Source organism: Lolium rigidum, chromosome 7, assembly GCF_022539505.1.
Source record: "Lolium rigidum isolate FL_2022 chromosome 7, APGP_CSIRO_Lrig_0.1, whole genome shotgun sequence".
NCBI lineage: Eukaryota > Viridiplantae > Streptophyta > Magnoliopsida > Poales > Poaceae > Lolium > Lolium rigidum.
Genome location: NC_061514.1, coordinates 354,629,536 through 354,701,341, shown reverse-complemented (window position 1 = coordinate 354,701,341; position 71,806 = coordinate 354,629,536). Strand labels below are relative to the sequence as shown.

At 43.9% G+C, this 71,806-nt stretch overlaps 5 protein-coding genes and 1 pseudogene across 5 annotated transcripts; 1 reads left to right on the top strand and 5 right to left on the bottom strand.

Moving 5' to 3' along the window:
- Window positions 1–11,083: 11,083 nt before the first annotated feature.
- On the bottom strand, window positions 11,084–17,074 carry LOC124673633 (annotated as a pseudogene).
- A 17,520-nt stretch (window positions 17,075–34,594) lies between these two features.
- LOC124674087 (polyol transporter 5-like) lies at window positions 34,595–36,103 on the bottom strand. Its single transcript, XM_047210121.1, has 2 exons — window positions 36,010–36,103; window positions 34,595–35,916 (listed from the first exon to the last, which is right to left on the bottom strand). Exons 1-2 carry the CDS (start codon window positions 36,101–36,103, stop codon window positions 34,595–34,597), a joined length of 1,416 nt encoding a protein of 471 aa, XP_047066077.1.
- Window positions 36,104–37,839: 1,736 nt separating this feature from the next.
- On the bottom strand, window positions 37,840–40,818 carry LOC124677567 (probable stress-associated endoplasmic reticulum protein). Its single transcript, XM_047213546.1, has 3 exons — window positions 40,700–40,818; window positions 38,893–39,046; window positions 37,840–38,114 (listed from the first exon to the last, which is right to left on the bottom strand). The coding sequence occupies exons 1-3, from the start codon at window positions 40,700–40,702 to the stop codon at window positions 38,068–38,070; spliced, it is 204 nt and encodes a 67-aa protein (XP_047069502.1). The 5' UTR covers window positions 40,703–40,818; the 3' UTR covers window positions 37,840–38,067.
- Window positions 40,819–43,711: 2,893 nt separating this feature from the next.
- Window positions 43,712–47,531, top strand: LOC124673632 (transcription termination factor MTERF9, chloroplastic-like). The gene is made up of 6 exons (XM_047209676.1): window positions 43,712–43,951; window positions 45,162–45,234; window positions 45,309–45,463; window positions 45,556–46,245; window positions 46,331–46,931; window positions 47,029–47,531. Exons 1-5 carry the CDS (start codon window positions 43,712–43,714, stop codon window positions 46,661–46,663), a joined length of 1,491 nt encoding a protein of 496 aa, XP_047065632.1. The 3' UTR covers window positions 46,664–46,931; window positions 47,029–47,531.
- Window positions 47,532–48,502: 971 nt separating this feature from the next.
- On the bottom strand, window positions 48,503–50,700 carry LOC124678925. Its single transcript, XM_047214780.1, has 6 exons — window positions 50,414–50,700; window positions 49,591–49,700; window positions 49,408–49,494; window positions 49,267–49,308; window positions 49,120–49,168; window positions 48,503–48,891 (listed from the first exon to the last, which is right to left on the bottom strand). Exons 1-6 carry the CDS (start codon window positions 50,578–50,580, stop codon window positions 48,825–48,827), a joined length of 522 nt encoding a protein of 173 aa, XP_047070736.1. The 5' UTR covers window positions 50,581–50,700; the 3' UTR covers window positions 48,503–48,824.
- Window positions 50,676–53,301, bottom strand: LOC124673631. Its single transcript, XM_047209675.1, has 4 exons — window positions 53,167–53,301; window positions 50,998–51,891; window positions 50,787–50,851; window positions 50,676–50,689 (listed from the first exon to the last, which is right to left on the bottom strand). Exons 2-4 carry the CDS (start codon window positions 51,879–51,881, stop codon window positions 50,676–50,678), a joined length of 963 nt encoding a protein of 320 aa, XP_047065631.1. The 5' UTR covers window positions 51,882–51,891; window positions 53,167–53,301.
- Between the last annotated feature and the right edge of the window lie 18,505 nt (window positions 53,302–71,806).

Below are 71,806 nucleotides of genomic sequence, written 5' to 3'. Positions count from 1 at the left end.
GACAGGGAACGTCGCCATTGTCGTCTGCTTTTGGGTATGAACAGTAGAAGGAGTAGCAGGCGGAGTTGCAGATGGGAAGGAGAACGAAGACGAGGCGGCGCAGGTAGGGTCGAGTAAAGGCTCGCTACGGCAGGTGTCAATAACTCCCAGATATTCGCCTGCCGTCAATGTGTCCAAGTTGCTTTGAATAGACGGCTGCTGTGAAATTACCTTTTTAACCCAAACCTGCTTTGTCATACGACTAATACTCCTCTCCATGGTAGATTTGCATTGTTTCATCCTCCAAACCATCTTGGGCTTCTCCGCACAAATTTTGGCCCAATGACCTAATTTAAGACATTTTCGACAACGCCAGCCCATTTGACATTTGAATGTAACATGTCCAACTCCAAGGCATTTTGCACAGTCAGGTTTTTGAATGACTCTATTTGAAGCACAAGCAGTACAAGCTCTCCCTAGATAGGCACAAGAATCACATGACCCAGGGCAATCTTTGAGTTGATGATCGAGCAAACTGCATTGTGAACAATAACCCAATATTTTGAAGGTCAACTCCATAGGAGGCACTGAGGGAACATCCAAAATCTCCATAATATCTTGATCAGAATATTTTGCCAATCGCAAATCTTCCAAATGTAACAGAGTGGTCCCTGGTACAGAAAAACACCATGCATGCATGGAAGGAGCCATATTAGGGGTTGTTACATTTCCTTCCGCTAAACCCTTTTTTGGCGGATCTGACTCAGATGAACGTTGAGTCTTCTGTTTCGTAGCACATTGACCAAAACATTTAGGCAAATTGATGTGCAGAAGTGATTCCCCATTGGATGTAGAACCCTGTCCCTGATCTAGAGGGATGTCAAAGCAGAATTGTCCAAGAGAAATAGATGTAGATCCCACGGATGCAGACCCTAAATGCTGGACCTTATCTTTGATAAATGCATCATCAGAATGTTTGGGATGATATGATAACCCAAATTTAGCCAGTTCATGATCAGAAGACCCAAGATCTTTAGCAGCACTATTAGCCAAAACAGAGAGGGATGGGCGCAACTTTAAAGAACTCCTCTGTGCCACCTCAATATTATGATCACAAGAAGCCCACGCCTCAGAATTGGGCAACATAAATCCCTTAACATGTGATTGAACCCCACGATACAGAGAGAAATGGCAGACAAAATCTGGCCAAACCCTATCTTGAAGTCCATATATGAAATGCCCCACTTTATTAGATGCAACCGAAAAACGAAAGCGACGATCACTCGTTTGGCAAACCCTAAAGCCCAATCGGTCACCACCAATGCAACATTGCAGAGCAACACCCACCGATTCTTCCGAGAGAGCAAAAGATGCCGAGGAAAAGGTGACCACCAAAAAGAATTCCTTGGGAGAAGAAGAAGGGTGAAAGTGAACGGTAGATCCAAAACGACGACGAACCTGTTTCTCAATTGCCAAGCCTGGCGAGAAATCCCAGTGAAGGAGTCCCTCCATCGTGGATCAGATCTGATCGCCATGGGAGAGGTGAGGGTGGGAGAGGGAGGTGGGAGAGAGCGCCATCTTCGACCGCTGTTATTGTTGTTGTTGCCTCCGGGCTTCGGGGGTCCTCCGTTGTTGTTGTTGTTGTTGTTGTTGGGGCGGTAACTCTGAGCAGGGGGCTTGTTGTATCTTGGGGTGAATCCTCCAGAGGAGTTGTTGCGGTACGTCTGGGTATGGTGGGGTCCATTCTGGTTCATCATTCTGCGCTTGCGGTTCTCATTGGCTCGATGCGGCTTTCCTTCCATCCGTATGGCTGAGTCCACGAGGGCTTCTAAGTCGGCGAACGGAATGTTCACTAACACGATCTGCATCTCGTCGTGTAGTCCGTTCAGGAATCTTTCCTTTCTCTTCTCATTGGTGTCGGTCTCATCCGGGGCGTACCTTGACAGAGTGAGAAACCTGTCGCGGTATTCCACCACGGACATCCTTCCTTGTTTGAGTTCACGGAACTCGTCTCTCATTTTCTTGATCAGTCCTTGGGGCACATGATATTTGCTAAATTTCAGCTTGAAGTCTTCCCAGGTCATCATCTGTCCCGCATTCATTGCACGGGCACTTGTCCACCGAGGCTGCGGCAGGTCCCGACAGGTAGTGGGTGGCAAACGAGTACTTTTTCGCGGCTTCAACTCCCGCAACTTCTAGGTTGTTCTCCATAGTCCGGAGCCGGTCATCGGCATCAAGGGGCTCTTCGAGTCTTGTTGAATACCGGAGGGTTGGTGTGCTGAAAGTTCTTCGGTTTTGATCCGGGGTGATCGTTGTTTCCATGGCCTTGGTTGTTCGAGCTATCCGTTGCAGGTGCAGCAATGTTTGCTTGGCGTTCAGCTCTCTCGACTTCTCGGTCTGCCATCATCGTCTGCAGCAGTTGCATCATGGCATCTTGGGTGGTGTTGCGGGTTGGTGGGGCCATCTGAACATTGAGGTAGATGATAAGATAAGGGGGAAATTTCTAGGGTTTGTTTTGTGAAAATTTTATAAAGTTCATAAATTGAAAACTTGAGTAGTGTTGCGGGGGTAAAAACCAACAACACTTTTTCATTCATACCAAACATCACATATTACAAAGCTAACACACCGTTGGTTTGAAGAACCATTCATCGCTCTACGATACAAGGGGATCCTGATACAACTCACACCTACTTAAGTGCTTGGGTGATACTACTCTTCAGGGTGGAATTCTGCATCTTCACGGGTAATGTGCTTGGCGAGAGGCGAGGGCGTTGTCCAAATCCCTGCGGGTTTTGTACCTCCTGAAGTCCTGGGGTGCTTCATAGGGGTTCATCTCCGTACGTGGTGGCATGGTCATCGGTCTTCCCATGGAATCCTGTCTTGGGTAGTAGATGAAGCGAGTGTTCTTGATCTTGTCCTCATTTTGTCCGCACAGACGGAAAATTGCTTCTTGCATAGCTCGGACTAGTCCTTCCTTCCAGGTGTTTCCCGTTACAGAAAACCAGATGGTTTCCCATACCGGGGCTCCAAGCTTTCTTCGTAGATCAGTAGAAACTTCCCACCGACGTGGTTCTCCGGAGTGGTTGTTGAGGGGTATTCCGAAGAACTCGGGATACGGGTGTCCTAGATATTCCACTAGTTGCTTCAAATCCTTTTCGAACCTGAGGTTGCCTCCGGGACCAAGCTGATAACACTCCCATTGGTACTCCATCTGTGAGCAATTAGGATAAGTAAGTTAAAGAAGTGATCAAGTGTGCAAAATTTTATGTACAATTATAAAGAAAAGTAGAGCATGGATTTATTCTTTTGAAAAGATCTTAAGATAAGGGTGAGAATAAGTTTTCAGAAATATTCACTTTCTTTGTTTTGAATCTAAGTTTTTCGGACGTCCATTCTAACTAGGGTCTCCTAAGGTCAAACAATGGCTCTTATACCAACTTGTCAACACCCGGATTTTTAAGTCCAGATGCCTATTATGCCATACATCGCAATCCCAGGAATATTGTTGTTGCGAGACATAATAGTTGAATATCATAGAGTCATCATTTATTACAACACATAATCATCTTACAAGGGTAGATCACATGATCCAATATTACAATAGTAGTTGATCTATCGATCAACGAACATCACAAATAGCGGAAGCGAAGTAGTAGTGGCTATCTAATCCACGGGCCAACGCTTGACGTCGGGAGTAGTCCTAGTTGTCGTAGACGTCCTCGCTGTCCATCTTCCTCGTACTTGCTGTTCACCTTCATAGTCTGGCCATTTGAATAGCCAGGGACAAAGCCATGAGTACTTTTAAAGTACTCGCAAACTAATACTAGTGTAAGCACCATCAACTATAGTAAGGGGATACTAAGCTCTAGGTTTATTTGCATAAAGCCAAATTTATTTCATAAACATTTAGTAAAGATGCTTGAATCACTATACTAACTCCAGTGGGAACATTAGTGTCATTCCCACAACTCTGTTGTGATTCAATTCAAAGTTCATCATTCACCTTTCAAAATCAAATCACAAGTCATGTGTCACATTTTTGAAAATGGTCTGATGACGGAACAGTATGGCCTTTCCAACCGTCCATAACCGTGGACGCGGCTATTCGAATAGTTCTACACTCTGCAGAGGTCGTACACTTGTGCCACAATATTTGCAATAATCCGTCGGTGGTTAATCGGCCCTGATTTATCATACTCCGTATGCGGACTACCAACCATAACCTTTCACTTACATACTCTAGTATGAGCACCTCTCCCCATGAGCTTGGCCTCCCGGTGAAAACCGCAGATCAACCCGGGAACTGCACAGGGCTTGGGCCGGACATTCACCTCATTCCACATCATATCACATCGTTTTGTTTGTTGTAGAGGCAGCCTTCGGCCTAACCCCGATGACGCTTGTTTAGAGGGAACCCATACTAAAGCACATAAATTTCTAGTTAAGCCCTTACCCATATTGGGTATTGTGGGGGTACTTTCAAATTGGAATGGTATCGCATCCGAACCCAACCATCAGTTTTTGTAAAATTCACCAAGTCATTCACAAGTCATATTCACCTTCAAAATCTTTCAATAGAATGAATCATCATTCCAAGGTTTTCAAAGTCATTTCATTTCACAAGTTCCCATCTAGAGTAATCAATTTTATTTATTTAGCAATAGCAACTAGTCATGAGGGGTGCTAACTAGCTTTTCTTGCTCTAGGCTAACTTTGATGCTCTTGTTCTACTCTATATCTAAACCAAGTGAATCATGAATCAAAAAGTAAACTTTGATAAACAAAATTTAGAAAAGCTTGTAAAGTAAAAACTTGGGATAGGAGCATTAAGCATAAAGTAAAAATAATGGTGCCTTGCTCTTGTAGAGCTTTGCACAAGGGAACCTTGCAAGAGTGTTAGCTTGCAAGAATATTAGCTTGCATTAGTCTAGCTTGCCTTGATTGGTGAGGTGATCAAAGTTTTCTGGCTCTTCCTCCTGGTAGAATACCTCCTCCTCTTGATAGTCTCCGGTGCTAGCGTCTATAAACGAATACGAGGATACAATCACCAGACAACACTTAAGTAAACTTAATTAGCCTTAATGGCTCACCCAAATGATCTAGCATCACTATTTAATATTTATCCAAGAATTATTCTAGGGTTTCCTTATTCAATATTAGGAAAATAATCTCCTCTCATTAAAGATTGGAATTAGGGTTCTCTTTGGTTTGGGAGAAATAATGTCCTCTCATTGAAATCTTCTTAAGATTTAATCTTCTCAAATAACCAGGGAGGATCACATGTTGACCAAGTTCAACACTTCACACTTATCATTTGAGAGAAAAGATTTAAATGAGATTCATCATCTCATGTGATTTAAATAACCATGGCAATATTAAATACTATTTTGATTTAAATTCTACAAGTGAGCAAGTATGAACCTATGCAGTAGAAGTCATCATATTACTTCATATCACTTGAGAAAGGGTTTTAAATGAGGTGCTATACCTCATAGATTTAAATTCCTAAAATTTGGGTATAGTTTAAATGGGCTAGTTTTGACTACATAGCCAATATTTTGATTCTAGCCCATGATCATGTACAGAACCCATATCATATTTTTACATAGTAAATTAGAGTTTGTTAAAAGTGAATTATTGCAATTGGATTCACTTCAAAATTCAAATTGGTTGATTTTTAGGATTTATTTGAATACATAAAAGTCTCTGTTTTGTTATTTTTTCTATTCAAAAACTACTCAAGGTATGAGTTTAAATCCAGTGGGGTTAGTTAGAGCAATTCATAAGCTTTCCAGAACATTTGGATTTGCTAAATTTGAGTTTGTAGAATTTGAACTATTCAAATTTGAAGTGGGCAGCAGTATTGGATTTGAACTAAATGGATTAAACCAAATTTAAATTACTGGGCCACGCGGGAAAACCTAGCGAGCCTAAATGAAATAACCAGGGTAGCACGGCCCAGCAACACAGCCCATGTGCGCGGGCCGCCTGACGAGGTGGGGCCTGCCTGTCTGTGACTCTTAAACGCCGAAGCGGTACCTGGCAACGTGCGCCGTTGGATCAGATGGAGATCGCACGGCTGAGAGTCGTCGTTGTCGACGGGGGAGGGGAGCTCGCTGCGCCGGCGAGGTAGGGGGTCGGCGGCACGACGGAAGCTCCCGCGGGGTTCTGGTGGGGGCGAGGCGGCGTTGTCGACGGCGAGGAAACGTCTGGTAGCGGTGGCGAGGCCCGGGGCGACGTAGACCGGCGACGGTGAGCTGCGGCCTCCGGCGGCTCCGATCTTGAAATTCCGGCGGTGGAGGTGCTAATCGGACTAGCTAGTGATGCGAGGAGAACCAGGGGTGAGAGGGGAGGAGAGTTTGTGAAGAAATGGTGCCCGGAGCTTCTCTATTTATAGCGGGAGAGGTGATGCCGCGGGTGCTGAGAGGGGTCGCTCATGGCGTGGCGTTTCTGGACGGCGAAGGGGCAAGCTACGATGCGCGTCGGGTAGGCGACGGCTAGGCGGAGCTAGCGCGCGTGATGGCGTGCGAAATGATGGTCTGTGGCGTGCTAGCGACGGAGGTGTCCTTGCGGTACCGCGGCGGAAGGTTTTGATCATGGCGACGTCGACTGGTCCTCCGCAGGCGAGTGGGCATGTCTAGCGTGTAGCTGGAGTGGTGAGGATGCGTGATGCAGAAATAGGGAGGTAGGGGAGGACTGAGGCGACGACCCGGCTCGCCGCTCTGGCGTGTCCAGCGCACGGTGAGCGTGCTCACTGGCACGTACTGGACGTGCATGGGCGCGTCTGGTTTGGCCAATGTGGGCGTCGCGCGAGTTCTAGCTGGGCAGGGTGATGATCAACGAGTACAAGGCGTGCTCCAGGACATGATGATCGAGAGAGAGGAGGGCCAGAGAGGATCAGGGCTTGTGTGTGTGTCATGTGCACGACATGGCCAAAATTTTGCTGTCTCCCCACTTTATTCAGCACCAGCAAGGACATGCACTGATGCGGGGGATGCGGGGAGCCCAATGATCACAAAATTAAAGTGGTGGAGGCAAAAATCCAGTGGGTATAAGCATGTAACACATTTCCAGATTTGTGCACCCAAGGTGCTCGACACAATGGCCGCATGAAAATTCTTTTCAAATTTTGAAATTTTTTTTGGTGCAACTCAATTGTATAAATAAAGTGAAAGAATGGTGGTGGTGGTGGTGGATTTGGTTAAGGTTTGTGAGATTTCAAAATGGGGTTGATCTTCACATTAATTCAAAGTCTCCACTTGGCACCTCTTTGCTGGTCAACCTGGTCAACATCAGTGATGATGGTCAACATAAAAGTTGTTCACTTTCATATGGTCTTGGATGACATGACTTTGGTTGACCAAGGTTAGTTGAGAAATCAGAAGAAAAATTGGTGCAAAGTGGGGAAGAAAATAAAATTGGGACATGTGACCATTATCACATGTATGTGAGTTTTGAATTTTCCTTTGATTTGATTCTTGTTTCCTTGATGCAATTGTGTTTATTTATCATATATAAGAGTTTTACAAGCAAGGGATCAAGCAATGGTGGCCTTGGTTGAGGATTTGCAAATTTGGCTAAGTGTATGTGAGGTAATTTTGGGGATTTTCTCACTATGTGATTTCTCTCCATTTGATTTGACTTTGGTTGACTCTAATGTGATTCTTATGGGTTTAGAAACATTTTAAAATCATTGAAACCAATTCAAATGGTCTTGTTCAAAGATTTGCAAATTTGGCCTTAATACATAAGAGGTGAGGTGTCAAATTTTACTAAACTTGTAAGTGGGTGATCTTGCTTTACTTAGACATGGGTTAGGGTCAATTTAGTGTTATATTAGGTTGAGAGATGGTTTCCCATCCTTTGGTCAAGGTTTAGAGTCATAGGGCAAAAATTGGTGAAATGGCTAGGTGCCACATATGCCTCTATGCATATGTTGCATTTAAAATTTAATTTGACTTGGATTGGCCCAAATGGTGTTGTTGAGTGTTGAAATGGTATATGGAAATGATCCAACCATTCACAACAAGTATTAGGGTCAAGGTTCTTAAATTCACATATTTGCATTTTACTCTCATATGCCTCTATGGCATTTTTAGTTTCTTTTTATTTTCTTTGGAAACAACTTGGATTAGGTTTGATAAGTACTAGGTAAGGTGTGTGAAGGTTTTCCAAACCTCTAAACAAAGTGGAAGGTTCTAGGGTAAAGATTTATAATTATAGCCATAGGCACATATGCCTTTTTCTTATTTAATTTCCTTTTATTTATTTTAACTAGGATGGTGAAAAGAGGGGTGAGGTTTAGGGTTTTAGATCACTTCAAATACTAATAACAAGCAATCATGGCAATTGCACAAGAATTAAGCAAGATCACTAAGTATCATACTCTATTTAATAAAAGTTTTTGTTGGTTCCAAAATTTGGAACTAGGGAAGTGCATTGTCTTTGTTTTGAAATTTTTGGGATGTTACACTATGAGTGTCAGGGCCCTCTTGCGAAGGTTGATAATGAGGTGACTGCAGGTTTTACTGATTTTCTCGCCATGCACGCAGAGATCCGTGACAGCAATGTTCATAAGCAACTTCAAAATGATCTCGTTAAGCATATATGGAGTGTCAGAGGATTATCAGCAAATGCCGCGGCGCCTTGATCTAGTCTCACTTATTATATATTTGTTTAGTTGTCTTATTGTTTGTTGTATTTTAATTTGAAAATAATTTTGGCAATCATATTTATTTGTATGATATGTTTAATAAAATGGTTGTGTTTTCGAAAACCCTTTCAAAAAAATTTAGGGCCGCGTTTGGGAAACGCGACTGGGGAGCAACGTCGACAAACGCGGCATGAAGAAAACGCATCCCCCAAACGCTAAATCCGACGTTGTTTGGGATCGCTTTGAGAACGCGGCTGGAGATGTTCTAACAGTTTCATTGTGCCCACATAAATGGCATTGTGTATTTCAAATCCACCTTTAAGCACCAACTAGAGAAAGATCTTCACTTTTAGAGCTATCTTTCGTTTTCCATCAGGATTTATGTGTAACTCCCAACAGATCTCAGCTGCAAGTACTGATCTTTTACTTAGACTAGTTGAATGCCCATGCGTTGCTACGGTTTCTTTTTTTCTCACGTTGTGTCAATACAATAGTTGTAAAAAATCACGTGTATCAAAATCACAAGATATTTGGAAAAACTTATAAGATTCTAACCGGTCTGAAATATATTTAACAACCATATATTGACATCGTTTGAATATGCAATAAGTACTCCACTAATTAACTATTTTATATTAAAAAAATGTCCTCCTCGATACTCCTTAGAGTATGTCGTACAATGTATGGAATATTTTCGAGTGCTTCATTTTGATGGTACTTGAGCAAGCGTACCAAAAAATTCTTCCTCCGGTCGATAACATTCTGCACAACAATACTTGTCATTAGCATGTATAGTTTTAGTGAAAAAATAGAAATTGCAGCGTAAAGTACCCATCGTGCATATTGGATGAACCAAGTTTTTACCATTCCATGAGAACATAATATAAAAAATGAAAATAACCAGACGCTTTCCTGTAGATAAATGACTCGTTATTATCTTAATTACCAAAGAAATTAAAACATATGGGTTTTATTTTAGAGATACTTACATGTTTGAACTTTGCGGGATATCAGTTGGCGACGTGCGTGGCCAGAAAATATATCGGCATCCCAACCAGGTTGTGCTAATGCAAGTGTGTCGGTTAGGTAGATTGTAATTCTTTGTAAGATCAATTTCATCTTATGCGACCGAACCATTTTACCCTCCGACGATGGTGGCATGGACCAAGGATCAATAACAGACACAATACATTCATGCTTATCGATGGAGAACAAGTTAAAGTGACCCGCGTATGCATAAGGAAGAAAAAACTTCAAAAAGATAACCATTAGAAACACATGTAATGTGACACCGTTGGATAAGTGAATATATTTACCAAGTTGCGTGATGCGATTTTGTAGTCTATCCCAGGCCAACTATTAAACAATGTTGCTAGGGACTGTATATTTGGCTTTACTTGGTATTTTTTACCTCGTGTGGAATCCACCATCGCCGTCTGAGAAAAAATATATTTAGAAACATAGTGACAACAATGAAAAGGCCAGATTGTAGTAACTTACACAAAAACGTAGATTCATGTAGTGCACATCAGTCTCTGCTATCTGTAGGATCTCGTCGCATGCCACTATACGAATTCCTAAGTTGAAGCAGTCATTGTCCATATGTTAGTCCATCCTAAGTATATCCTGGATTTTCTTAAGACTCAAATCTATTGGATATGGTTTGGAGCCGTATTTTTTTAACATACTGCTTACGTACTTTAATAATTTGGGGTCTTGAATCGACATGATGTGTTGGAATAGCTCGTCAACTAACTTGTGTGGTTTTGTGGGTATGATGTGGACTTTATCACTCAAGTCTAGTTGCTTTGGACCCTCCACAATCATACAATCAGAAGTAGACACATTTTCTTCATTGGTAGGTTTATAGTATATTGGCGTTCCTTTTATCTTATTCAATTCGAACTCCACCAGTACAATGATTAATTTTCGGCGAAATTCTTTCATATCCTTCTGCAAAATATAATATTTAAAAACATCTCCTTAAGACAACTATTAAAAATGTAAGCGGCCTTAAAAATAATAACACACCTGAGTGAAATGATCAGACAACACATCACCTGTCCAATATTCCATATAATTAAGCATGAATAACTCGCACGTTGCGCTACAAGATTATTATGCACCATTTTAGTAATTCATATAGAAAAATCAACATAAATAACATTTGGACATGCATAAAATTAATTGTACCAATGCGCTATTGGTACACGTATAAACCCATCCATCTAAAAAAAAGAGGTCAACATACCCATCAGTTTGCATACGTTGTTGAAACTGTTCTACTACTGGCCATGTTGTGACATCGAGATCCATCCACCTGTCATCTTTGTCAAAATATTTCATTTGGGATGCGATTTTCAAATGCTTCTCAAGTCCCTGCTACTTTTATTTGAGACAAAAGGTATTAGATATTGAGGCAAACATAATGTAAAGAGTGAATCAAAATCAATAGTTATTTACCATAACATTGATGTCACTCTGCCCCATTGAATCACCAAGTGAGTCCAATATTTGAATCACACGTTTTTTTACATTTACGACCAGTAAATACCAGTGCGTCTTACTTATATTTATAGGAAATAAGACCTGAAGTAAATATTGTATAAGACTAAGAAACACACATATTCAAAACCCATGAATGAGATCCATAGGTAGTGAGTTAATTTTTACCATGTCATGCTTTAGATAAAGATGCACCCGTTTCATGGAACGGTGATGTTCTGATTTTTTAAGTACAGCAGCTACGGAAGTGGTATCGAGATATACCTTTCCACCCGGTCTCTCCCGCAGATGATCGCATGCGCTTATACAATAAATATATGCATTTATAACCTATAATCGAACACATAACAGATATTTAAGTTCAAGACAATTTTAGATAATGTGTAAGTAGTGGTCTCTATGTTGTTGACTTACGTGGCCTGGCAAGAATGCATCATCACGTGTAAGACGTCTAAAGTCATCATTAGATAATAAAGAATCACCGATATCGACGAACTTAGTATTTTTAGGCGCATACATGATTGATTCAATAATAGAAAAATCTTCACTGGTGCAGACGTAGTCTGGCATGATATATAAGTTCGGTAAAAATAATCAAGCATAAAGAAAATGAGGACAACCAGAGCGGAACTAAGTACCTTCAAGTATAACATGTGTGTTTGCTTTCTTGGGCTTACTATGCCGTGAATGCACCTCCTTTGACTGTGTAAAAGCCTGTGAAGTCTCTTCCAAAAGCATCGTGTTGGGTTCTATGATGGTACCTTGTACTGGAAGACTGATGACATCCATATCTATATTGTTCTTGACCTGCGAAAGTGCAACATTTTTATGTGAAAAAATTATGGAAACAAAATAAAACTTAAAACATTGGCATATGGAAACATGCGTAGAAAATAAAGACAATCACCTTATTTGGTTGTTTAATAGTCGATGAGTTTTCTGTCTCTTCTACCAACATCGCATCCGTGCCTATGGCAGCGTGTTCTTTTGGAGTATCGATAATATCTGTTTTGGCCCCGGGCATAATCTACAAAGGTGAAACATATTATCAAATAAAAACTCTACATATCGAAATATGAAAAATGCATTTAAACACAATTTTTTCATTGCACCTCTTTTGAATGTGTCAAATTCGGTGAGCTTTTGTTTCCGTCAAGCATCATTCCGTCTGGGTTTATTGTCTCCATGTGTTTATGTGATCTAAAAAACATATAACAGAATTAGAAAATAGAAATAGCTGAAATAAATGACAAGTATACATGTGACAATCTCTTCACAGAATTAATAACCCTCTCACTCTCTCTATCCTATTCCCTCCCCATGCCGTCCGCGCCCCCCCCCGGACAGCCCGCAGGCCCTGCAGTCCTCCGAGCCACGCCTGAGCCCGGCCGTCCTCCTCATCCTCCCTTTCCCTCAACACCGCCGACCCAATCCTCGAGCCCACGTCGCGTCGCCGCTTCTCAACCTCGGCAGCGCTGCCCTGCATGACGGAGCCCACGCGGCCGTCTCCAGCCTCGCGTGCGCGGCGCCTGCACGCGGGAGCCAGAGCGGCACCTGCATGCCCGAGCTGCTGCGGCCGTCCTCCGCCTCGCCTGCGCGACCGTCTTCCTCCTCGCCTACGTGGCGCCTGCACGCCGAAGCCCACGCTGAACCCCGGCCTCCTTGGTGTCGCGGTGCCAGACGCGCCCGCTCCCCCGCGCTGCCGCAGTTCCCCCCGTGTCGCATTATGCCGCAGCGGCAGCTGTCGGTAACCTGGCCGAGAGAGTAAGGCCTAGGTGTGCGGCGCTGACGGACGAATTCGAGGGCGTGGCATTGATGGTAGAGGGGTTTAGCGGCTCACCTCTCGTCCGTGCTTGCCGATGAGGATTCGTGGTACCGACGTCGCCGGTGAAGGTTGATCAGGGAGGGGAATAATAGGTAATGTTTTTTTATATTGGTACATATGATCGATATTTGGTAGGTGTTGGGGCACAGAATATTTCCTGTTTATTTTGGTGTAGGATCATTTTCTTTTTATTGACCGATCATGAGTACTTTTTTATTTTGGTAGTCTATAATATATTTGTAGCTTCCATCTTGTTAAACTTGAAAATAGAATTCAATAGTAGTAAAGATTGTTGAGACACCGATGTCTGCAACTATGCGTACGTGCACAACATTCAGATCAATCACCTGAATAAAGCAGATGTGCCATTTATATTTCCTCAATGATTTCTCTGTTTGATGAAACTTGCAGGTTCGATGCACGTGCTGTTGAGGTTTTAACCTTTTTAAAATCATTCATCAATGCCAATGTTGTTCGTAAAATTCTGAAATTGTATCTATCAGCTGCAGCTATGGCGACACCAAAGACCTCTACCTGACAGATTTCATTGCCATATTGTTCAGTAAGTCATTAGCATGGGCTAATAAGCACCACATAATTTAAGTTCGTTAATTCTTTGGTGGTATGTTCTTTCAAATAATTGGTTAAGCAGGGCTATTTTTTAACTTTGTTCTTTGTCCCTCAGTGAAGCAGATGAAATTTACAAAATCTATAGCATTCTTGGCACTCCAAATCATTATACTTGGGCTGAAGGATTGCAGGTTGCAGCATTTATACATTTTCAGTATCTTCAGGTAAAATCTTTAGTGCCCTTCTCTCTGATTCAGATATTTATTATTATTAGGACATAATATTAATCTTTAACCGCCACATATTCTCAGTAGTCTGAAAGCGTACATCTTTTGCAAATATTCGAATTCTTGTTAATATTATGCCAATACACGAGCAAGAAATATACTCTTGCCAATACATAGTGTGCTGACATGGATAAAGAAAATAAAATAACAAATGATTTGGGTAACATTTTTTTGGCAAGTTTGGGTACACCGTGCGTCTAGCATGGCAAAATTCAAAAACCGATATAAACCACCTGTCAGTCTTTCAAACGTGTTTGTAGAGAGACATGTACGTGTGGGGGTTTATAGGGGCGAATGTATGTATGTGTCTGTGGATGAATTTGTTTTTTGGGCGTCATTCTATCATCACATATTCCTAAATTTTGTTTGGATTATTGGGACGACCTTATTCCAGGCAATGTATAAATGTATAATCAAGCAGATTTTTTTTTTATATCAACACAGAATATTGTAGTTTTTATTGGCAGAATGCCCGTTCAAAAAAGGTTGATTTTTGTACAGATGATCAAACAAATAAATGACTTACCGAAATGATACAAACTTATAATAAAAGTAAAACCATAGAAAATTAAACATTGTTTCACATATTCCAGTTTGAATTAAAACTTCATCGATAAACACCGCCGCCACATGAACACCATAATTTCATTTATTTGTATTCTAGACTCGCAAAATTTAATCCAGCTCGTCCATCTTGCTCTCTCCTTCGGTGTTTTGGTTGCAAGGATCGTAGACTTTGGTTACTAAGACGATTCATACAAAGCAAATGAGAGTGTCAAAGAATATATGGTTGTAATAGCAGCCTATTACTTCAGCATAGAGGCCAGGAGACCATCGCATTTATACATGATCAAAAGAAAGAACAACTAAATCACTGAAATAGCTACAAAGTTACAGCCGTGAAGAGGAATATAGAGCTAAACTGCACAGGCAAGTGCCAGACTGGCAACATCTGCAAATCTATCATTTCGCATTCATGTTTGCTGATGAATGCCTGTGCAGTTTGCTGATGAATGCAAATGCAGATGCAGAATGAAGATGAAGGAAGGCAAAGGGGAGTGATGGGAAGTGTGCTCCAACGAAGACATACCTGGAACGACGACGAGAAAAAGCAAAGACACAGTTCATGTTTTTTTTGCTTCGGTGATTGATCAGTCGGGTGGTAGAAGGATGAGGATAGTGCAATGAAGGAAGGTGTCTTCCCGGAGCGTGATTGATTTGAGGAGAACCAAGTCTGGAGCATAATTGATGTTACCATATTTTGATGTTACCATAAAAATTCAGCGTTGACAACAGCCTACGTGATTGCCTAGTTAATTTGTACGTGATTAAGGAGAACCAAGTCTGGAGCATAATTGATGTTACCATATTTTGATATTACCATAATTTTGACGTTACCATAATTATTTGATGTTACCATAATTATTCTGCATTGGCAACATCCCCCCAGATATCGTGACTGATTTTTATACCATACTTAATTTGTGCGTGGAGATATTTGGGGTGTGAGATCGGACGAAGCTGAGATAGGGAGAATAGATTAGAGGATCCGGATTGTTTTAATGACGACCACCAAAGTACGTTGAGTGTCAAACAACCAACTCCCATTTAATAGTAAAGATTTAGCAAATCCGTATAATCAACTCAGACTCCAGGCGATGAGGCCAAGAGTGTAGCCCTGCAGCCATCGGTCCGAGTTGTGGGGGAAGCATCTTCTGCCTCCATGCCCGTGTCGGTCATGCCGAATAGACTGCCCATCTCCTCGAGCGTCCGCCCGCGCGTCTCCGGGAGGCAAGTGAAAAAGAACACCCACGCGATCACGGTGATGCCGGCGTAGAGGAAGAAGGTGCCGCCGATGGTGATGGCGCTAGACAGCGAGAGGAAGGTCATTGAGACCACGCCGCTGGCCACGCGGTTGCACGCCACCGCGAACGAGAAACCCAGCGAGCGAACCCTCAAAGGTAAGATCTCCGTGGTGTACACGCCGGCCACGGGCCCGAGTCCGATGGAAAAGAACGACACGTAGGCCAGGACAGATAGGACGCAGAGGATGACGGCCCATGGAGTCTCGGCGTCCGGGTTCTTGCCCACGATGGCGAGACCCGTCGCGAGGCCGATCAACGAAACGACCATGCCGCCGGTGCTGCTCAACAGAAGCGGCCGCCGTCCAACGCGGTCGAGAAGGAGCATCGCTACCAAGACGAAGAGCGTCTTGGTGAAGCCCACAGCGCAGGTCACAGCCAGGAGTTGGTCGTCGCCGTGGATGCCAGCGCTCTCGAACACGCGCGGGCTGTAGAGCACGACGGAGTCCGAGCCCGTCGCCTGCTGGAAGAAGACGATACCGAGCGCCGTGAGCAGTATTTTCCGAACGGCAGGGGTCGGGGACACCATGAGCTCCCTCCACACCTGCTTCTCCTCACCGCCTCTCTTCCTCGGCACGACGACCACGTCGCCGTCCAGGTCGCTAGGGATACCGGCGGCAGTTCTGATGTCAGCGAGGCGCTCCGCGGCCTCCTCTGGCGTGCCGGAGATCTTCTCCAGAACGGTCCTAGCCTCCTCGAGGCGGCCCTTCATGATGAGCCACCGGGGAGACTCTGGCATGTAGAACACCAGGACGGCGAGCAGGACGGACGGCGCCGCGCCTATGCCGAGCATGAAGCGCCAGCCGAGGTGGAGCGGCAGGCGGGCGAAGGCGTAGTTGGATACATAGCCGAGGAGGATACCTAGGTTGATGAAGATCTCCGGCAAGGATGTGAGGAAGCCACGGGCCGACGCCGGGGAGATCTCGGCCGTGTACACGGGCGCGATCACGATCGCGAACCCCACGCCGATGCCAGACACGAGGCGACCGAACATGAGCATAGCGTAGCCACCCGCGAAGCCCATGAGCAAGGCGCCCGCAAAGAAAAAAGCGACCGCGAAGACCACCGTGAAGCGGCGGCCGATCCAGTCGGACGTCCTGCCGGCGGCGAAGGAGCCGATGAGCGCTCAGGATGCCCACCACGATCTCTAACTGCACGTCCGTGATCTTCAGGTCTTTCTTGATGTACAGCGATGCCCCGCTCATCACACCAATGTCTGTAGACATAAAAAAGATATAGCGCAATCCATGGTACACACTCGACAGAATAACCATACATAGTAGACCGCTCGTCAATATATGTATGTACCATAGCCGAGGACGATGGAGGACATGGATGCGACGATGGCGCAGGTGAAGACATACTTGAGGCTGCTCTTCTCCTCTGGTTCGACCGCCTCTCGAGGCCCATCAGAAACCATTGTAAACGCTTTCTTGTTAGTTCCATCTTAGGTTTGTATCCTACTTAGTATCCTCAAGGTAGACCCTGCTCGAGCAAGTGATTGCAAAAAATCCATAAATGAGCGATGCATTGTACTACTTTATTTTGTATATGCGTTTGCGTGCAAGAAAGTGCCAAAAATAAATCAGAGCTTGTTTGACTTCCGGATACAATCAGTGAATCAGATCTTCCGGCTCTTTTAATACCCCTACTACATTTAGCCAAGTGTTGACGCTTCTTTCAAAATGCGTTCGCATGTGACTTGTAGAAAGTAGAAACCTATGACCCCCTATGAATCTTAGACCCCTCCACCACCTCCCTCCCAAAGTTAAGGGATTATTTTCTTTGCTAATACAATACATGGCAGATCTAGCCCAAAACTTAAGTGGGGGCCAAAATAAGTGGAGGCACTACTATTGGGCTGACTGGGGAGCCAATTAGTGAAATACTAGGCTTTATAACTATAAATTAGAAATTGAGTGGGGGTCTAGGCCCCTTCTTGGCCTAAGAGCAAGTACAATAGAGTCCAGTCAGCTGACTATAAGACATTAAATAATATATTTTAGATGAGTTGGAGGAGAGAGAAGAGGAGAGAGAAGGGAGGTGGGCTACTATGCAATAGCCAGCTCTTGCACGTGCTCCTAGGCACCTTGTGAGAGTGAAAGGTGGGCCATATATTGGTAAAGTACTACATTCTTATAGCTAACTATTGTACATGTTAGTTATATGATGACTACAAATGATATGACATCTTGTTATAGCCAACAGTTGGCTATACTATTGGAATTGCTCTAAGGCAGGTCCGCCCATACATGGCTTTGGTCGACAATTAATTTATGTGTGAATTCTTTTTTTTACTTCCTAGTTCAACGTTTATGGCAAATCTCGTTTCCCAAGGCGACCCTTCTCTGTCGTTTAACCACCGAAAATTCTTTTCTCGCGAATAGCTCCCTACTCGACATGAGTACATCACCCAACTATCAGGAGCTGCTACCTATGGATGTATGCATATACTTAGGCATATATTATGACTCGTATTTAATATCCATATGATGTATTCCGCCTATTTTATAATTGGATTTCCTTAAAAATAACCTTTTAGTGACTTTTATAGGAATTCCAAAGTGTTTGCTTCTTTATTGATTTTTTGGTGATATATCATTGTTTTGAAAAATTGTCAAATAAATTTCAAAAATAGCCACACAACTTTCAATCATTTTAGAAACTAACAGAACATAAACTTCTTTAATACAAAGTACTCCCTCCGTTCTCTTTTAATTGACTCAAATTTAGTATAAATTTGTACTAAATTCGAGTCAATTAAAAAAGAACGGAGGGAGTACAATTTAACATCCCACTCCAGACCTCTTAAATGGTTGAATATTAAAAATAATCTGGCTTGCTAAAAAGAAAACTTCCGTGTATTCCTCCCACACACAGTGGCGAAGGACGAAAAAACTCTAAGGTAGGGCGAACCTTGAATGATGTAAATACCAAAATAGTCCTAAAAACAGTAATAATATTTTAATACAATAAAAATTAAAACATATTTGATTATAAGTAGAACCTAAAAAACATACCAATAATGCTAACTCAACGGCAAAGCTTTACATCTTTTTAAAAAAATAATGTAATTCAAACAATCAAGACATTTGATTATCCCTCGTTCGCGTAACTCGGTTTTGATTATATTTTTTGCTGGAAAATTTCTTTCAAATTTTCATGTCACCACGGGTAAACCCAATGTCATCTTAATGGGGTAATAATGTGGTCGGAGAAAGTATGACGTGCATTTCGAATATCTTAAAATCTTTGAAGTCTTCAGTTCTATAAGTATGTATAATGAATAACTGAGGCTTATCTTGTATATACTAGGGTACATTCAATGATAAATCTATGTAATACAAGCAATGTTATTTACATTGAACCTAGAATACGAGTAAAATAGTTTATGTTTTTGGTTTGTAATCAATTTTGCGCAGTGTTCACCGAAACACGCATAACTTTCTCATACGGAGTCCGTTTTCGATGTATAACCACTCAAAATTTTCAGAAAAAACATACGGCCATCCTACCTTGCACTACTGGGAGCTTCGCCCCTGCCCACACATCGTCATTATCTCACAAGATCTCGACTTTGGAGACATATAAGATCAAGCTCTTCTTGAGTTTTTGTGATTCTCCACTGGTGCAATAAGATGAAGGTTGAAAGATCGAGATGTCGCCTAGAGGGGGGGGGGTGAATAGGCAATTACAAACTCTTGCGGATTTGTCTTGTAAGAATGCGGAATTAAACTATCGTTTAGTTTACAAGCACAAACCCTAAATATGTTAAGCTCAACTAAGTGTAACAATAGCAACTAGAGCTAAGAAAGATAGGCACAAGATATATGTAGCACAAGTGATAGCAAGATATATGTACTTCAAGCACGATGGCTATCACAAGGAAAGAGAGCTCGGGTATAGAAATAACCGAGGCACGCGGAGACGAGGATGTATTCCCGTGTTCCCTTGCTTTGCAACAAGGTACGTCACGTTTGGAGGAGTGGAGGTCCCACGAAGGATTCCCCGCGCCACGAAGGCTCACCCTATTCTCCCAACCACACCCACGAAGGATAATGGCCCTTTCCTTATGGTTAGCTTTTCCTCCGCTCCGGAGATGGCAAGCTCCACAACCACTTCACAAGCTCCACGAAGGAGAAGCCCGGGCCCCTTCACAATCTTCCACGAAGAGATCACCGGGACACCAACCAAGCCAACTAGGAGGTCACCCTCCAAGAGTAACAAGCTCACGGTCTCTCACTCGAACAAATCGTGGTGGAGAGCTCAACACTATGCAATGATGCAAAGCAAGAACACCGGAGGTGTTCAAGTCCTTCACACTCAAATCCCACCAAAGCAACGAATGCTAGGATGAGATTGGAGAGGAAGAACAAGGGGGAAAGTCAACCAAAGACTCCAAGATCTAGATCCCAAGAGATTCCCTCACTTAGAGAAGAAACGGTTTGGTGGAAGTGTAGATCTAGATCTCCTCTCTCAAATCCTCAAAAATGAGCAAGAATGGTTGGAGGAATCAAGAGAGAGAGCAACTTCTTCAAATGCAACAATGGAGGTGAGAGAAAGGGGAAGAAGTAGTTCGGCTCAAGGTGGAAGAAGCCTATTTATAGCTAAAGGGGAAAAATAGCTGTTGGGGGAAAAAGACAGAAAATCGGGCAGAAAAACGGGCCAGAAAAACGCCCCAGCCGGCTGCCAGGCCGGCTGACCGGAAATGGCGCTGAGGCAGCCGGCGGCCCAGCCGGTCCGACCGGCCCAGCAGCCGGGTGAGGCTGGGCGAGCGCTGAGCGGCGAAAAGGCCTGGGACGCGCGGGGCAGAGCGGCCCAGCAGGGGCAGCGGCGCGCTGGCGGGCAGGCGGCCCAATACCGCCTGGGCGGCGCGGAGGCAGGCCGCGCGGGGGAGGCGCCGCGTGGGCTGGGCGGCGGGAAGGCGGCCCGGAGTGGGTTCCGGCCGGGCCGGGGAGGGCGCCGGGCAGGCCGGTCGGCGGACCGGGCTCGCAGCGGTTACGGGCCCAATGCCCCCGGATTTGGCCCGGAAGGCACCAGCCTCAGACCCGGTGCGGACCGGGCAGGCCGGCGGCCGGGCCGGTCAGGCCGGTCGGTCGGCCGGTCCATTTCCCTTTTTTTTCTTCATTTCTTTTTCTTCTTTTCTCTTTTTCCTTTTTCCCTTTTCTTTAATAACAAATGCTCCCGAACTCCGAATCGCATGAAACCAATTTTGTTTGGAAGATAACAACGAATGCTATCTTATGGAAAGTGAAAACCCAAGAATCTGTAGGAGGGGATTTTATCATGAATATAAAAGGTACAACCTTATATCATGAATAACCGGTAAAATCACCCAACCTTGAAAATGCAATAGAAGATGCATGCGAACTCCGTTTCGATGAACTTGGGCTTGTTGTAAAGCTAGCAACAAGCTCAAGAACCTCACACCGAGAAATACCAAGAAGCAATAAGAAAGTGAAAAGTATGCAAAGGATTGAGCTCCCTAAGACGATGTGATCAAGTTACCCAACCGAGAGCCCCTCTTAATAGTGCGGCTATCTATCCTATAATCCGGTCTCCCATCAACCACCTCGAGACCGGTAAAAGGAAAACCTATCAAGGTCATACCTTTGCCTTGCGCATCCCGCTTGATCTTGATGATAACACTTCACGCTCCACTCAAGCCGGAATGCATCACTTGAACATTGTCGCTTCGTGTATACTCACAAATGCTCCCCCATACACCATGATGGGAAAGCTCCATTGATGCACATCTTCACATGTCCATCATCACCAAATGGACGGCAAGCTTCAAGTATGTGATCCACTCAAGATGCTCAACTTGAACTTGCCCAACTCAACCTTGTATCGATGATCTTGATGCCAATACACAAGGTATACCTTTATCTTCATGGCATCCATACTTGAATCCACCACATGGAGAGCAAGTAGTACCTATGGAATATTCCTTCATATAAACTCAATGAAAACATTAGTCCATAGGGGTTGTCATTAATTACCAAAACCACACATAGGGGCAATGTACCCTTACAATCTCCCCCATTTTGGTAATTGATGACAACCACAATAAGAGGGTTTATATAATGAATATTAGTGACAAGTACGCAACTTATCCGAGAATAAGTTGTATACAAGAGGTTGTATTTGATATGGTCAACCACAATAAGAGGGTTTATATAATGAATATTAGTGACAAGTACGCAACTTATCCGAGAATAAGTTGTATACAAGAGGTTGTATTTGATATGGTCAAGTAACACAAAGCAACTAGTCCATATCAAAACCGGCTCTACTCACACAACTACAACAAATGCAATGGATGTGAGTGGAACCAATATATATAGAGAAAACTCCCCCACAATGTATGCACGTGTGATGAACATGAATTCATTGCATACATTGTCAAGATTAACCTTTGGGATAGTTTCCACTATATATATACAACCATGCAAGACATATAAATATGGAATGCATGAGAGGCAAAACACTTAAGCACAAACAAAACTTAAGTATAAAACCATTCCCTTAAACCCTCTAAACTTCTCCCCCATTGGCATCGATTCTCAAAATGGGTGAAAAATTTAGAAGGCCAATATAATGTGAGTTCCTCCCCAAAGTGTGCACTTCTCATAATTTGAGTGGAATCAAGTGCACATATCCAATGATGAATACTTGAAGGAAGTCAAACTATATTGAGGATCAAAGATTGCATAAAGACAACATGGTGAAGTGAGCTTCAACAAGTAACGCAAGCAATCAAAGATCCAATTGGACAAACAAAGATATCATGATAAGAGAGATATAGTGCTCTTAAATAAAATAAGAAAGCTCCCCAAGGTTCGTGCACAATTTATAATGTTTGCATTTGAATACAATATGCACAAACATGGAATCCTCACTCCCTATATATCATTTAGAACACAACTAAGATAAACAGAATATTCTTATCAAGATCAACTTTAGTCCAACAATTACGAGATATGAGTGCAAGAAGGAAAACAAATAAACCAAGCACTCATAAATCTCCTTTACCAACACCACTAAGAAACAAAAGGATAAAAGATGGTCGGCAAAGAACAAAGATATCACGGTGATGGATTAACGCTCTTATGTATATAAGTTTCTAAAGTGGACAAATGATCCATAAAGAAACATGCACACACAAGAGGTTAACAAAATAGATAAGACAAGATATCCAAGATGAAGTCATAAGATATACCAAAGGATGTTTGCTTAAGAAGCATATATAGCCTATGGCTCCAATTTTCACTTATGGTATATGAATGAACTTCAACCAAGTTAAACCTCAAAAACATTACAACTAACAATAAGGGAAGTAGAGCTAGTTGGAGTGTTTTGAGAAAGGCAACAAGTATCACAAAAATGGATTTATTTCACAAATTCATCAATATTGCACACAAGAGCTCTTTGAGGAATTGATATGCAATAAATTGCTAGAGGGCATATTTGTGATAGGTGAATCATAAAATATGATATATATATATATATATATAACCTATCATATGCATCTTCTCAAATTACTCAAGTGTACAATAAGAAGTTTTCTTTAAAAGGATTTTTCAAGAACCTCAATATTTTCAAAATAAGGAATTTCATGCCAAGATGCAACCTACAAGAGGTTGGATGATATATGAGTATGCATGAATAAGATACTTGTTACCAAGATAGCAATGGCTTGATGTAGTAGAAAAGAGTTCATCGATCATCCTAGCTTGACTCCAATTCTCATATGGTGATAACACCTTCCTTATAGATGAGACAAGCCTCCATTGCATCTCCAATGTACCTAAAACATCATTCAAGTACATCTTGGACCCCAAACTTATTGGGTCCAACATGGTTAGACAAACCACAATATATAGGACACACTCCATATAAATATGTGCATATTTAGATGAAATTTGAATTTTATGCACATCTTAGCCATTTAGGATTTGATGGAGTATACCCTATATAATGGATCAAACAATGCAAGCATGCTACAAATATAAACAAATTACATATAAGCATGCACCAAAACTTTTAAAGATCCAAGAAAGATATACTTTGGACAAAACACCAAATGAATCAAATAAGGCATAAAGGTGTAACCAAACAAAATTGTTGTCCAAATTATATCAAAGACGCAAATCACAAAAGATTTGTTCAACAAAGTTCAACAAATGAACTAAGAAGAAACCATTGAGCATAAAGGATGAAATAAAGCAAACATGCTCAAGGATATATCTCATTCAAGCAAATAGAATATGTAAGAAGGAATGAGATAGAAAACTCCCCAAAAGAGCAAGGTTCAAACAAAATAAACCAAACCCTATACACTTTTCACAATGGCACAATGTACCGTAAGGAAAAGGTTTGTCTTCCAAAACAAACACTTGATGTGAATCAAGAGAATTTATCAAAAGATTTTTCAAAGGGACACGGAAGACACGTGGGAGATATAAAGATTTCTTGGAAATAAAAAAAAGGAAGTAAGAAACAATCCAAGGTGAAGATGATCCAAAAATTCAACCACATACAAGGTTATCGATTGTCAAAGATAATGCGTATATATTGGAAATAATTTCCGGTGGAGTATTGACAATGATAGTAAGGATCAACTTCGCAATAAAGGGCATAGGATAAGTATATAGAATTAAGCACTATGCACGGATGAAGATTCTTGATAACTTCAACTAGTCAAACAATCACGCACGGCAATGATTAGAATAACTTGAAGCAAACGGTGTCCCAAATAAGATATAGAGATATGTATTTGAGGAAAAACCGCACCAAGAATTTCTTATTCAAACAAGAACCCAGAAGATGAGTAATAAAGGATTTTTATTAGAAATGGAGCTTGTTTGAGCAAACATGCCACCTAGGAACAAGATAATTAAGAGCATCAACTCTAAGTGGCATAACCTCATATGTTCACATTTTCTAGGCTTGTGATATGTACAAAACATATTACTCCCCCATAATGTGATAAAACATTTCTTCTAAATAAGAGGCAACTAAAATTCAACTAGAGATGATTAATGGATATTTAGAATTTGAATTTCTCATGAGTATGGCACACCACATAGTGACTAGATAATCTTGCAATATCAATACTAAGTGGTGGTACCCATGTATACACATTTTAAAGAAAGAGAGATGCACAAAGCATATCACTCCCCCAAAATGGGATGTTCCATTAATCACTTCAAAGAGAGCCAAATAAAATATCATCAAGATGTATTAGGCTCAAAACAATACACAAGTATATGATGAGTCAAACAAACATACTTGAATACACAAGATAGGCAAGTAAGACACAACACATACATACACATATTTGGTACAAAAACCAAACATGCAAAGGGGCAAGTAACTTACAATAAACATGAAGAGTTGAAATATTAGTTACCGCAAAGAGGAACATTGGATATAAGATATAGATGATAATCCATACGACTTGGCTTGGTAAAAATATAATATATGAAGATCCCTTAATTCTTCATGAAGTAGCCAAGTCTCCAATGCCCTCCATTTGTACCTATTGATCAAGTTTGAGATTGTTGGTCCCCAACCAAGTTGGGTCCTAAGAGAGTAGTCACAATAGGCTTGGCAACCCAAATGGTTCTTTTCTTGAAACCACTTTGAGTTCCAACAAACTTGGCAAACACATTGCCATCCTTATCCTTCCCTAGAGAATAATCATCATCAACAATTATAGGGTTAGATAAGGTACCACTTAAGCAAGAAGAAGCAAAGTGCCCCTTCTCACGGCATAAGTAGCAAGTGTTCCCCTTTCTCTTCTTTATTGATTTCTTCTCTTGGGGAACATTATCTTGATTCTTCTTGGGAAGTGGCCTATCTTCAACTTGAGGTCGAGCATGAGCTTGACCTTGACCTTGTGGCCGTTTCCCTTGTTGTTTCTCACTCAAGTGCTTCTTCTTCTTCAATGGGCATGATCTAACATGATGCCCTTCAACCTTGCACTTGAAGCAAACCAACTTGGCCGAATCCTTGACTTTGTCTTGGCCCTTCTTCTTGTTGTTCTTGCTCTTGGACTTGTTCTTGTTATTGGAGTTGAATCCAAGTCCACTCTTGTCATTGGGGGATTGTTGCACACTTAGCATCTTGTCAAGTGTGGATTTCCCTTCATGACGCTTTTCCAAGTCTTTCTTCAAAGAAAGGACTTGGGCCTCGAGCTCTTTTATTTCCTCTACATGGTTAGTAGAAATACAAGTACTAGAGGAAGTAGAAGCTTCATTGTTAGAGCAACAAGGCAAGGCAAGTAATCCAACACAAGGTGTATCACTAGTTTGACTAGATGGATTACAAGGACTAGCACATGGCAATATAGCATTTGTAGTAGAGATTGTGCTAATGTCCACATGAGGCTCACAAGATGTTACCTTAGTGATGCTAGCCTCATGAGCTAACTTTAGCCCATCATAGGAAATTAGAAGGTCATCATGAGAGCCCGAGAGTTTTTTATGACTTTCTTCCAATTCCCTATAATTGCTAGTTAGCAACTCAAGTTGAGCCCTCAACTCAACATTCTCCTTTAAGATAGATGCTTCACAAGAATTAGAGTTAGTAGCACAAGCATCAATAATAGTTTTCTCATTTTCATGCACATAAGATTCCATTTCTTGCTTAAGACCATGAGTTATGCACCTTTCGTCTTTCAGCTCTTGTCTAAGGAGATTGAATCTCCGTTGCTCATTTTCAATATGAGATTCCAACTCCTCAATGGACTCATTTTTTTCTTTGAGTGTGTCCATCAAGTAATCGAATTTGACAAGAGCATTACCACGAAGAGTGCATCTAACATTAAAGAGTTCCTTAAGCCTAGCAACTTCTTCTTGTTCATCATCATCACTCTCATCATTAGAAGATGTGTTGGGATTCAAGGTAGGAGTTACCTTTGGTCCCTTTGCCATAAGGCACATGTGCATACCGGAGGATGACGATGAAGATGTTTCGGAATCTTCATTCATGAGAGTCTTATGCCTCATATATTGTTCAATTTCCTCTACATTGTTAGACAACAAGCAACTAGAGGAAATAGAAGCATTTTGTTCATGGCAAGAAGACAAAGTAAGCATATCATCATGGGATTTATGCAAGCAATTCACACATGATATGCAAGGACTATCAACACAAGCATGTAGATTGTTTTTAGTGCTATATGTGTTCAAGTCCAAAGAAGAAACAATGCAATGGGATATAGATGAAGAGTCATCACTATTGAGCACAATATCATCATTGCAATTTTCCTCACCACTTACCATATCATTACCTCGTGTCTTTCTACACGTTGGTGAAGTGGAAGAAGATGAGAACTTATCATGGCCGGAGGTGGAAGCAACTTGGAGCTCTTCATGATGTGAAGGGGAAGAGAGCTCCTCGGAGTCACCACCGACCAATTTAGAAGTGGATCCACCAAACATTTCCTTGAGCTTGATCCACATCTCATGAGACGATTTTCGCTTTATTTTTATCAAGAACCTATGAAAATCTGGTCTCAAAGAGAATACAAGCTCATTAGATACTTGAGCTTCAAGATGTAAGTTTTTCTCATCCTCTAAAGATAGATTTTGAGGGTCCATCGGAGGAGAAAAACCTACATCTAGAAATTGCTCAATGTTTGGACACAAGGTCCGAAGTTTGCAAAGCAAGCAATTTCGCCACAAAAGATAATTTGTGCCAACAAAGATAATTGTGTCATTGTGCACTAAGTTACTAGCCGACATCTTTACTCTCAAGGCGGTGAAGCCTTAAACAAGGAGAGACCTTGCTCGATACCAATTGAAAGATCGAGATGTCGCCTAGAGGGGGGTGAATAGGCAATTACAAACTCTTGCGGATTTGTCTTGTAAGAATGCGGAATTAAACTATCGTTTAGTTTACAAGCACAAACCCTAAATATGTTAAGCTCAACTAAGTGTAACAATAGCAACTAGAGCTAAGCAAGATAGGCACAAGATATATGTAGCACAAGTGATAGCAAGATATATGTACTTCAAGCACGATGGCTATCACAAGGAAAGAGAGCTCGGGTATAGAAATAACCGAGGCACGCGGAGACGAGGATGTATTCCCGTGTTCCCTTGCTTTGCAACAAGGTACGTCACGTTTGGAGGAGTGGAGGTCCCACGAAGGATTCCCAGCGCCACGAAGGCTCACCCTATTCTCCGAACCACACCCACGAAGGATAATGGCCCTTTCCTTATGGTTAGCTTTTCCTCCGCTCCGGAGATGGCAAGCTCCACAACCACTTCACAAGCTCCACGAAGGAGAAGCCCGGGCCCCTTCACAATCTTCCACGAAGAGATCACCGGGACACCAACCAAGCCAACTAGGAGGTCATCCTCCAAGAGTAACAAGCTCACGGTCTCTCACTCGAACAAATCGTGGTGGAGAGCTCAACACTATGCAATGATGCAAAGCAAGAACACCGGAGGTGTTCAAGTCCTTCACACTCAAATCCCACCAAAGCAACGAATGCTAGGATGAGATTGGAGAGGAAGAACAAGGGGGAAAGTCAACCAAAGACTCCAAGATCTAGATCCCAAGAGATTCCCTCACTTAGAGAAGAAACGGTTTGGTGGAAGTGTAGATCTAGATCTCCTCTCTCAAATCCTCAAAAATGAGCAAGAATGGTTGGAGGAATCAAGAGAGAGAGCAACTTCTTCAAATGCAACAATGGAGGTGAGAGAAAGGGGAAGAAGTAGTTTGGCTCAAGGTGGAAGAAGCCTATTTATAGCTAAAGGGGAAAAATAGCTGTTGGGGGAAAAAACGGAAAATCGGGCGAAAAACGGGCCGGAAAACGCCCCAGCCGGCTGCCGAGCCGGCTGACCGGAAATGGCGCCGAGGCAGCCGGCGGCCCAGCCCGGTCCGACCGGCCCGAGCAGCCGGGTGAGGCTGGGCGAGCGCCGAGCGGCGAAAAGGCCCGGGACGCGCGGGCGGAGCGGCCCAGCGAGGGCAGCGGCGCGTGCGGCGCGGCGAGCGGCCCAATACCGCTGGGCGGCGCGGAGGCAGGCCGCGCGGGGAGGCGCCGCGTGGGCTGGGCGGCGGGAAGGCGGCCCGGAGTGGGTTCCGGCCGGGCCGGGAGGCGCCGGGCAGGCCGGTCGGCGGACCGGGCCTCGCAGCCTGGCTACGGGCCCAACTCCCCTGGTTGTGGCCCGGAAGGCACCAGCCTCAGACCCGGCGCGGACCGGGCAGGCCGGCGGCCGGGCCGGTCAGGCCGGTCGGTCGGCCGGTCCATTTCCCTTTTTTTCTTCATTTCTTTTTCTTCTTTTCTCTTTTTCCTTTTTCCCTTTTCTTTAATAACAAATGCTCCCGAACTCCGAATCGCATGAAACCAATTTTGTTTGGAAGATAACAACGAATGCTATCTTATGGAAAGTGAAAACCCAAGAATCTGTAGGAGGGGATTTTATCATGAATATAAAAGGTACAACCTTATATCATGAATAACCGGTAAAATCACCCAACCTTGAAAATGCAATAGAAGATGCATGCGAACTCCGTTTTCGATGAACTTGGGCTTGTTGTAAAGCTAGCAACAAGCTCAAGAACCTCACACCGAGAAATACCAAGAAGCAATAAGAAAGTGCAAAGTATGCAAAGGATTGAGCTCCCTAAGACGATGTGATCAAGTTACCCAACCGAGAGCCCCTCTTAATAGTGCGGCTATCTATCCTATAATCCGGTCTCCCATCAACCACCTCGAGACCGGTAAAAGGAAAACCTATCAAGGTCATACCTTTGCCTTGCGCATCCCGCTTGATCTTGATGATAACACTTCACGCTCCACTCAAGCCGGAATGCATCACTTGAACATTGTCGCTTCGTGTATACTCACAAATGCTCCCCCATACACCATGATGGGAAAGCTCCATTGATGCACATCTTCACATGTCCATCATCACCAAATGGACGGCAAGCTTCAAGTATGTGATCCACTCAAGATGCTCAACTTGAACTTGCCCAACTCAACCTTGTATCGATGATCTTGATGCCAATACACAAGGTATACCTTTATCTTCATGGCATCCATACTTGAATCCACCACATGGAGAGCAAGTAGTACCTATGGAATATTCCTTCATATAAACTCAATGAAAATATTAGTCCATAGGGGTTGTCATTAATTACCAAAACCACACATAGGGGCAATGTACCCTTACAAAGGTTTTATGAAGAACGTCTTGAGGTTACGAGTTAGCTTACTCAGTTACTCCCAAATATCGGCAAGTTTCTGTTCAGTAATCATGACCTCAAAAGCACCACTAGCCACAATCCAATATATTCGACTGTGTGTGCGCTTTCCTGATTTTCCAATCCACCCCATATTTCTTATGTATTCGAAGGAGTCCTAGCCCATCACATGGCATCCCTAACGACGTATCAAGAGAAAAGAGAAATACAATAATATTACATCAAAAGGAAAAGTGATGGTCAACATTTTCTAACTGTGTTGCATCCTAGGTATACAGAGTGTAACATCCTCTGGCTTGTGTCACCTTGATGTGAATATTTGAGTTTAGTAAAAATGCCCTTTATAAAAATAGTTTTTTAAAATTCCCACAAAAGGGATAATTCTCATCACATGGGCCATTTCAGTTTTGGAGTTGATCCCTTGTTTGCACTCTTTCATGCATCACTTAACCAGAGGAAAATCTTATGTATCGGAGGAATTTTTAACTTCAAAGCATAGACATGCGAGGATCCACCTCTTCAATGAAAGTAAAATCTCTACGCATGCATATGTTTAAAAAAAAATCCTACGGACAACTCCCAGCAAATTCCATCTTCAATATGGCACATTCTCACTAGTTGCTCATTCTCACGCACTATCTAGCACGAGGTTCTCTCATGTATCTGATCTACCCCTAGGCTGCATGCTGCTGAGGATTACTTCGTGGAGTGAAAGTAGAAGCGTAACTTAGTCGTCTTCGACACCATGAAACGACATCAAAAACCCACCGGCCACAATCAAGGCTAAGGCTAGACTTTGGGTCAAGGCATGGGTAGCAAGCCTTGGGACGCTACCCCCATTCGGTCCTAGCTACTAGGGTGTGGCGTTGTATTGTGTTTGTTTAGTTCATCTTTGGGATTTTAAATAAACTCTTCATTATATCAATACATTGAGGCCTAAAGCTTTTTTTTAAGAAAAAAATGATCAATAAAAGAAAGAACTCAAGTTTTTATCTAACAAAAGCATTACACTCCATAGTTTCCTTATCCCCACAAAGATCTTCTAAATTGCAAATCCACTCCTCTTCTAAAATGGCCAGGGACAAAATCTTCCTCTTCAAGTGAAGTATCGTATAACCAAGGTTTTTGAAATATACTCTCCTTCATTCCTCAGTGAAATCCTACAAAAGCGCGAAAATTCAAATCTACATATGTTGGTGTCATCGGCTTATGTGAGCGTCCATTTGTATTTCAAGATCTGTGCTGGCAGTTATGTACATTTTAAAGAACCCCTAGTATATTGAGAGCGGCATATGTCCCACACTCTCTATCTCTTTCACTTTTTGCATGTCCTGCATTCTCTATCTTTACTTTTCATAGAATCTTTTAGCTTTTTCTCTTTCATTAGTATTAGTTTGAAAAACTGAAATTTCTATAGCTTTTAAACTAAAATTTCAATTGGAACACCGTTTGAATATGTGGATTCCTCGTGAAGTCAGCTTCAGAACAATACCGAGCTGAAATATTTGAAAATCGACTTATGAAACTTTGAAAAACTTAATGAAATATAGTGCAATTATTTTTTGAAACAATATGTTTCAATGTCTTTTGATCTTTATTTATGTTAGTTAGTAAGTAAATGAAAACTAAACTAGAATTCATTGTATTCCTAGCGAAGAGATTTCTTGTGCATAGTCATGTTTAAATCAGTTCAATTGGGTATCAAAGTCGATCGTGATGTTTTATTACGTTTCGATATTCAGGTTTTTAATATTTTTGTGTTTGTGGAAAATTATATATATCTAATTCTATTAATTTTTATAATAAATTTTAATTTTGAGGCTTATGAAACTCCATGAAAATTGATAGAATTTTATAAAAGCAGGTTTATTTTGAGGTATGGAACATAGTGAAACTTGATAGAACTCGTTGTTTTTCACTAGGTATCATAGAGTATCATGTTTCAAAATCAAAATTTGAAACTTGTCAGAATATATTCAAAATTGGTCTTGTTTTTAAGACCTCGTCATTTGGAACACAAAAAATGTATTTGAATTATGAATCTGATATTTAATTTAAAAGATATAATACATATAAAATTTAGAATTCAGTGAAAAAGTATGGAACAAGAGAAGAGTTAGAGGTAGGTGGTGCCAGGTTAAATAGTAAGTTTCTTGCGGGAAATGCTCATCTGATCCCGAGCGTAGCTACTCCTGGAACCATGACCAATCGCATCACGCAGATCCCTGTATTTATCTTTGTATCTGAGATAGTTGTGTGGCATTTGGTACAGTGGCATGGCTCATGTCTGCCAAGAAATAAATGTCGGAGAGAGGAGATGCCGTCTCTCACGCCGTCAGCGTAACATATCTCACCCAGTTTATCTCTTTCTTGGTCCCTGTCGTTGCCAATCACTTCAGCTGTCTAGTAAGGACTCTCAAGTGCTCGTCGGCCGTACTATCTTATTCTCAGCCGGTAAGTTTGGCCACAGGTCGAAAAAAAATTGGGCCGCTTGTGAGCGCCGGTAGCCGGCCGGCAAAGCCGGAGTTGCCGACGGTCTGGGAGGCCTTCCGCTAGCTGCCTGGTGGTGCCTTGGGTGTTGGGGTCCGCTCCAAGGCTGGAGCTTGAGCTGAAGTGTTCTGTGATAGTCTCCTGCACCTGGACAGATCGGAGAAAGAGCAGCTCGTTGAGGATGGATTTGACAGAGTCGACCAAGGTTAGATGGAAGCCTGCCATGGCAAATTCTGGGCACGCCTGACCGCTCTTGGAGGAGGATGAAAACGCTTGTTTCAGCTCCACTCAAATCTGCAGACCCAGTGTTACTTTGCTGCCGCCACAATCCACGACAGCGGATCCCTCGCCGTTTGCACGTTGCACCATCCTTTCCAGTTCCATGGGGGCCAAGCTCTCTCGCCTCCGTACACCGATACCCTCCCGCAGAATCGTAAGACAAGCTCCATTAGCTCCAGAACATCTCTCTGAAACCGCAGCATAGCAAAATTGAACCGCACATCAACATATCCAGCTACTGGATTCAGAGGAAAGTCCAATTGCTTTCCCTCCACGGGGTCCTCCAGATCGCCTCCTCTGCCTCCCGAAGCTAGGGGAACGTGCCCCTCTCGCTCAGATTCCATCTACGCAGAAAACCGACCACAGGTGACAGGACCCCGCCCCCACTAAGAATCCAGATTCTGTACCACGGGTCCATCATCACTGCTCACCTGTACCACCCGAACAGATCAATCCCGTTAACGTCTATCTCTCTCCCTGCTCCACTCTATCTCTCTCCCTGCTCCACTGTAGCCGGTCGTAACTTACGCGTATCGTGTTGTTTCTCCCCTTTTATGAGCGATGTATCTGACATTTCCTGTGCCTGCAGGCACACATCCCTACAAGAATGGACGGTCCAAAAAACGTGTGCAGTTGAGCCCGGGACTAGAAACACCTCGTCCGTTTCTTGCATGCTATTCATAGGTGGTCCCCTTCCCACAAACAGGAGCGAGAGAGCGCTATTTCGAATCTTGATGCAAATAGACGGTGTCCTTGTGCATGGGACATCCCGTGCACGGGATAAGAGCAACAATGCTATACGTATGAGTAGATAGTTACGGAAATTTAACTACGTTGAAAGCAGTGAAAGATTTGAGGCCCTAGAATCGCTGAGGAAATAAGGATATGCACCAACTAACTGCCACAACGTCCGTATGTAAATTCCGTCCATAAAAAGTAGTCTGTAGGTCTAGTATTTTTGGGATAAGAGTATTTCTTTTACTCCTTCCATCTAAAAATAGGTGTCTTGATTTTGTGTAGATACGGATATATATAAATACATCTTAGGTATAGATATATCTATATTAAAAAAGTTAATACGCCTATTTTTTTAAAGTGAAAAATAGATTCCATTAACCAAATCGCTGGCAACTAAAGAAGATACAAAATCAGGTGCATCACCCTCCCAACCAACACAAGTGGTATGAGTGTGCAGGCCAAATTGGGACTGGGAATGAGCCACCTATTACATTCACGAGGAACAAAATGAAACGTAAAAGACTCAAACGAGCCTATACATATACTACGGATTTCCTTCAACAGAACTCCGATAGCAGAAACATCATAGTTCTTTCCCAACAACGCAGAAATTAAAATATGTGAAATAAGACTCAAAAACCACCCGATTTGAACCAAGCGCGGCTGCTCCTTCCGAAGCCACGACACAAGCTTCAGCCTGTAAAGCATCCCTTGGATTCTTTAACCTCCCAGAAGCTGCTGCGATGACCACATCCGTATCAGAGTGTGCGACAAAACCCAAGCTCCCTCTCCCGTTTCTTGGACGACAAACGCCGCATTGAAATTGATTTTAACTTGGTTATTGCTTGGTCTCTGCCATCTCAACATTCGGCCATTACACACCGTCTCAATATTCTGTACAGGTTTTACCATCTGAAACTCTAAAACATGTCGCTGAATCAAATGGGAAGGAGGAAGTAGTACATTTCAAAGATCTCGTTGATGCCTCGAGCTCGAGGTCAGCATGCACGCATATTACTTTTGTTCACAATTTTCTCTAGGAGTGCTGTACAAAAGTTGACTTTCTGATTTGTAATAGCGAGCAGACAACATTTTATAATCTCCCCTCCGGCCGGGTCCCGACCTATTTGACACGAGGGGACACGACGTGTTATTGAGAATGAAGCTGACACGATCACGATCACCTTCTCCTCTTCGCGCCGAGTAGGCACGCACAGAAGAACAACCACACGAGCACGCCGACGGCGGAGCAAACGAGCAAGCTCCCCTGCACCGTGACGGAGGTGGCACCGTACACCCACGCGAAGCTCGACAAGATCGCCGCGCTGACCGCTCTGTTCACCGCGGCCGCCGCCGCCCTCAGCCACCGCGGGCAGCAGCCGCCGCCGCGGGACAACGACGACGCGTCCGCCCAATGCACAGGCCCGAGCGCGATCCACACCAGCGCCATCAGCGAGAACAGCATGGTCGCGGACATGCCCCTCGACCGCTTCAGCTGCTCCTGCCGCCGGCTCATCATCATGCCGCTGCGGTGGAGCGGAGAGTGTGACGGCGCGCGCCTGGTGCAGCCGCCCGCGAGCGCGGTGACCAGTAGCAAGCCGAGCTCCACGAGGACGAGCGATACTGAGAAAGACCCGACGACGACGAGCCCGAACGCCACGAGCGCTCTGGGCATCTGCCGCCCCGACGCGACCCCGACGTCGCGGAACGCGCGCTGCACGTACTGGGACATGGACCCGATGCCGGACGCCTGCTGGAAGACCTTGGCGACCAGCGCGCTCACGACGGCGCGGCGGAGCGGCTCCGTCGGCCTCGCCGCCAACTCCCGCCATATCGCGCGCTCCTCCTTCCACCGGCTACGCGTCCCCGACGTCTTCACCGCTTCTTCGCAGACGTCGTGCGTCGTGCCGAGCTCGGCTTTGATCTCGAGCAGGCGGAGCTCGGCCTCCTCCAGCGTGGCGGACGTCCTGGAGAGCACGCGCCGGGCCTCGGCCACCTGGTCGTTGGCCACGAGCCAGCGAGGCGACTCCGGCATGAGAAGCACGGCGCAGCCAAGCAAGGCCGGAATGGCCGTGCCGGAGGCCACGGTCACTCGCCAGGCGAGGTGCGCCGGGAGTCTCAGCAGCCCCGTGGAGTAGCAGAGGGAGCCGAGGATGCAGCCGAGGTACACGAGGCCGTCCGGGTGGGAGGAGAGGGCGCCCCGCAGCGAGGACGGGCTGAGCTCCACGGCGTAGGCCGGCACGATCATGAGCGCCAGGCCCATGCCCACGCCGTTGACGAAGATGCCGCACGTGAACGCCGCGAGGTCGACGGCGAGGCCCCTGGCGAGCGCGCCCGCGCAGAGCAGCGAGGCGGAGAGGAGCGCGGTCCGGCGGTCGCCGATGAGGCGCTGCGCCCCCACGGCGGCGAGCGCGCCCGTGAGGGAGGAGACCACGACGGTGCACGCCAGGAGCTTCAGGTCGGCCTCCGCCAGCACGGCCGTGCTGCTCACCATTGCCAGGTCTGCATCATTGACACGAACTTACAAACTGAACAAGAGTGGCATTTGATATCACGGATCCGTATACACTTGCATTCGTGGGAGTTAGTCCTCACCGTAGCCCAAGAAGAGAGGCGCGGCAGTCGAGAGCACGGCCGTCGCAACCGCATACTTGTTCACAGACACCGGGCGCCTCGTGGCCTTCGCCATGTCCGGGAGAATCAGGCCGGCTCCGGCGATCCTTTTGACTGGTACTCTGCACATCGATCGTGAGATCACGTAAGAACGTCAGGTCAAGGACATGAGAGGCGTGATCGGCGTGGGAATTGTTAATCGAACAGCTCGTTTTAGCGCGCTGCGTGGATGCCATCTCAAGTTCTGAACACAATTAGGGATGGCACCCGCAGGGTATGGGTACGGGTAGAGCCATCCTATACCCGTACCCGTCACCTTCAATCTTACCCATCACCCGTACCCATACCCGTCAATGGGTGCAAGTTTTTCCCATACCCGTGACCCGACAGGGTAAATGGGTACCCGCGCGTAAAAATATCCGCTCTTATAACACATCAAATTGATCAAAAAACATGACATGAGGTGAAGTGTTCCTAAATAGGGTAGTAATCCTCACTAACCTACCAGCAATTGTGAGACCGGAAAGCGTGAGGTTCAACCTAGCCATGTGAAGGCGTGATTAGGAGGAAAATTAAGTACTTTAGAATATTACAGCTACCTACTTGTGAAATTTAGATGGGTACATGGGTACGTGGGTATGGGTTCTACGATCCCACACCCGTACCCATCCTACCCGATGGGTATGATATTTTCCCATTTACAAACCCATGGGTAATATTTTATCCCATACCCGTACTTCTATTGGGTTTTTACCCGGCGGGTACGCGGGTCATGGGTACCCATTGCCATCCCTAAACACAATAGGGGTATCAGTGTGTATTATATCTACTGCTTCAGAAAAAAGTCAATTTTCACAACGAACTGGATCCAAAGAAAGAGAGGCGAATGCTGGCTGCCATTTTTCTACAAACCGGAATAAGATGGATGCAAAAAAAGGAGAGGCATGAATTTTGGGGAGAAGCGCATGAACAATCTTAATTCTGAAGAAGATAGTTCAGACAGCATTTCAGAAGGGAAATATGTACCTGGATCAAGCACGACAAATTATCTCTCAGCTACAATCCTCTTCATTTGCGCAAGGTAAATCTCTGCACGCGAATCGACCTTTGGACATCACATATGGTTGATCCCTTTCGTGGCGCCTTCTTGAGAAGGTGATGAACTACACGGCAAGGATTTAGGAAGGCAGAGTTCCAACCTGTCTCATGTCCACCTTGTCATCTCCATGGGTTGTTCTCCGTCTGAGTGAGTGACGCGGTTGCAGTAACCATCCAACGAACTCCTCCTGAAAGCAAGCATCACACGCCCAAGAGACTCTCTCCCAAGTGGTTGACTGTAACGGCTAGCCGAATTACCAGGGAACAACCTAGAGCAAGTAGTACTATGACCTGAGAACGTCCGTTGCAATAAGACCAGGTCAGAGATAATATCATACACGGAGTACTACCCTATACGCACTACTTCAAAAGGAAGACTTAAAAAGGATACCATTGCGATTTGCCATAAACAACTTTGCCGCTGCGCTGGGGATTGATCTTCTCATGTTCACTGGAGTCCCCCGCATGACATGTATGCACCGTGCTTGATCTGCATACTTTGGCAGAGTCCTACGCTTCCAGCATACGTGAAGAAAGTGCCCAAGATATCCTCTACTTGGATGATTTTGGGGAAATAGGAATGCGCGACAAAGGACAGCGCCGTATGGCCCATAGTAATTTTGGAAAAATAGAATGCAGAAGAAGTAATTTTGGAAAAATAGAATGCAGAAGAAAGCCAGGAACCAACTAAAACTAAATGGACGCGCAGGAATCTAAAGTAAATTATAACCGGGTATAAAATGGAATGTTTCCAACCGAGCAACACAGATTAACAGTACAATGGTATGACCTCCATGTAACTTAAACTCCACCCAGTACAATGGTATAAGATACCAACATCATAAGAGTACCAGCTATCTCGTTCAGTTCCGACTTTGAACTGGTAAACGACTGCATATGACAACCCTGTTCATGATAACTATAAGCGGACGACCATTTTCCTCAGAAGATGCCACCGCTTGATGCTGTCCTGATGATCTGGAAGAGAGCTGCATGCAGAGGAGAGTCGGGAGGACAGTCAGTTCATGAAAAACAAATACAGCAAAAGAATTTGAAATTGCTGCTAATATTATGATGAAGACCCATGTATAGCTGCAAGGTTTTTCATTCGCAGGGCGAAAATTTTACAAAGAGATCGTTTCTATCCATCTGGAACATATATGAGCATAAACTTGAGTGACAGAAGCCATCATTGGACCGTTTTTATATTTCCATAGTTCTTAAATGTGAATCCAAGGTTGCATATTTTATTGAAAAAATATTGCCTGGCATCAGATTAGAGTAGTGAATGCATTGTGTGGTAGTATTAGTTGTCAACAACCCATCTTAGTAAATATCAAACCATATTGCAACCAATCCAGCAGATTACAGCTTCTAACTTTTTTTAAGGATACACTAATAAAAAAAGATATAACGAAATACACCAAGTATTCAACAAAAATTTGAAAACAAATTAATGGTGTAAATTATAACTACCAATACCTCACTACTATCATACTTCTTTAATATTACCAGTTCGGTTCTGTGCAAAGATAACAGTTTAGCACACAATTACAAGTTCTGTTCTCGACAAAGATAGCAGTTTATAGCAATCCAATTTTGGAAATAAAACATACGAGCTCTGTGAAAATAAAAGAACAAACATGATAGTTTGCTATGAATAAGAACTTCAGGAATTGCATTTTCATTTGTTAAGATATTTAGAAGAAGAAAAAAGTTCAGAGCTGTTTTGGGTGGTACTGAAACATCACAAATGCAGAAACTTACATGACCCAACAACAACGAAGACAAAAAATCCGAGCACAATAGGTGCAACAGGATAATCATTTCCTTTCTTGACCGTCTCAGGAACAGAGCCCCTCTTGGTGATATTCTTCTCAAACCGTGCAATCTTCCGATCAGCCACACGTCTCGAGGTAGTCTGTAGAAAAGAAACAGAAATGCAACAGAACATCAATATAAAGTTAAAACTATAAGAACTGAACTTATATAATGTATCAATGAAATAGCATCCATAATGATGTTAAATAGTTTCAAGACACAGAAGGCAATAACATTAAGAATGGTATGTTAAACTATATATAACACTATGTAAAACATTATCTAATTCCAAACTCAATGCCAGTAATTTAAAACAACTGAACTTTTAGCTGTTCAGGAAGAGTAATCAAGGTAAGCCCCTACCATGCCATGACGAGCTAACTGATACCGACTCGGAACCTATTTCGGCAAGTTTGGTAAACCCTAATTAACACCAGTTCCTAATTGTTAGATTTTATATGCAACAATTAACTCAAAATACAAGAGTCCTAAATAATAAACCAACTAAAATTGAAGTACAATATTTATTAGAAGCCGACATAGTATGCCATATGCGAGCTAATAACATGCCAATTAATACTCCGTAGACGTGGCAAAATATTCTGTAGAGGTAAGCATCAAGTGAGAAAAGGAATCCATAATAGAATTGCTCGATGTCATTGACCAAATAAGATGGTTATCCGACAAAAAAGGCTGTCAAAATTTCTGGTTCTTGTTTTTTTTTTTCTTTTTTGAGATTCCTAAATGCACAAACGTCACGTTTCGGACACTTACAGATAATACCGATTGGACTGCCCAATATAGAGCCGCCGTAGCCTACGTGACACCCTCATCTAGTCATCGACCGCTATTTATATATTATTAGTGGCACTTACGAGTAATTATATTCCAACTTTGGCAGCAAACAAGATGATCCTCTCGGCGGTCTGCGACAGATCTAACGGTTCACATCAGGCGGGGGCAAGGAGGTGAATCGACAGTCGCCACCGCTTGACATCTTTTACACAGGTAATGATAATGCGTAAACTCATCCAGAATAGGCATAGATCAGTCATTATAATACGTACAATTTGACCCCTCCCTGGTTTACAGGTATTCTGAAGTCTAAGCTTGAAATTTTGCAAGGCGGCAATAAAGATAACGTTAACACTCATGAGAACGCATCAAGTGTTGCAGTAACTACAAAAAACTAAGGATGAATAGAACTACAAGATGTCATCAACATCGTATAACACTAACTACATATGGATATGCATAGATCTAAAAGGAGAACTCGTGTTTTCACTTTATTCAAAGTTTTAACAAAGACACAGGGCCAAGATTTCTTTGTCTGCTTTTGATGAAATCTATGCCAGGACGGCAAGCATATAAAAGAGATAGTACTAGGTAGAAAAGAGTATCCTGCAAAAAGCGCACAGCCTTTTAAAAAGCTAGATCCTTCTAGAACGAATGTTCTTCCGTAAAAAAACACACAAGAGAATCTACCGACATAATACAATACTAGTATATCCATTAGCAGTCAGGTGCTGTCTAGGGAAAGCCAAAGCTAAACCCTGGATTCAGCCGATCGGGGATGGAAACATACGGAGCCGGCCTCCTGAAAGGGGCCACGGTCGAGCGGCACGCCGGATCTGCACCGACGCCGCTCCAACGAGTAACGTCGAGAAACGCAGATTCCTCTAGCAGCAGAAGCGACTAGGCAAGGGCAGAGGACGGGAGAAGGGGAGGGGGAGGAGGAGGCGTGCTAACTAACCATGGAGGCGGCGGTGGGATCGTCGGCGGGTGGCCGACAACCGGGACGCGGCGGTGTGGATCAGAGGAGTGGAGGGCCCTGGTGCTGAGGAATTTGGGAGATGGCGACGGGCGTGCGAGAGCGAGACTGAAGGCGCTGGGTGGTCGGTCGGCCTTTATTTCGGTCGAGGCGTGCGGTGCGGCCGGATGGACCGTGGGCGGCCTGCGGGCGTGCGTGTCAGCCGTGACGCGGTGTGGGGCTGTCAGCGATCAACAGCTAAGGTCGAAATCAATGCTCACATAGTATCCTTGCTGCTAGACTTCGTCCAGAGGGCAGAGCCCGGTGGGCGTGGCTGTTGTCCCTGATTTGGTTGTTTGGAAGAGATACATCACCACCCAAACAACAGCACCACCACCACACCACCACCACCCCACACACCCACACCCACCCACACCCACCCACACCCACAACACTAACATGTCCATTTCCGCACGTCTGCGAGAGGCATATATCATCGACATCGATAAGCAATGGCGGCTCGATGGTGCCGTCGTACGGCGGTAATCTTGACATTCCATGCCCATCTCTCTTGGCGCGTAGAGGGAGGATGCCAATTTTATTCACGAATCCTAGTGTCTACTGATGTCCGGCTCGTTGGACGTGGGTATGGGTTGATGGTTGTGTACATGGATTTCATGGGGCGGGTACCACGACATGTTGCCTACTCCCTCCTCACTCCTCAGTCCACGTCCCAACTTTCTCAAAGAGGCAACACTTGCAATCTTACTAACCCTAGCCTCTTTGTTTCTCTCTAGACGCATCTTCCTTTGACCCTCGGCCTATCCCCTCCTCGCATGCATGCATGCACACAACGGTGTCGGTGAGACGGCTACCCGATGATGTCACTGGAGGTGCTCTCTCTCTCTCACCCACCTCCTCCTTGATTAGAAGGCAACGCGAGCACGGTTTGCGGCCCTCCCCCAACCCTCTACCTCCTTAGCAACCTCAACCCTCTACCGATCCGGCTCCGCTGCCCTTAGTTGATGTATATATTTATGTAATGTTCATTTGGGAAGTAGCTCCATGGGTACCTGGATATCCGGATGGTATAAATATGGGAAAAAATGTCCATGGATACCTCCACGGCCGCAGCACAAGCATACTGATTGATATGGTCATGGCTATGAATTTGCTTTGCCTGGCCAGATCTGTCCCATTGACGTCCTTAGTTATAATGGCGGCCGTTTGGCTTGTGGACGACAATGTTCTATTTAAAATGATAGCTAACCCCTACGATATTAGGACGGAATTTGAAAATTGATGAGAAGGTTATTGAGCATCAATGAGGGGAGGGGAGGACCATATGTTCCCATTATGTTTTGCACTCTGTAGGACCTTTAACACAAGTGAATTGCGATGGTCCTTTGGAAATGTGCTGATTTCAAATGTGTGGGTGTTTGCTTGTTGGGAAGAAGGATGTTATTGTTGCGCTAGGGTCTTGTCGTTGTCATGATGAATATGTGTTGTTTTTCATTGATTTATGAAATGGGTGGTGGAGCATATCGGCTACCACGTCTAGAAGAGAAGACCAGGATTACACATAATTAACCCTCTAGGTGAATGAAAACTTGGTGGGGACGTAAATTCTCTCCATTATTTCACAAATGGAAATATATATTTATGTGAGGTGGCAAGAGAGGGTTTACAACATCCAATGTAAACTCATTTGTTAAAATTTGTGGCATTAAACCCCGATATAGGTACACACTATACATGTCGAGAACATTGGGTCCCTAAACAAGTTTGTTGGGAACGTCCGAAACAACTAGACTCGTAGGGGTAGGCAGGAGAAATAAGGTTGCATTCCGTTTAGTTGAGCCCTCATCTACCCCTCACACTCTCACATCTCAGTTTTCCACTATCCCCCACCACCCCTCGAGCTCTCACCGGCTTAAAGTTCCCTAATGAGCATGTAAGCGCTGACATCCTCTCCGATGAGTGGTGGTAGTCGTCGGAAGCGGCGTTCTTTCCCTTTTATCGAGTTGTGGTTTACATTCTTGTCACCATTTTCTCTACCGTTGGTGCAAGCAAGCTCAAACCCTAGAGTTTATTGGCTTGGATCTGTAAGGTTGTGTTCATGCTTATGTACTAGATGTGTATGCAGATAATTCTTGTATGCATGTGTGGTAGTTTGATATGTCCGGAAATGTGATTGAGGCTTGTATGCTAGTTTATCCATTACATGTTGGATCTATACGTTTAATTCCAACCATGTTGTACAACTGGAGTAACAAGGATTGAATTGTCTCAAAGAGGGGTGAAACAATTATGATGTGTCGTACATGTACAGGATGATCACCGATAAGATGATTAGTTTTACACATGCTAGTTATCATCCTTTCACGTACTGTTCCCTCATGCATATGCTTATAGCTATGTTAGCAGTGTGCAATGGTATGGTGATTACCAGTTTGTCCAAATGATGCATGCTTCACACTGTAGATACTAGATAGCATGCACACTTACCCGCAAAAAAAGTAGGTGGCATGCACACATATGTTGATTGTTGTAAGTTGGTTTGGTGGTAGATATGATCAAATCGACCGTGTGGCATACATGGTGAGCACCTATTCAGTAGATATGATCATATCGGATCTCATGCGGGCAACCAAATGCAAGAAATGAAAATCTCTCATACATAAAAAAAAAATTGAGAATCATATCTCACACACATGACAAACACCGGATTCATTTCTTTACCTTGTGCAATCCAATCAACCAAACTGTGGCCGGCTCGTGCAGGTGTGCAGGCGAACAGGCCCCATTGCATCTCACACAAACTGTAAAGAATGGTCTACCACAGCCCGGCACGGCCCAGTGGGCTTAAGGCTTAAACCCCTACCGGATTCCGCCGCTCCACGTACGCCGTAATAAGATTCTCCCCTCGTCCTCATCCAAACCCCAACCGAATCAATCAATCCGACATCCCCCACCGCCGCAGATAAAAATCCAAATAATCGAAGCCCTCCGTACATGGCGCTGCAGCTGCTGCTGCCGCCGCCGCCGCCGCCGTTCGCGGCGCTCGGCCTCCCCTGCCGCCTATTCCCCTCCGCGACCGCCCAGCGCGCCCGCTTCGCCGCCGCCTTCTCGCTCCAGACCAACGTGCGCCTCCTCAAGCCCAACCGCCGCTCCCGGCGCTCCCGCTACCCCTACTACGACCTCGACGACGACGAAGAGGAGGAGGAGGACGACGAGGACGACCAAGAGAGCGAGGTGAGCTCCCCCACTGCCGCTAACTTGTTCTTTGTCAGAGTAGGCTTTATCTTCACTGCTTGGCTCGTGCTATAGCAGAAATGCAAACTGTGCTCTCACTTGGTGGTGTATTCGTTACTCGTGGTAGAAGTAAGAAAGCTATGCGTTCCTCAGATCGTATTATTAAGCTGCACAACCTGTTGTACTACTATTCGTCAGCGCTTGGTATAGTTAGTCATGGGAGAAATGCAAACTCTGCTCTCGTTTGGTATATTCATCATGGGAGAAGTAGTACAATAAGTCGTCGACCAACGGTTCAAAATAAATTGCGCTAATACTAGTCATCAGCTGATTATGATTTCAAATGTGCTCGTCGCAGGAGACCTTAACCGAAAAATTGCCTGGCATATAGCGTGCTGTAATAGCTGGTTTTGTGCCTCTTGAAGATTCAAGGGAATACATATAGCCTTTGTGCCTCTTGTAGGATGGACAATTTGGATGTTTGCTATGAATGTTTGTCTCCCTGCGTGTTCCATTTCGGCTCTGTATCCCGCGCTTCATCACATCATAAGTACCGCGTAGTGTGGCACAGCTGATACATCATAAGCACTGCATAACGTGGCACGGTTGGCATTTTTATTTTTAGTGCAAGAACTTGGTTGATCCTTCGTAAAGACTACTATTGCCGACAAAGCACGAGAAATCATGCGTTTGTTGTTACCGTTGAACCCTCCTGAAAAATGGTCCGAGATTTGCTAGGAGAGCCATAGCATATTGACCAAACTCATCTAGCTATTCGTGGTTTCAGTTACATCAGGTGCTTTTGTACTCTCTTTTTTTTTTCCCTTTGAAGACGGCACTCCCGTGCTCACATTGCAAACAATAAACGCTTCAAAAGGATATTCTAATATAAAGTGTTCGATTCCCCCTTCCTGTACTAACAACAATTAATGCTCACATGTTTTACTATTTTAAATGGCCGTTGTAATTAACAACTGTTCATCAAAATCCATAATATATAGGATTTTTTTAGATGTTTTACACTGTATGCGGTGTTGACATACAGCTAATATTATTATATCTTTAGATGTTGCGCTAGAATTATCTATTATACAGAATTTTGAGCTCAAAAAAATACACTCGCTTTTGTTTGTCTCTACTCATAGGACAAATATTAAAAACTCACTATTGCAGCATATCTTACGTTATATTGCATTATTACTCTTTTCAGGATGATTTATCAGGTTTGGAGTATCCTGGTGTCCTTTATACAAACAACCCTCGCGCTCCCAGCAAGAGAGCAGGTATCTTTAAGTTATGCGAAATTTCTGAAAAACAGTGGTACCCTGTATTCAAAATCTATATGTCCATGCTTCAGGACGACAAACACCACTGGTAAAAGAGAATTGGGAAGGAAGGCGGCCCAAAACTCGTGACAAACATGGTAGTCCAGAAAGTTATAATTCCCTCCAGCCAAGGAGAAAATTAGGCAGAACATTACTAGATCTTGCAAGCATGAACAATGAAGTAGAGGTAACTTACTAAATTTGATTCAGTATGTCCATGCTACTGGTCCATATTTCAGTATGTAAGGTGTGCTGGCTAACAAAGATTTGTTGTTGCAGTTGAAAAATGAAAGTATCTCCCGGAGTCTGTTTCAGAAACTGCAAGAAGAATATGACTTTGATGACAAATGGTTGCCACTTATTGATTACTTGTGCTCATTTGGACTGAGGGAATCCCATTTTACTTACATCTATGAGAGACACATGGCTTGCTTTCAAATCAACCGGGCTTCTGCAGAAGAAAGACTGGAGTTCCTTCTAAGTGCCGGTGTTAAAAGCAAGGATCTCAAGAGGATGCTGGTCAGACAGCCGCAAATTTTGGAATACACTCTCAGCAATCTGAAATCTCATGTTGCTTTTCTGGCTGGCATTGGTGTTCCAGATGCACGGATGGGGCAAATTATTTCTTCAGCCCCTTCGTTTTTATCCTACAGTATTGAACAGTCCCTGAAGCCAACTGTAAGGTATTTGATTGAGGAAGTGGGTATTGAGGAGAGCGACGTGGGGAAAGTCGTGCAGCTAAGCCCCCAAATATTGGTGCAGCGAATTGATAATGCATGGAAATCTCGATTTCTCTTTTTCACAAATGAACTAGGGGCACCCAAAGATAGCATTGTCAAAATGGTCACAAAGCACCCACAACTGCTTCACTACAGCATTGAGGATGGCATCTTGCCTCGAATCAAATTCCTTAGAAGCATTGGCATGAAAAACTCTGATATTCTCAAAATATTGACAAGCCTTACTCAGGTATTACCATATCCATGTAATCATTCCTCATCCTTATATTTTTGTTGTTGCGCTTCAGAGTCTCTCATCCTGCCATGTTTTTCAGGTGTTATCTTTGTCGTTGGAGAAAAATCTCAAACCGAAGTATCTTTATTTGGTCAATGACCTTAAGAATGAGGCTCAGTCCTTAACCAAGTACCCCATGTACTTGAGCTTGTCTCTTGAGCAAAGAATTCGTCCCCGTCACCGTTTCCTTGTTTCGTTGAAGAAAGCTCCAAAGGGTCCATTTCCGCTCAGCTCCTTTGTGCTTACGGATGAGCGTTTTTGCCAGCGGTGGGCTGGGACTAGCTTAGAGAAGTACCATACATTTAGAAAGAGCTTGCTGTTGACAGATTTTGCAGAGAAGACTGAAAGGAAACCATTAGCATCACGGCGGTAGATAGCTGAGGAACTTGACCTTCAGCATCTGGGTTGCTTCTGAAATCTGTTAGCTATAACAAAGCTTCTTAAGCTCCTTCGCGCCTGTGGATAAGCATTTTTGCCAGCAATGAACCTTGACTAACTTAGAGAAGTTAACATACATCTAGACAGAGCGTCTGTTGACAGGTTTTTGCTAAGTATGAAGGAAAATATTAACATCAAGACTGTAGATAATAATCTTCAGTGGATGGGTTACTTTTGTTGACTTTGATCACATGCTCCTCGCTGTAAGACGATCATCTTACACATCACTTCTTTTTTACATTTTATTTCTTTCGGTTGTTATTTTTTCAGAGTTCTGATGATTGATTTACTTGTTTCCAGGAAATGGCCTAGGTTGCTGGCCTGGTTACCCAATGATCAGTGGGTTCACAATACAGATACATCAACAATGACAAGATAGACGTATCTTTTTGCCGACTCTATGTTAAACACGGTGGAAAGCCTTTCTGATAGCTCCTGATGAACTACAAATGGATGGTCCTTCTGACAGAACAGCAACCATCTGCAATGGTGGATCGAACATTTTGCTTACTGCTTAAAGGAGTTGGTACCTTGATTCTACCTAATTTTAACCGCAAGTTTTGAGCAACATATCATGTCTAGCAAAACTGCAGCTTGACCATCCCAGTGCTATAGTGTGAAGCTTTCTGTGTCGGACATATGGCTGTAGACTGTAGTCACGTTTTCTTCATCAGGGTTGTAATGATAGAAATTATGGTACTGGTGCTGTTTCTACGCCCTCTATTTCACTGTTATTGATGGGAAGCGCTACAAATTATCTTAATTACTGTAAGTATATATGTGCGTATTCGTCTTCTCTACCAGCTTATCCGGAGTACTATAGTGGAACTTGTGATGTAACTCTGGAAATCGGCTCTTAAACTCAGACTAGGATGCTGGAGTACCACTTGACGGCGATAAAATGCATGTGAACAAAGGGCACTGACCGTTCATCATTGTCAAAGCAGAACCAAAGCTGCCGTGCCTGTTATCTGTTATAATGGAACAAGAGTTTACATGCGTCTAAGGAATCAACGGTTGCAGACTTGCAGTACTTGAGGAAGGAACCATTTGTCTTGTTCAAAGGGCCTGATGTGCTTCTGTGTGAGTTTGTATATTCCAAAATTTTCTGAAAAAGTCTGGGTGTGACTATATGAAGATCTTTAAATCTGCAGATTTTGTTCCAACCATGTATCAATTCGTGTGTTGAATGAAATTTTTTTTTGGGTATGTTGACAGTGTCTTAAACAAATAAATATTTGGCTAAATTTTGTGCAGTCTGACAATGTCACCACAACCCTTTTAAAAGAAGATTATTAAAAATATAAGTGCGTTTCGTCTATCTAAAATCAAGGTGAACAAACCTGAGTGCGCTCTTTCCTCCAGCCATCCATTGCAGTTGACAGGCACAGATTGGGAGCGGAAAAGGCCGCTTGGTCACGTGCTGCCGCTGGAAGCTTCCTTGGGCCTTGGCACTCTACCCCCTAGCAGACTAGCACCGCCCGACTCCACACTGTAAAAAAAAATTCGGCATTTCTCCAGGCATATATGCCTCCAGCCATGTTCTACCACACTTCTTCCCATTACCAGAATAATAATGTACTCCCTCTCTCTCAAAGAAAAAGAGAACACCAATTATGTACTCAAGTTAACCAAAGCTCGGATACTTCCTTATTTTCCCCAAATGAAACATGCATGTATGATCTGTATGCCTATACGACTATACTCTCGGTGTCATATTCATGCACCAAACCTTTTCTGCTTTGCTGTTAACTACCAAAAATACTCTTCTGTAGAGTAGAATTACAAGGATGCTTAGATGTATCAGCAGGGGAATGGCCCCAAAATCAGACAGTCAAGGAAAATGCTTCCTTCGGATGTACAAAATTGCCAATGTTGACGTTACTGTATCTGGAGTTGGTTTATATGATCTACAGGAAACCACAAAAGTGCTTGCGATCCACTATAATATGGCTTCAGCGTAACCTACTGAAGCTTTCATGCGCCTGAAGTATACCACATCTAATCTACAATATGTCGTGTAGAGTATATCTATCTAATCAACAGCATCTGAAGGAGAATGGATTTCTAATGACTGCACTTGCTCTGCTGGCTGGTCAGGTCTGCTTGTAGAAACAACCGACATCTGGAAAACCTGGAAGAGCTGGGACCATCTCATCAGCACTGCAAAAAAGCTCACATGGTTCAGAACTTTGCCACCAGATTAACTAACAGGAGATAGACATGTGAAGTGCTTTGGTTTCAGTATAATTTGTTTTGTCGCAACAATTATAAGATCAGTCTTGCTGCATTGACTTCAATCATTTTAGGTTGCATAACAACAGCTTGATAAAGCATCCTAAAAGTTGATAGATGGTAGCTGAATATGCTGACATAAATAGGGAAACTCACATCTGTTCATCTGCTGCCTCTTCGCCCAAGCCACCTGCCACTTGTCCACCTAGAAGAATTACAAAACAATCTTAGTACTAAAAGGACTGTGAAGGTGGCAACATAATACAAGGACAGCCATAGTCTAGGGAAATTTCGTATGGATACCTTCTACAGGATTTATCTCCAAGCCATTCGGCACTTGTCCAGCTATAAGAATTGCAAAACATGTTTAGCAATAAAAGGACTGCAAAGGTGCAAGCAACATACTACAAGGACAACCATAGACCAGGGAAATTTCATATATACCTTCTGGAGGATTTATTTCCACTTGAGAGTGAGAAGGTTGGCTGTGATCTGCTGAATCTCCGTAAGATGATCCTGTCGCATCTCCACCTAGAAGAATTACAAAACAAGCTTAGTAATAAAGGGACTGCGAATGCGCAACATAATACAAGGACAACCATAGAATAGGGAATTTCATATGGATACCTTCTAGAGGACCGATTTCCATCTGAGAGTGAGAAGGTTGGTTATGAGCTAGTGGTAGAGCCATTTCTGGTGCACGCCCATTTTCTAGCCCATGGTTCCCTGCAGAGTTCCTGCATTTGCAACACTTCCAGACTTGAGCATTGATGTCCTTTATTCCTAAACTAGTGATGTTAAAAAATATATATTGAGTAACGTACAACCTTGCATAATCAGTGTAACAAAACAAACTAATGCCATGGATAGAATTAGTTAAAAGTCAGGGAATGGATTAGCACCCAAAATTGCAAAAGAAACCATGGATAGAAAAAAGGCGCCAATGGCGTTTACATAAAGATGATATGGTTGGCACCTAGATGCGCAAATAAAGATTCAAATAAGTAGCCTAATGTGTAGCGCTATCAAAAATTATTCAAATATGATTCAAATAAGTAGCATATAAAAAGTACAAAGCGTGCAAATCAAGCTCTGGGACTGGCACCCTAAATGGATAATGATATTGGAAAGGAGATTAGCTCACAACTCCACCTAATGATACAAAAGGGAGCCTTGGTCTTCACCATAGTTCCAACTACTCACAACTCCCAAATTAAGCACCAAAAGAACAATCATCCAATAACTAGTCTCAAAATGTTTTAAAAAGAAAGCCATAAGCACTTAGAAACATGTCATGCAGCATTTCCACCATAGCTAAAAATTCTGAACATGGATATGAGAAACAATACATGAGATATTGTTCGAACAGAAATTACAGATGTAAGTTCACACTATACAGTAGGACAACACTGAAGCAAGCAAAAGAAAACAACCAGGACACAATCCTTACTTTAGTTTGGCTTCTGGCTTGGGGATATAACGGTAGACACGAACTGGTTCTCCCAAGATGAAGTGAGGGATCTGAGGGTTCCAGTCTGATAATAGTAGCGTTACTGTCTCGGGATACTGGAATCTCACAAAACCAAATGAGCGTTCACGAGGAATGCTCACAGACATGACAGGCCCGTAATTGCTGGAAGAAATATCATGACAATATTAACATAATGGTATAGCACTTGGGAGCTTCTTTTAAAGGCCTTCCAACACTGAAGTTACAAGACGATACCTGAAATATTCAGAAACATTTAATCCTGTGCAAATGGATCTGCTTTCAGCAGAGAATCTGATATAAATCAAGTTAGGGCCCAACACTCCCCAGTTACGTAGATGATTAGGGTAATTCAGGTATGCCTGCGAATGTTCCACCAGGACTAGAAAATTTCGAGGCCTGCGTTGAAGCATGAATTGTCATAATCAGAACGTTTAGAAAAAAGAAAAGAGATGTGCCATTGCTAATTTATGATAGAAATATAATTCAAAGTGAAAAGCATATATCTAAAGTAAACAGATTAGAGATGAGATCATAAAAAAGACCTGTCAGGAATCCAACAAACTGTATGCAGAGCCCGAAGCAACATTGGTAGGGCCCAAGGATCCAAAACAGATCCCACTGGCAGATCCTTTTGGTACAGAAGGAAGTACAACCTTGGCACCTCCCCTATGAAAACTGGTCTTCCCATCTGCAGCAGAATTCCCCTGATTTCCATCTCAAATTTTCCTGATGACCCAAATCCATGAGAGAAACCACAACTTAAACCCATCGGGCAAAGTCCACGTGTAGAGATGTAGACGCGGCAGGTGTCAGGCCACTGCCTTGAGCTACTGGGAGGACATCCAGTGACATTTGAGCACCCTGGGACACTTGACAATTGTGAATGCTGACCAGCCTGGGCAGACTGGGTCCCCACAGAAGTGCCGCTTGACTGAGCCTGAGAGTAACAAGAGGGGTCCAGAGAATCACGCACTCCATCGTCTGGGACACTTGAGAAGCCAGGGAGCTGTGAAGTTTCAGTTTGACCAGTGTGGGCAGACTGGACCGCCACAGAAGTGCTGCTTGACTGACCCTGGGAGTTCCAAGAGGGGTCCAGGAAATCACGCATTCCATCATCTGAGACGCTTGATGAACCAGGGAGCTGCGAAGTTCCGATTTGATCAGCAGGAAGAGCCTGACCCTGAGGGGCCCAAGAGGGGGGCGGGAACTCAGACCCTGGTGATGGAGCCCTGGGCAGCAACTCAGACTCCATCCTGACAATCAGGGTGCGTATGTCTGCAGCCGGTGCATTCACATACAGCCTGATATTTTCAAGTGTAAGTACGTTGAAGATGCGGTGAACAATTTCTTCTGCACCCCATCGGTTAAGCATCTGAAGTCCCAGAACTCGAGTCAGTAGCGCCTGCCGACATTCTTCACGATCCATTTCCTGTTTCCTGTACCACAGAGAACATCGTGGAAAGTTCAAAAACAAGAAACTGATAATATGCACAAGAGTAGCCCAGTAAGAAACAATGGTATACATTTCCCAGTTTGCACTTACAAAAATTGAACACCGAAAATCCAACCAAAACCCACTAGAACCTACTACTCCTATTGTATAGCATATCCACGATCAAGAACCGTTTTAGCCAACAACCTCCATGATTTCACCAAAATCAGAATCGATATAGCAGCTAATCAACAGGAACTCATCAAGCCAAGAAACTAGGAATCATGCTTTAGTGCCCCTAAATCGTAATGTACAGAACAAATCTTCCTCTGGAAAGCAAACAAGCACAGGCAGGCAGGAAGAGAAAGACGAAAGTAACAATCCGTGACAAAGAACCATTCTAGATTCGAAACTAGTTCCACAATTCTTGGCATAGTTGTATTAGGTACTCCAAAAATCAACCCCGCAAGAAGTCTTCTACCTGGGGAAGCAGAGAAGCACAGGAAGGAAGAGGAGGATCAAGAACCATTATTCTAGCCAAAAACAGCGACTAGCAATCAACCGAATTCGCAAATGTCCTACAAGATACTCCACGAATTAACCCCGCAAGAACTCATGCATCAAACCAAGAAAAGATTGAAAGAGCTCGTTTCTATTCCACAAATCAACTTCGGGGAGCAGATCGAGCAGCACAGGGAGGAAGAGAAGGACCAAGAACTACTCTAGCCAAAACAGCGTCTAGCTAGTATTCAACCAAATTCGGTACTGTTGTACAAGATACGCCACGAATTAACCCAGCAGGACCTCATGCATCAAACCAAGAAAAGATGGGAAGAGCTCTTTTCTACTCCACAAATCAATCCCGCAAGAACTCTTGTTGATTCGGGACGCAGAGCAGCACAGGGAGGAAGATGAGGATCAAGAACTACTCTAGCCAAATCAGCGTCTAGCTAGTATTCAACCAAATTCGGTACTGTTGTACAAGATACGCCACGAATTAACACAGCAGGACCTCACGCATCAAACCAAGAAAAGATGGGAAGAGCTCTTTTCTACTCCACAAATCAATCCCGCAAGAACTCTTGTTAATTCGGGACGCAGAGCAGCACAGGGAGGAAAAAGAGGTGGAGGATCAAGAACCATTTCTATTCCCAGCCAAGAAGAGCGTCTAGTACTGAACCAAATTCGCTGCTGTTGCACAAGCTACGCTAATGCAAATCAACCCCGCAAGAACTCATGCGCCAAACCAACCAAAGATTGAAGAGCTCGTTGTACAAACCTGGTTTTAGGACGCCGGAAGGTTTCTTTCAGCACACCGGAGAAGACGACGGATACGGAGAAGAAGAGGCGGTGCTATATAGCGCCCGCGCAACCTTGCCTCTTCGAACGAAAGGATGGTGGGGTTGAAGTGGGCAGGCCGGTAATCTGACTTGGGCCTGGGCCATATCGGGTTTGGCCTGGACCAATATCGTGTTGGGCCTGGATCTGGGCCCATGGCTTCCTCCGGTGCAGTGAGAGGCGGAGAAAGAGAGGATGGGAGGCCACCCCGGCAATCGCCGTCGTGGCGTCGACATGGACGCCGCCGGACTTGATTTTCCCGGAGGCGGCGTCCAATCTCGGCGCGGAGATGGCAGCGTGGAGTGGGCGCCGTGAGGCGGTGGGGATGCCCAGTCTGGAGCGGACTTGGTGGAGGAGAGAGAAACGGCATTGGAGATGCTCGGGGCGATGGAGCTTGGTGAAGAAAAGAGAAGGGCGATGGTGGCGGCAGTCCCGTCGTGTGAGCAAGGGGAAGAATGGTGTGGCGGCCGGGATTGACACTGGTAGACCTGAGTCACTCTCCTCGGTGGTTCAACTTTAATTTGGTTTCACTTTTCAGAAAAAATAATAATATAGACTGGAACGGAGTGGTATATTTTATATTTAATATAACATAAAATTACGATATTTTAAAGTACTTTTAGAGCATCTCCACTAGAGTCTTCCAAACATGCGCCGGCAGGTGCGCCGACATAGCCCTACCGGAAGCGCCTACAGTCCGGCACATCATCCTCTCTTTGGGGAACGGCCTACCACACCAGCGCCTCCCAAACCAGTTGCCCCATAGATTTTTATGAATAAAAACTCAGAAACATGATATAAAACCGGATCTCATTTAAATTTAATTATATTTTACAAGTTTGAATTAAAACATCTAGGATCATCTAAACCCTAGCCTATTGGCTGCTCGGCGGTGCGTTCGACGGTCCCGCCCCGTCGTCGCCTCCCCTCCGTCGCTGCTCGTTCGCCGCGCTGCCTCTCCCTCCGTAGTGTGACGAGAACACACCGTTCCGCCGCGTTCTCGAGGAGCTGCCACCGCTCGTCCGCGAAGAAGACGCGACCCGCCTCCTCAACCGGTGCCTGCCGGATGGAGAGGTCGTCGGCGTGGCGCCACCGCTCAGCGTTGTCCTCCTAGCAGGCACGGGCGTCGTCCTGCAACTTCTTATGCGACTCGAAGAACTCGATGATCGCGCCCCTGTTGTGACTCCTGCTCCTCCGGGTCTGACCTGTCGTCGGACCACTCGAGGTCCTCGTCGTCCTCATCCTCCTCTTTCGCCGCCGCCGCCGCTTCCGCCTCCTAGTGTCGAGGGTACTCCTCGGCAATGCCCTTCGATTGGGGCTTAGGGTTGATGGAATCTTGTAGGCTGACACGAGACATCGGTTCACAGACAAGCGGGGAGAGCGATTTACCCAGGTTCGGGGCCCTCGATGAGGTAAAACCTTTACGTCCTGCCTGTCTGATCTTGATTATGAAGATATTGGGTTACAATGGGGTGCCGAAGGGTTCGGCTGAGATCTCGTCGAGAGGCTAAGTGCTGCGGCGACCTAGCTCTAGACTTTTGGTGGCTAAGATTGCTATGGTTGATCGTGTCCCTCGGCAGCCCCTCTCCTGGCCTTTATATAGGAGTCCAGGTCTCAAGAGGTCTAACCGAGTACGACTAGATTTACAGTAGTTCTAAATCTAAACTTTCCTTGTTCGGCTCCTTCCTTGTCTTGCCCGCCAAGGAACCTTCTGGTGCGCCATCCAAGTGGTCCGCCTTGCCTTCAAGTGCCTTCATGGGCCTCCAACTAGATTGTACAGGATATGGCAATGTCGGTTATCCGAAGGATAATGCCCATGTCAGTAGCCCCCGAGTGTCTAGCCGAAAATAGTTCGGGTAGAGACTAAAGCATGCCTTCTCTTAATGTTCTTCTCCTTGATTGTTCTTGTTCATCTTGAATCAGCATCATCTTCTTCTGTCGGGTGCGCGTCAGCGCTCCCGATGGGAGTAGCCCCCGAGTCTAGGTACGGATGCTTGCGATCCGTGCGTAGACTCAAGTTGTACCACTCGAACGTTTTGCTCTGCCGAAGTTTTTCTGCAAGTCTTCATAGGTCATCCGATATATTTTCCGCGCGTAAGGGATAATGAGTAACGTGCCCAACTTTTGCTGGTTAACTGCCGATGGCAAAACAACGTTACCCTTGATACGCGTACAGCACGCGTCCGTTGGGAACCCCAAGAGGAAGGTGTGATGCGTACAGCGGCAAGTTTCCCTCAGTAAGAAACCAAGGTTTATCGAACCAGTAGGAGCCAAGAAGCACGTTGAAGGTTGATGGTGGCGGAGTGTAGTGCGGCGCAACACCGGGGATTCCGGCGCCAACGTGGAACCCGCACAACACAACCAAAATACTTTGCCCCAATGTGACAGAGTGAGGTTGTCAATCTCACCGGCTTGCTGTAACAAAGGATTAGATGTATAGTGTGGATGATGATGTTTGCAGAGAACAGTAAGAACAAGTATTGCAGTAGATTGTCTTCGATGTAAAAGAATGGACCGGGGTCCACAGTTCACTAGTGGTGTCTCTCCAATAAGAAATAGCTTGTTGGGTGAACAAATTACAGTTGGGCAATTGACAAATAAAGATGGCATGACAATGCACATACATATTATGATGAGTAGTGTGAGATTTAATTGGGCATTACGACAAAGTACATAGACCGCTATCCAGCATGCATCTATGCATAAAAAGTCCACCTTCGGGTTAGCGTCCGCACCCCTTCCAGTATTAAGTTGCAAACAACAGACAATTGCATTAAGTATGGTGCGTAATATAATCAACACAAATATCCTTAGACAAAGCATTAATGTTTTATCCCTAGTGGCAACGACACATCCACAACCTTAGAACTTTTCGTCACTCGTCCCGCATTTAATGGAGGCATGAACCCACTATCGAGCATAAATACTCCCTCTTGGAGTTACAAGTAACGACTTGGCCGGAGCCTCTACTAGCAACGGAGAGCATGCAAGATCATAAACAACACATAGATGATAGATTGATAATCAACATAACATAGTATTCCATATTCATCGGATCCCAACAAACGCAACATGTAGCATTACAAATAGATGATCTTGATCATGTTGGGCAGCTCACAAGATCGAACAATGATAGCACATGAGGAGAAGACAACCATCTAGCTACTGCTATGGACCTATAGTCCAGGGGTGAACTACTCGCACATCACTCCGGAGGCGACCATGGCGGTGAAGAGTCCACCGGGAGATGATTCCCCTCTCCGACAGGTGCCGGAGGCGATCTCCTGAATCCCTCGAGATGGGATTGGTGGCGGCATCTCTGGAAGGTTTTGGGTAGGTCAGGGGGCGTCACGAGGGGCCCACACAAGCGGGCCGCGCGGCCAGCCGCCTCGTCGCCCCACTTCATTTCCCTTTCGGACTTCTGGAAACTTCGTGGAAAAATAAGACCCTGGGCGTTGATTTCGTCCAGTTCCGAGAATATTTCCTTACTAGGATTTCTGAAACCAAAAACAGCAGAAAACAACAACTGGCTCTTCGCCATCTTGTTAATAGGTTAGTGCCGGAAAATGCATAAATATGACATAAAGTATGTATAAAACATGTGTGTATCATCAATAAAGTAGCATGGAACATAAGAAATTATCGATACGTTGGAGACGTATCAACCCTACACAGAATCAAGTCCCCGGGCATGATCCTGGAGTGCAAAAAAGTTCTGTCGGGTGCGCGTCCAGCGCTCCCAATGGGAGTAGCCCCCGAGTCTGGGCACGGGCGCTTGCAACCGGGTGCAGACTCGAGCTGAGCAATCATCTTTTTCTTCAGTCGTTTCTTCACAGGAATATCTTCGAGTCCTCATTTTATCGGGTGCGCTTCCAGCGCTCCCGATGTCTTCCAGTAGCCCCCGAGTCCGAACACAGGACCATCCGATGTTTCTTCATTTTTCTTCGAATGCTCACGACAATCTTTACGACGTCACTGTTGACGTATTGCTGCTGTGATTTGACTGACAATACTTGACCTGACGGGCCCACCCTAGTTCTGCGCGGGCAGTTTTTAGGAAGTGACCAGTGCACGCGCACCGACCGAGGCGTCTCCTCGATTTTCGCACATCATGGGAATAATGGGCCGCCGGTTCCGTTCTTCTCTTAGACGCCACGTGTACAACCAGATCTGATCCACCTCCCACGATGCTTGTGGAGTTATGGCCACGATCTTGCATAAATTTTTACGGCATAAATAGAGGGCCTCCTTGCTTTTACTTTTCACGCCTCTCACTGCTCATCTTCTCGCCCAGCCTTTCTTGTCTCCTCTGTTCTTCCTTCAAGAGCTCCACGCGCCATGGGCAAGAAGAAGAGCACCAGCGCCTCGGACGCGGCCAAAGTTAGCCGCGACTGGAGCGCCTCCGCCATTTCCAATCGCGATGTGAACAGGCTGCGAGCCCTCGGCCTCATCTCCTCATCTGATGATGACATTCGTCTTCCAGGTGCCGTTTCTCGCCCAAGGCCTCCGAAGGGCTTCACTATTATGTTCGCTGCTTTCTTGCTCCGTGGTCTCTCTCTTCCTGCCCACGAATTTCTTCGCTCCCTTCTTTTCTTCTACGGGATTCAGCTCTGGCAGCTGACCCCAAACTCCATTCTCCACCTTTCCATCTTCATTAATGTCTGTGAGGCCTTCCTCGGCATTGACCCCCACTGGGATCTTTGGAGGAAGATCTTCTATGTGAAGCGTCATAACGACAGCAATGCCCCCCCCCCCCGTCGTCGGTGGCGTTGGCTTTGTTGTCAGGAAGGAGGTCGATTACTTCGACTACCCGATGAAGGAATCCGTCCAGGGCTGGCGCAACAAATGGTTTTATCTGTGAGACCCCTCGGTGCCTGGGGGGCGCTCGAATCTCCCTCCTTTTGAAGATGTCTTGGTAGCTCATCCGAAGAAGTCCTGGCGAAACACCCTTTCTCCCAAAGAGAGGGTGATAGCCGACAGACTGTTCGACCAGGTCATCGTCCTGAAGAATACGGGAGGCTTGACGATGTGCGGCACTGAGGTAGTCTCAGTGTTCTTACAACGTCGAGTGCAGCCGCTAATGTCTCGACCCCACCAATTATGGATTTATACTGGCAAGGACGACAAGTCGAGGGTCAGCTCTGCCAGATGAAGTTCGTCGCTTGACGTGACTCAGTATGAAGGACAATATTTTCTTGACATCGGCTCGTCCCCCTTATGATCTAAACCATCTCCCGATTGAGGTAATTTTTGCTGCTTCTTGCTTGCTGTTATTGCTTCTTTCTTCGTTGTGCTTTACAAACTTTCTTCTCTTGATAGGCCTCCACCGTTGCTCAATGCTATCCTCCTACGCCGGAAAGCGGTGTGGAACTAGAGGATGACGATGATGATTCCGAGGAGACCGAGGACGTCCAGCAGGCCCTTGAGGACAGCGATGTCCAAGAGGACGACACTGCCGAGGATGATGCCTTCATCAGGAGCAGGCGTCGTAAGCAGATAGACGAAGATTTTATTACAACGGCTGAATCAAGTCCTAGCGGACAAGATAATGATGCTGTTGGAACTTCTCCGCCTTCCCCTGCCAAAAAAGGGTCGTCAGGCTTCTTTGCTGCCGAAGATGACCTGGACCTGTGAGCATCTTTATCCCTTTGTGACTTGTCCTTCATTGTTCTGTATGCTAATCATTTATTTTTCATAACCAGCTCTGATGATGATAATGTTCCTCTCGCAAAGAGGGCCAAATTATCTTTTGAGAAAATGGCATTGATGACGCGTAAAGCACACGCCCGTTGGGAACCCCAAGAGGAAGGTGTGATGCGTACAACAGCAAGTTTTCTCTCAGTAAGAAACCAAGGTTATCGAACCAGTAGGAGTCAAGGACCACGTGAAGGTTGTTGGTGGCGGAGTGTAGTGCGGCGCAACACCAGGGATTCCGGCGCCAGCGTGGAACCTGCACAACACAATCCAAATACTTTTCCCCAACTTAACAGTGAGGTTGTCAATCTCACCGGCTTGCTGTAAACAAAGGATTAAATGTATGGTGTGGAAAATGATGTTTGTTTGCAAAGAACAGTAAAGAACAATGATTGCAGTAGATTATATTCAGATGTAAAAGAATGGACCGGGGTCCACAGTTCACTAGTGGTGTCTCTCCAATAAGAAATAGCATGTTGGATGAACAAACTACAGTTGGGCAATTGACAAATAAAGAGGGCATAACAATGCACATACATATCATGATGACTACTATGAGATTTAATTGGGCATTACGACAAAGTACATAGACCGCTATCCAGCATGCATCTATGCTTAAAAAGTCCACCTTCGGGTTAGCATCCGCACCCCTTCCAGTATTAAGTTGCAAACAACAGTCAATTGCATTAAGTATGGTGCGTAATGTAATCAACACAAATATCCTTAGACAAAGCATCGATGTTTTATCCCTAGTGGCAACAACACATCCACAACCTTAGAACTTTACGTCCATCGTCCTGCATTCAATGGAGGCATGAACCCACTATCGAGCATAAATACTCCCTCTTGGAGTTACAAGTATCAACTTGGCCAGAGCCTCTACTAGCAACGGAGAGCATGCAAGATCATAAACAACACATATATGATAGATTGATAATCAACTTGACATAGTATTCCATATTCATCGGATCCCAACAAACACAACATGTAGCATTACAAATAGATGATCTTGATCATGATAGGCAGCTCACAAGATCTAAACATGATAGCACAATGAGGAGAAGACAACCATCTAGCTACTTCTATGGACCCATAGTCCAAGGGTGAACTACTCACACATCAGTCCGGAGGCGATCATGGTGATGTAGAGTCCTCCGGGAGATGATTCCCCTCTCCGGCAGGGTGCCGGAGGCGATCTCCTGAATCCCCCGAGATGGGATTGGCGGCGACGGCGTCTCTGGAAGGTTTTTCGTATCGTGGCTCTCGGTAAAAGGGTTTTCGCGACGGAGGCTATAAGTAGGCGGAAGGGCAGGGTCGGTGGAGGCACGAGGGCCACACACCATAGGGCGGCGCGAGCCCACCCTTGGTCGCGCGGCCCTGTGGTCTGGGCGCCTCGTCGCCCCACTTCGTATCCTCTTCGGTCTTCTAGAAGCTTCGTGGAAAAATAAGACCCTGGGCGTTGATTTCGTCCGATTCCGAGAATATTTCCTTTGTAGGATTTCTGAAACCAAAAACAGCAGAAAACATCAACTGGCTCTTCGGCATCTTGTCAATAGGTTAGTGCCGGAAAATGCGTAATAATGATGTAAAGTATGTATAGAACATGTGAGTATCATCATAAAAGTAGCATCGAACATAAGAAATTATAGATACGTTTGAGACATATCAAGCATCCCCAAGCTTAGTTCCTACTCGCCCTCGAGTAGGTAAACGATAACAAGGATAATTTACGAAGTGACATGCTATCATAATCTTGATCAATACTATTGTAAAGCATATGAGATGAATGAAGTGATTCGAAGCAATGGTAAAGACAATGATTAAACAACTGAATCATGTAGCAAAGACTTTTTATGAATAGTACTTTCAAGACAAGCATCAATAAGATTTGCATAGGAGTTAACTCATAAAGCAATAAATTCTTAGTAGAAAGTTTTGAAGCAACACAAAGGAAGATATAAGTTTCAGCGGTTGCTTTCAACTTCAACATGTTTATCTCATGGATAATTGTCAACACAAAGTAATATGATGAATGCAAATAAGCAAGTATGTAGGAATCAATGCACAGTTGACACAAGTGTTTGCTTCTAAGATAGAAAGAAGTAGGTAAACTGACTCAACATAAAGTAAAAGAAAGGCCCTTCGCAGAGGGAAGCATGGATTGCTATATTTGTGCTAGAGCTTTTATTTTGAAAACATAGAAACAATTTTGTCAACGGTAGTAATAATTCATATATGTTATGCATAAGACGTCTTATAAGTTGCAAGCCTCATGCATAGATTACCAATAGTGCTCTCACCTTGTCCTAATTAGCTTGGATTTACATGGATTATCATTGCATAACATACAAGTGTCACAAATGGGTACCTCTATGCCGCCTGTACAAAGGTCTAAGGAGAAAGTTCGCATTGGATTTCTCGCTTTTGATTATTCTCAACTTAGACATCCATACCGGGACAACATAGAAAACAGATAATCGACTCCTCTTTAATGCATAAGCATTCAACAACAGATAATATTCTCGTAAGAGATTGAGGATTGATGTCCAAACTAAAACTTCCACCATGGTTCATGGCTTTAGTTAGCGGCCCAATGTTCTTCTCTAACAATATGCATACTCAAACCATTTGATCATGATAAATCACCCTTGCTTCAGACAAGACGAACATGCATAGCAACTCACATGATATGCAGCAAAGGTGTAATAGTTGATGACGTCCCCAGAAACATGGTTACCGCTCAACAAGCAACTTATAAGAAATAAGATACATAAGCGATATATTCAATACCACAATAGTTTTTAAGCTATTTTCCCATGAGCTATATATTGCAAAGACAAGGAATGAAATTTTAAAGGTAGCACTCTAGCAATTTACTTTGGAATGGTATAGAAATACCATGTAGTAGGTAGGTATGGTGGACACAAGTGGCATAGTTTTTGGCTCAAGGATTTGGATGCACGAGAAGTATTCCCTCTCAATACAAGGCTTAGGCTAGCAAGGTTGTTTGAAGCAAACACAAGTATGAACTGGTACGGCAAAACTTACATAAAAACATATTGCAAGCATTATAAGACTCTACACTGTCTTCCTTGTTGTTCAAACACCTCACCAGAAAATATCTAGACTTTTTTTGAGAGAGAAACTGTGAGGCAAAGCCTCACAGCAATTTATTTATTTATAATAAAAATAACACAGAGTTACAATGTTACCAAAGAACAAAAAAGACCAAAAAAGAGAAAAAGAGGCTAAGAAAGTAGGGTAAAGAGTCAATCCATGCCTGCCACTGAGATACATGTTTCTGTTTGACCCTATGCTTATGCATAGAGACTTCATGAATAAAATCTCTCCTCCATGCCCTGAAAGAAGGTCTTGTATGCTGAAAGATCAAACCATTTCTTTGTTTCCAAATGTGCCAGGCTGCTAAGATAACCACCTCTGTGAAAAATGGCTTCCCAAACTCCTTCCTTGCATGTATGAATTTTTCCTCAATTGTATCCCCAACCGACCAATCAATCTGCAAGTAGTTCCAAACCCTCATGCTAAAAACACATTCAAAGAACAAATGTATCCTGTCCTCATAAAAATGTGCTGGACAAAGGACACAATGGTACTCATCTGTGACATTCCAATGTCTTCTTTTAATCATGTCTTTGGTGTTAAGCCTATCACTAATAAGCAACCAGGCAAACACTTTTATTTTCAGCAAACAGTTTCTCCGCCAGATCCAACCATACACCTTACTACAGGTAAATCCTCTGAAACTATGCTGATAGAAACATTGGGCAGAATAAGTTCCATCCTTCCATATGGTTTTCCACTCATCCTTTCCATCAGGTTGCAAAACCACACCTTGAATTAGTTCCTGCAAATCCACAAGCTCAGTGGCTGCCTGTTGTGACAGAGGCCTTTCAAACAAAACAGTGATGTCAGTTAGAAGCAAAGCCTCCTTGACAGAGAGTGTCTGGTTCACAGTATAAGAGTAAAGCCTGGGAAATCTCTCCTGGGGACAAACACCATTCCACTTATCTGCCCAAAACAAAGTTGTGGCACCATCCTTTATATTAACCGAAGTGATAGATCGGTAAAGCTCAGACAACTTCATCACATCTCGCCACCAAAAAGACCCACAAAGCTTCGAAACATGTGGCACCCCCTCTGGAAAATAATTCCAAACCAGCTTCACCCAGGGCAAATCCTCACGATTAAAGAACTTATGCAACTGTTTTAAAAGGAGAGCTTCATTCTGCACCTTGAAATCCAAAATTCCTAAGCCTCCATTTTTTTTGGTTTGCATATCATTTCCCATGAAGCCAATGACTGGCTGGTATTACATTCTACCCTTTTCTTTCTCCACAGGCACTGCCTAATGATTCTATTTAATTGCTTAATAATGCCAACAGGTATACTTAATGAACAAAGAAAGAATATCGGCATAGATCTGAGGCATGACTGAATTAGCTGTAGCCTACCACCATAGGCTAACAAAGAAGAACTAGCAGATAATCTCCTTTCCATCCTATCAACCATAGGCAATAGATCTTGCATATTTGGCCTTGTTGTACCCAAAGGTAACCCTAGATAAGTAAAAGGCATGACACCAAGCTTACATCCAAAATCAGTTGCTAAAACTGCCACTTCCTCCTCTGACAAATTTATAGGCAACATGCAAGACTTATGAAAATTTACTTTCAAACCTGTGGAGGAGCTAAAATCTTGTAGAGCCACTTTGAGCACAGATAGCTGAATAGCATCAGCAGGCACAATCAACAAAGTATCATCTGCATACTGTATGATTGGGAAGTCTGGATCACCAGTTTGAATAGGAAACGATATAAGACCTCTTTGCAATAGATCATTCACCACCGTTTGCAGCAAATCTGCCCCAAGCACAAACAATAATGGAGAAAGTGGATCCCCCTGTCGAACTCCCCTTTTGCATTTGAACTGCTTACCAGGGACACCATTGATTAGAACTGAGGAAATGCCAGATTCCAAAATCATTTTGACCCAAGCAATCCATTCCTTAGTGAAACCTTTCTTCCTTAAAATCTCATAAATAACCTCATGTTCAATAGTATCGAAAGCCTTCTCAAAATCAAGCTTCAAAATGACAACTGGTTTCTTAGAAGCTTTGCATTGATGTATATATTCAAATGTCCATGCTAGGCAATCATGAATTGTTCTGCTTTTAATAAAACCATACTGATTTTTGTGAATGCACTGCATAATAACCTTCTGAAATCTATCTGCTGCCATTTTAGTGAGAAACTTTAAACAACAATTTGTCAAAGAGATGGGTCTATAATCATCAACACTCTCAGCTGATTGCTTCTTAGGAACCAAAGAAATATAGGAAGTGTTAATATGCTCCAGATTCATGCTGCCCTGTGAGAATTCACTAGCAAGATTATAAAAATCATGCTTAATAATCTGCCAACACTTCTTCATGAATGATCCATTGAAACCATCAGGCCCTGGGGCCTTGTCAACAGGCATACTTTTCACCACCAAATCCATTTCCTCAGTAGTAAAAGGAGCAGCCAAATTCTCTAAACCATCAACCTTACTCAAGAGAACATTCAAATCAAATTTCATATCAATTCCCTTAGAAGACCCCATATGATCCTTGTAGCAACTCCATACCATGCCAGCCATCTCATCATGATTACTGACCTGCCTTCCCTCATCAGAAACCAAAGAGGCAATACTATTTCTTCTGTATCTCTCTGTTGCCATAGCATGGAAGAATTTTGTGTTTTCCTCCCCTTGTTTCATCCATCTAATGGTACACCTTTTCCTCCAGTATCTATACTGCGCATGCAATAACTTTTCTTGGTGTAGCTTTACCAACTTTCTGAAATTTGCCTCAGGCAAAAAAAGGTTCCTATATTCCTCCAAATTATCAAAGAACAATATTACCATGTTGCATCTAGCAATTAAGTCTTTCAGCTTGGACAAACTAACTCTCCACTTCTTAAGCATTGATCTAAGCCCCTTTAGCTTCTTGACAAGCAATGCTGCAGCATTTGGTGCTCTATATTCTTGTTGCCATGCAGTGGTGACACACTCCATAAACCCAGGCTGCTCTGGCCAAAAGTTCTCAAAACGAAACAAATGCACTTTCGGAATGGTGGTCTGAATAGACACATTACATGGAACGTGATCCGACGTGGTTTTTGCAAGAGGATGTACCATTGTATTAGGATAGGAATCTGTCCAATTAACCGACGTAAAAAACCAATCAAGCTGCTCCAACAGTGGCTCATTTTGCATGTTTGACCACGTGAAAGATCGTCCTTTAAGTGGGAGCTCCGTTAAACCTAGATGACTAATAATCTCGTTAAAAAGAAAAATATCATGGAGATCCCCACCAGGTCTATTTCTGTTATCTTGCGAGCGAATAAAGTTAAAATCGCCCATGAATAACCAATCCTCATCATCCGGTACATTCAGATTATAAAGCCATTGCACAAAGTTATCTCTTTCCTCCCCCTGACATGGACCATATATATTGACCAGAGTCCACTGCTGATTAGAATGAGTCGAGGTAAATTTTATAATTATGCCAAATTTCTGTAGATCTAACAAAGTCCCTGTAAACATTGCTGAACTCCAAACTACCAGCATTCCCCCAGAGGACCCCACAGAAGGAGAACAAACAAAATTATCAAAACGGCGTGGAAAAAACCCCCTTATAAACTTGCGATCAAAAGATTCTTTCTTTGTCTCTTGCAAACATAAAACAGCACAGTTACTTTCTTCCATTTTCTCTCTGACCTTTAGTTGTTTAGCTTCTGCATTGATACCCCTAATATTCCACCCCAAAACTGACCAAAAGCGACAATCCATTATCCAAACCATAACAAGAACCATATCAATGAGTTAGCGTAGCCAACCCATATTACACACTCAACTCTGGAGTTCATACTAACACTGAACTGATAAGTGCGACAGAAATAAACAGAGACATGTAAAGAGACAGCATGACTAGAACCACAGTGCCCTTGAAATAAAGTAAGATCACTAATCATCAATTTCAGGTTGTTTGACATCATCAACACTGGGCTCTGCTGTAAGCTTTGCCACCGTCAGATCTTCAGGATCCATCTGCAAAAGATCACCAATGCGCTGCATCACAGGAATAGACACCATGGCTGCTGATTCAGTCCTAGAGCTTCCTGCTTCCTTATCAGTCTTGTCTGACGCCACAGGTGTCCTCCTCATCAAACCTCGTACAGCTGAAGAAGGCTCAACCTTCCTCGTACGTTTCTTAGGTTGTGGTTGCAGATCCTTAAGTGGAGCTGCCCGGAAGCCCTTATTGACTGACACACTTCGGGTGACACGTTGAAACGAAGGATCCAGTGACACAGTCTGCTTCTTCCTGCGGACAGCAGTTTTGTTGACAGGGGTCGAACAAGAAGAACTAGGTGGAGGCACATGCATATTCAGTGTAGCTTCATCGATCACATTCACTGAATCAGTAACAGGAGTATCCAGACCCTTAACCATGTCCCAACAGATAGCTTTCTGACGATCATCGACAGCAGTAGTCCCTGCCATATCATTTGAGGATATTGCTTGAGCAGAGAAACAGAAATTCTCATCAACAATACGCGGTTTGACAGTCACCACGATTCTCTTATCCTTTGCACTATCATGCACATAGCAGCTTTTAAATTCAAAAGCAGCTTCCCACTTGCGCTTCAGAAAGCTGAAAGGAGACGATCTCATAGAGATGGGTATTGACTTAGCATATAAATCTGGAAGAAGACTGTGCATCAGCCTATCCCACATCAAAGGAGGTGGTAAGATCGGGCCAATCTCCACCCGACCCACCTGAATAATATCAAAAGCACCAGGACCCTGTGCATCACCACCCATGTTCACTGAATCAGTAGAGTTATCAGACAAATTAAGCACCATGGATTGTTGATTCTCCATGCCCAGATCATCCATCACATTCATGTTATTCTGCATATGATCCTCCACTGGCTCAACAGGTTGCTCCTCAACTACATCCCAGCCTATCTCTGGATACTGTGGCACCACAAAAACATTCAAATTCGGCTGTAAATGTCCTGGCATTGGATGCGGATTGCCATCAGGCGGCATCGGATCTTCATCAGCAGGCAGTTGCTCAGCAAACTCCGCAGATAAGATAAACACCGGCGCTGTCCACGTCTCCTTAACTCCCCCAACTGTTGAGAACTTGCCAAAAACAACATCTCTAGGAACCAAAGCTGGAGAAGTGAAAGATGCATAGACAAGAATTCTCTCCTTAATCGGATCATCACGGTTCCAGTAGTGGAATTTCCCAAAGGTTGACACAGCCGAAGAAATATCAAAATCATTCCGATAATCAGGCGGTGTGCCTAGGAACATGAGCCAACCCTTACGAAAGCCTAGAGCTGCCCTATGATTCCGCGGAGCATCATCAGCTCTAATGAAACGAACAAAACGATTGAGAAGTTGGTAGTGACCATGCTGAACAAGGGCATTGACCGCATTGGGGCTACTTAGTTGGAAGAGACCAGCTCCAAAAAGACTCGGCTGATTATCTAGAACATTGCGATTCAGAGGACCAACGAGGAAGTTAAGCACCTGTTCCCTCCAGAAGACTTCATCGGCCGGCGGCGGGACTGGCTCAACCACATCAATGCAGAAGTCATGATGGTACGGTAGCGGATCTTGAGCTGCATAATAGAAGGTTCGCGGCAACCTTGTCGGCCCACCATCGATCACTTGGTGACCCCAGGGCAGCCATGGCGTAGGATCCACCTCAAACGTGGCCATAGAGGACGACGAATCTAGGTTTGGAGCAGTACTAGGTGGCGGCAGGCTTGGAGTAGTACTAGATGACGGCAAGACGACAGCCACCGGGGGAATAAAAGAATTAATCTTGTCGGATGAAGCCGAAACGGCAGAAGTAACCCCAGACGTTTCCCCTTTCGGTAATGGGCCTGGTGCCTTGGGTATCCATTTTTTGGGCCTTAACTTGCTTTAAGGATTTATAGCAATGCTTTTTAATATGTCCATAACTATAGCAAGCCCGACAGCGGATCTCATTAGTGCAGTCCCTACTCAGGTGAGTCATACTTAAACATCTGCCACACTTCCATACCTTAAAGGCCATATCATCAATCATTTGCTCAAAAGCTTCATCATGTGCTAGGTGCTGATGACCGTGAGCCTGTGATAGAACAGGATGATTAGAAGCCCTATCATTTGTGTCATTGTTCAAAGAGGTAACATCCTGTGCGGTGTGATGTCTACGCCCCCTCCTTTTCCTGTAGACAGTGTTGGGCCTCCAAGAGCAGAGGTTTGTAGAACAGCAGCAAGTTTTCCCTTAAGTGGATCACCCAAGGTTTATCGAACTCAGGGAGGAAGAGGTCAAAGATATCCCTCTCATGCAACCCTGCAACCACAAAGCAAGAAGTCTCTTGTGTCCCCAACACACCTAATAGGTGCACTAGTTCGGCGAAGAGATAGTGAAATACAGGTGGTATGAATAAATAGGAGCAGTAGCAACGGTGCCAGAAAATAGCTTGCTGGCGTGTAGTTGATGGTGGTAGTATTGCAGCAGTAGTAACACGATAGAAACGGTAAACAAGCAGCGATAGCGATATTTAGGAACAAGGCCTAGGGATTACACTTTCACTAGTGGACACTCTCAACATTGATCGCATAATAAATAACTCTTTCTCATATGTGCTACATACACTCTTTTGTTGGATGATGAACACATTGCGTAGGATTACACGAACCCTCAATGCCGGAGTTAACAAGCTCCACAATAATGTTCATATTTAAATAACCTTAGAGCATAATAGATCATTGCAAAATAAACCAAGAACTAACATAGTGCACACACTGCCCACATTACACTATGAAGGAGGAATAGATCACATCAATACTATCATAATGATAATTAACTCCACAATCTACAAGAGATCATGATCATAGCCTACGACAAGAACCACATGGTGCACACACTAGTCACCTTTACACCATGCAGGAGGAATAGATTACTTTAATAACATCACATGAGTAGCACACAACTAGTAGCGATACAAAGCTCATATGAATCTCAATCATGTAAAGCAGCTCATGAGATCATTGTATTGAAGTACATAGGAGAGAGATTACCCACATAGCTACCGGTACAGCCCCGAGCCTCGATGGAGAACTACTCCCTCCTCATGGGAGACAGCAGCGTTGATGAAGATGGCGGTGGTGTCCATGGAGGAGCCTTCCGGGGGCACTTCCCCGTCCCGGCGGCGTGCCGGAACAGAGACTCCTATCCCCAGATCTTGGCTTCGCGATGGCGGCGGCTCTGGAAGGTTTCTCGTACCGTGGCTTTTCCGTATCGAGGTTTTAGGTCGAGGGGGCTTAAATAGGCGAAGAGGCGGCGTTAGAAGGTCGAAGGGGCGACGACACTATAGGGCGGCGCGGCCAGGGCCTGGGCCGCGCCGGCCTATGGTCTGGGGGCCAAGTGCCCCCCTGGTCCTTCTCGTGTGTTCTGGATGCTTCCGGGCAAAATAGGAACCTGGGCGTTGATTTCGTCCAATTCCGAGAATATTTCCTTACTAGGATTTCTGAAACCAAAAACAGCAGAAAACAGAACTCGGCACTTCGGCATCTTGTTAATAGGTTAGTTCCGGAAAATGCACGAATATGACATAAAGTGTGCATAAAACATGTAGATAACATCAATAATGTGGCATGGAACATAAGAAATTATCGATACGTCGGAGACGTATCAGCATCCCCAAGCTTAGTTCCGCTCGTCCCGAGCGAGTAAAACGATAACAAAGATAATTTCCGGAGTGACATGCCATCATAACCTTGATCATACTATTTGTAAAGCATATGTAGTGAATGTAGCGATCAAAACAATGTATATGACATGAGTAAACAAGTGAATCATATAGCAAAGACTTTTCATGAATAGTACTTCAAGACAAGCATCAATAAGTCTTGCATAAGAGTTAACTCATAAAGCAATAATTCAAAGTAAAGGCATTGAAGCAACACAAAGGAAGATTAAGTTTCAGCGGTTGCTTTCAACTTGTAACATGTATATCTCATGGATATTGTCAACATAGAGTAATATAATAAGTGCAATATGCAAGTATGTAGGAATCAATGCACAGTTCACACAAGTGTTTGCTTCTTGAGGTGGAGAGAAATAGGTGAACTGACTCAACAATAAAAGTAAAAGAATGGTCCTTCAAAGAGGAAAGCATCGATTGCTATATTTGTGCTAGAGCTTCTATTTTGAAAACATAAAGAGAGCATAAAAATAAAGTTTTGAGAGGTGTATGTTGTTGTCAACGAATGGTAGCGGGTACTCTAACCCCCTTGCCGAGGCAAACCTTCAAAGAGCGGCTCCCATTTTATTTTATTTTTGGATGGCACTCCTTCCAACCTTTCTTTCACAAACCATGGCTAACCGAATCCTCGGGTGCCTGCCAACAATCTCATACCATGAAGGAGTGCCTTTTTATTTTAGTTTTATTATGATGACACTCCTCCCAACCTTTGCTTACACAAGCCATGGCTAACCGAATCCTTCGGGGTGCCGTCCAACAATCACATACCATGGAGGAGTGTCTATTTTTATTAATTAATTTGGGACTGGGAATCCCATTGCCAGCTCTTTTTGCAAAATTATTGGATAAGCGGATGAAGCCACTAGTCCATTGGTGAAAGTTGCCCAACAAGATTGAAAGATAAACACCACATACTTCCTCATGAGCTATAAAACATTGACACAAATCAGAGGTAATAAATTTTGAATTGTTTAAAGGTAGCACTCAAGCAATTTACTTTGGAATGGCGGAGAAATACCATGTAGTAGGTAGGTATGGTGGACACAAATGGCATAGTGGTTGGCTCAAGGATTTGGATGCATGAGAAGTATTCCCTCTCGATACAAGGTTTAGGCTAGCAAGGTTATTTGAAACAAACACAATGATGAACCGGTGCAGCAAAACTCACATAAAAGACATATTGTAAACATTATAAGACTCTACACCGTCTTCCTTGTTGTTCAAAACTCAATACTAGAAATTATCTAGACTTTAGAGAAACCAAATATGCAAACCAAATTTTAGCATGCTCTATGTATTTCTTCATTAATGGGTGCAAAGTATATGATGCAAGAGCTTAAACATGAGCACAACAATTGCCAAGTATCACATTATCCAAGACATTATAGCAAATTACTACATGTATCATTTTCCAATTCCAACCATATAACAATTTAACGAAGAAGAAACTTCGCCATGAATACTATGAGTAGAGCCTAAGGACATACTTGTCCATATGCTACAGCGGAGCGTGTCTCTCTCCCACAAAGTGAATGCTAGGATCCATTTTATTCAAACAAAACAAAAAACAAAAACAAACCGACGCTCCAAGCAAAGCACATAAGATGTGATGGAATAAAAATATAGTTTCAGGGGAGGAACCTGATAATTTGTCGATGAAGAAGGGGATGCCTTGGGCATCCCCAAGCTTAGACGCTTGAGTCTTCTTAGAGTATGCAGGGGTGAACCACCGGGGCATCCCCAAGCTTAGAGCTTTCACTCTTCTTGATCATAGTATATCATCCTCCTCTCTTGACCCTTGAAAACTTCCTTCACACCAAACTTCTCATAAACTTCATTAGAGGGGTTAGTACATAATCAAAAACTCACATGTTCAGAGGTGAAACAATCATTCTTAACACTTCTGGACATTGCTCAAAGCTACTGGAAGGTAATGAAACAAAGAAATCCACCCAACACAGCGAAAGAAGCAATGCGAAATAGAAGGCAGTATCTGTCAAAACAGAACAGTCCGTAAAGATGAATTTTTAATAAATACTTACGTTGCTCAGA

Coding starts and splice junctions, on each gene's coding strand:
- LOC124674087 (XM_047210121.1), bottom strand. CDS start 36,103: ATGGCGAAGGCCACGAGGCGCCCGGTGTCTGTGAACAAGTATGCGGTT. Junction 35,917..36,009: donor GCCTCTCTTCTTGGGCTACG/GTGAGGACTAAC, acceptor TCAATGATGCAG/ACCTGGCAATGGTGAGCAGC.
- LOC124677567 (XM_047213546.1), bottom strand. Junction 38,115..38,892: donor CTTCGTTGTTGTTGGGTCAT/GTAAGTTTCTGC, acceptor CTCTGCATGCAG/CTCTCTTCCAGATCATCAGG.
- LOC124673632 (XM_047209676.1), top strand. CDS start 43,712: ATGGCGCTGCAGCTGCTGCTGCCGCCGCCGCCGCCGCCGTTCGCGGCG. Junction 45,464..45,555: donor GCATGAACAATGAAGTAGAG/GTAACTTACTAA, acceptor TTGTTGTTGCAG/TTGAAAAATGAAAGTATCTC. Junction 46,246..46,330: donor TATTGACAAGCCTTACTCAG/GTATTACCATAT, acceptor CATGTTTTTCAG/GTGTTATCTTTGTCGTTGGA.
- LOC124678925 (XM_047214780.1), bottom strand. CDS start 50,580: ATGTCTGTGAGCATTCCTCGTGAACGCTCATTTGGTTTTGTGAGATTC. Junction 49,309..49,407: donor GGAAATAAATCCTCCAGAAG/GTATATATGAAA, acceptor CAATTCTTATAG/CTGGACAAGTGCCGAATGGC. Junction 49,169..49,266: donor GGAGATAAATCCTGTAGAAG/GTATCCATACGA, acceptor TAATTCTTCTAG/GTGGACAAGTGGCAGGTGGC.
- LOC124673631 (XM_047209675.1), bottom strand. CDS start 51,881: ATGGATCGTGAAGAATGTCGGCAGGCGCTACTGACTCGAGTTCTGGGA. Junction 50,852..50,997: donor GTTTGTTGGATTCCTGACAG/GTCTTTTTTATG, acceptor GCTTCAACGCAG/GCCTCGAAATTTTCTAGTCC.